Raw genomic sequence first — 55390 nt, 5'->3', positions numbered from 1 at the left:
TCATGCTGTAGCCTCGTACTTCTTTCTTCTTCCAACTCGTTAACTTGGGGCCACATTGCCAGCTCTTTGAGCTTCATGCTGTAGCGTCGCACTTCCAGGCTGGACAGACAGACACACACACATGTAGACATTTATATAAAAGATAACAAAGTGTTTTTATAGCCACAGTTCCCCACTACTATTATAATTATGATATTATTTTATGTGGCACGCCATATCATACATGTGTTTCAGTTTATAAGAACATTTAGACAGATAGATAGATAGATAGATAGACAGACACTTTATTAATCCCAAGGGGAAATTCACATACTCCAGCAGCAGCATACTGATAAAAAACAATATTAAATTAAAGAGTGATAACAATGCAGGTTAAAACAGACAATAACTTTAAATAATGTTAAAGTTTAACCCCCCGGGTGGAATTGAAGAGTCGCATAGTGTGTGGGAGGAACGATCTCCTCAGTCTGTCAGTGGAGCAGGACATTTCCTACCCTGCTTGATCCAAATCAGACCACCAGTTCCATAACAGGGACCATTTACTCACACAGGAGCCATTTTAGAATCACCAGTGTACCTAACCTGCCAATTTCTGAAAATATCTTCTTGGAGTGTCAAGGCTTAGGGGGATGTCAAGAACTAGGGCCTGTTAAAGCCCATTGAGATATTCCTTGTGTGGTTTTGGGCAATACAAGAAATACATTGTTGTTGTTGTTTGTGGACTTGGCAGAAAAACCAAAGTATCCAAAGTAAAATCAATGCAGATGCAAAACAAACATGTAAGATTACAACCCAGAACACGGGGTCTGTGAAGGAGCTCAGTCAGACTTTTTTTTTAAACAATCCTCACCAGTAAGCACTAACGTACGCCTCTTGTTCTCAGTGTATTGGCATAAATAGTAATAATTAACACAAAGCCACACCTCTATAACTTTTATTTCTCTTATTCATTGTTGAGATTTGGCATTCTAGACATGCCCCTCCTTGAACCGTCACCTTATCGTGGTGGAGGGGTTTGCGTGTCCCAGTGATCCTAGGAGCTCTGTTGTCCGGGGCTTTATGCCCCTGGTAGGGCCACCCAAGGCAAACTTGTCCTAGGTGAGGGATGAGACAAAGAGCGGTTCAACAAACCTCTGATGAAGAATAAAAACCTTGGACGAAGTTTTCCCTTGCCTGGACGCGGGTCACCGGGGCCCCCCTCTGGAGCCAGGCCTGGAGGTGGGGCTTGATGCCGAGTGCCTGGTGGCCGGGCTTGCACCCATGGGGCTCGGCCAGGCACAGCCCGAAGAGGTAACGTGGGTCCTCCTCCCCATGGGCTCACCACCTATGGGAGGGGCCAAGGAGGTTGGGTGCAGTGTGAGTTGGGTGGTGGCCGAAGCCGGGGACCTTGGCGGTCTGATCCTCGGCTACAGAAACTGGCTCTTGGGACATGGAATGTCAACTCTCTGTAGGGGAAGGAGCCTGAGCTAGTGCGCGAGGTCGAGAGGTTCCGGCTAGATATAGTCGGACTCACCTCGACGCACAGCTTAGACTCTGGAACCAATCTCCTTGAGAGGGGCTGGACTCTCTACCACTCTGGAGTTGCCCCGGTGAGAGGCGCCGAGCAGGTGTGGGCATACTTATTGCCCCCACTGGAGCCTGTGCATTGGGGTTTACCCCGGTGGACGAGAGGGTGGCCTCCCTCCGCCTTCGGAACAGCACCGAACAGCAGTTTGGAGTATCCACCCTTTTTGGAGTCTCAGGAGGGGGTGCTAGAGGGCATACCTTCTGGGGATTCCCTCGTTTTGCTGGGAGACTTCAATGCTCACGTGGGCAATGACAGTGAGACCTGGAAGGGCGTGATTGGGAGGAATGGCCCCCCCGATCTGAACCCGAGCGGTGTTTTGTTATTGGACTTCTGTGCTCATCACGGATTGTCCATAACGAACACCATGTTCAAGCATAAGGGTGTTCATATGTGCACTTGGCACCAGGACACCCTAGGCCTCAGGTCGATGATCGACTTTGTGGTCGTGTCGTCGGACTTGCGGCCATATGTCTTGGACACTCGGGTGAAGAGAGGGGCGGAGCTGTCAACTGATCACCACCTGGTGGTGAGTTGGCTTCGATGGTGGGGAAGATGCCGGTCAGACCTGGTAGGCCCAAACGTGTTGTGAGGGTCTGCTGGGAACGGCTGGCAGAGTCCCCTGTCAGAAGTAGCTTCAACTCCCACCTCCTGCAGAACTTCAACCACGTCCCGAGGGAGGTGGGGGACATTGAGTCCGAATGGGCCATGTTCCGTGCCTCTATTGTTGAGGCGGCTGACCGGAGCTGTGGCCGCAAGGTGGTTGGTGCCTGTTGGTGCGGCAATCCCCGAACCAGTTGGTAGACATCGACGGTGAGGGATGCTGTCAAGCTGAAAGGAGTCTTATAGGACTTTTTGTCCTGTGGGTCTCTGGAGGCAGCTGATAGGTACCGCAGGCCAAGCGAACGCGCGGTTGTTGCTGAGGCAAAACTCGGGCATGGGAGGAGTTTGAGAGGCCATGGAGAACGACTTCGGACGGCTTCGAGGAGATTCTGGTCCACCGTCCGGCGCCTCAGGAGGGGAAGCAGTGCATGTCAACACCGTATATGGTGGGGATGGTGCGCTGCTGACCTCGACTCGGACGCTGGGTCGGTGGGAGGAGTACTTCAAGACCTCCTCAATCCCACTAACATGCCTTCCACGAGGAAGCAGAGCCTGGGGACTCTGAGGTGGGCTCTCCCATCTCTGGGACTGAAGTCACCGAGGTGGTCAAAAACTCCTTGGTGGCAGGGCCCGGGGTGGATGAGATCGCCGAGTTCCTTAAGGCTCTGGATGTTGTAGGACTGTCTTGGTTGACACGCCTCTGCAACATCGCATGGACATCGGGACAGTGCCTCTGGATTGGCAGACTGGGGTGGTGGTCCCCCTCTTTAAAAAGGGGGACCGGAGGGTGTGTTCCAACTATAGAGGGATCACACTCCTCAGCCTCCCTGGAAAAGTCTATTCGGGGTTCTGGAGAGGAGGGTCCGCCGGATAGTCGAACCTCGGATTCAGGAGGAACAGTGTGGTTTTAGTCCTGGTCGCGAACAGTGGACCAGCTCTTCACCCTTAGCAGAGTCCTGGAGGGTGCATGGGAGTTTGCCCGACCGGTCTACATGTGTTTTGTGGACTTGGAAAAGGCATTCGACCGTGTCCCTCGGGAATCCTGTGGGGGTGCTCGGGAGTATGGGGTACCGGACCCCTGATAAGAGCTGTTCGGTCTCTGTACAACCGTGTCAGAGCTTGGTCCGCATTGCCGCAGTAAGTCGAGCCCGCTTCCAGTGAGAGTTGGACTCCGCCAGGGCTGCCCTTTGTCACCGATTCTGTTCATAACTTTTATGGACAGAATTTCTAGGCGCAGCCAGGGTGTTGAAGGGGTCCGGTTTGGTGGACTCAGGATTGGGTCACTGCTTTTTGCAGATGATGTTGTCCTGTTTGCTTCAACAGGCCGTGATCTTCAGCTCTCTGGATCGGTTCGCAGCTGAGTGTGAAGCGGCTGGGATGAGAATCAGCACCTCCAAATCCGAGAGCATGGTCCTCAGCCGGAAAAGGGTGGAGTGCCCTCTCAGGGTTGGGGAGAGATCCTGCCCCAAGTGGAGGAGTTCAAGTATCTCGGGGTCTTGTTCACGAGTGAGGGAAGAATGGAGCGTGAGATCGACAGGCGGATCGGTGCGGCATCCGCAGTGATGCGGGCTCTGCATCGGTCTGTCGTGGTGAAAAAGGAGCTGAGCCGTAAGGCAAAGCTCTCAATTTACCAGTCGATCTACGCTCCTACCCTCACCTATGGTCATGAGCTATGGGTAGTGACCGAAAGAACGAGATTGCGAATACAAGCGGCTGAAATTAGTTTCCTCCGCAGGGTGTCTGGGCTTTCCCTTAAAGATAGGGTGAGAAGCTCAGTCATCCGGGAGGGGCTCAGAGTAGAGCCGCTGCTCCTCCGCATCGAGAGGAGTCAGATGAGGTGGCTCGGCATCTGATCAGGATGCCTCCTGGACGCCTCCCTGGTGAGGTGTTCCAGGCACGTCCAACCGGGAGGAGGCCCCGGGGAAGACCCAGGACACACTGGAGGGACTATGTCTCCCGGCTGGCCTGGGAACGCCTTGGGATTCTCCCGGAAGAGCTGGAAGAAGTGGTCGGGAAGAGGGAAGTCTGGGCCTCTCTGCTTAAGCTGCTGCCCCCGCGACCCGACCTCGGATAAGCGGAAGAGGATGGATGGATGGATGGACATGCAGGAAAGGATATCCAGCTTCTAAAAGATCCATAAAACAGACCACAGCATAGAACTCCACACTGGCTACCATGGACTGGTAGAACATTTCTAGCAGCTTATTGCACACATCTAAAGACCTAAGTCTCCTTAGGAAGTCCAGTCTGCTCTGGCCCTTCTTGTCCAGTGCCACTGTGTTGTCAGACCAGTTCAGTTTGTTGTTTATGTGAACCCCCTGGTGTTTGTAGCTCTGCACCACTGAATGGAGACTGGTCTCAGCAGCTTCTTGGCACTCCGAAAGTCCAGCACCAGTTCTTTGGTCTTGCAGATGTTGAGTTTGAGGTTGTTGTCTGTGCACCACAAGATGAAGCCTCCATAACCTTCATGTCCTCCTGCTCATCTCCATTATTAATGCAGCCTATGATGGATGAGTCATCTGAAACTTTCTGTAGATGATAAGCGCTGGTATTGTACTGGAAGTTTGTTTTGTGGAGTGTAAACAGGAAGGGAGACAGGACAGTAAACTGAGGTGCTCCAGTATTACACACCACCACTTCTGACACACCGTCTCTCAGCCTCAGAAGTTGCTGTATGTTGGTCAGGTAGTCCATGAGATTGTGTAGCATCAAGATCAGTCAATGATGCTGAATGAACTTAAAACACAGGAAAAAGTCAAAGAACATGAGCCTGACTGTGGCACCAGCATTGTCCAAGTGGCAGTAGGCTCTGTGGAACATGTAGATCACAGCATCCTCCACACCTATCTGTGTTTGGTAGGCAAACTGCAGAGGATACAGACCTTCTGAGACCAGGGGGCGTAATTGTTTCAGGACCAGCCTCATAAAGGTTTTCATGATATATGAAGTAGGAATAACTGGTCTGAAGTTCTTGGGATCACTGGAATGCCCTTTCTTTAGCACTTGGACCACACAGGATGTTTTCCACAGCTTGGGATACTTCTGCAAATTCAGGGAAAAGTAGAACAGGTGCTAACGAAACCTGCAGAGCTGGCTGGCACATGTTTTCAGCACCATGAAGATGATTCTATCCGGATTATTCTAGCTCTCTCCTCACTTGATCAGCAGAGACACACAGTCCAGGGAATGGAGGGGGTGGGGCTGGAGACCACAGGTGTAATGTCATTGTAGGTTGTGTACGGTGCAGGTGGGATTGTTAAGGGTACATTTCGTACAGAAATTATGCAGTTTTTCTTTACACAGGGAACCAGAGACACATGGAATAAATGACCACGTAGTGTGGTAGATAGTAGAACTTTAGGGACTTTCAAAACTCGATGTGATGTTATTTTGGAGGAATTAAGTGGATAGGACTGCTGGGCTGAATAGCCTTTTCTCGTCCAGATTGTTCTAATGTTCTAATCACAGGGGCCAGCAGGGTACTTGGGTCAATACTTTTATTTGCTGCCCTTTGGAGAAATGGGGACCTGATTTTACATTGTGTGGATGGTTCCCCATTCTTGAAATGAAGGCTATATATTTGCCTTAAGGTGATGCACAGACTCCATTTATCCTGTTCTAGGACCTGGGCCACCTATATCTTGGCTTTTGGATGACAGAAGAAGCAAGCTTTACACATTAGTCTAGTGTGCAGGAGTGTCCACTGAGCCCCTCTTGTTCCAGGACAAATCCCTAGGTCCAGCTAATTGACTCTTGAATGTTTCTGCTCTTCCTTTTGTAGTTTTTAATGTATCAGTTTCTAAATTTATCTGCAGACCACAAACACCTTCAGGGGCTGACTAGTAGATCAGACTGCCTATACAATCTACTTTTAGATGTTTTATGGAAACTGTTTGTAATTGCGGTTTGAGACAATTGGGTAGTTTAAAAAAAAAAAAAACCCTGTGAAGACTCAACCCAAGATGGTGAGTAACACATGAGATAGGAAGTTCAACACAGGTGGTTTCATAGCACAGAAAAATATAATGTTTAATTTTATATAGCTCCCAACACAGCCAGTACATCCTTCAAAAACTAAGGTCTGGATATTGGATAAAATACACACAGGAAGAATGATGTACTTCACTGTGTTTAACCACCAGAAGCCAAATTAGAAAGAAAACCATCCATCGTCTTTTATCTCCTAAACACCAGTCCTGCCAAAACTTAACTTTGACACTCTTGGACTGGTGGGGTGTTATCCACTATCCACTGTGGTCAAAATGAAGGTATGGGGTGGCTGTTATTCAGTAATTATCTAAGTTATTAAAATTAAAAGGACATTTGTGTTATTACAGCAACTTTCCCATTAACTTATTGTCTATTACATTAGAATGCCTTTTTTTATTGTCACTATACACTGTAATGGCCAACCACTTACCTAGCCGGCAGCTACACTTCCAAGACCTGTGGCCTGGATAAATTACTGAGATGAATCTTATAAAATCAAGCCGTACCTCTAACAAATAGAATCTTCCCCACAATCAACGGTTTAAACATAAGCACACAAAAGCAGATGTAAAAATAGGTGGATAAATATATGAAACCAAAAAATGCAACTTTCACACCAAAAAAAAAGTAGTATATTTTTTATATATATATATATATATAATATAATATACTATATATATATATATATATAAGTAGTATATTATATATATATATATAATATACTCCTTTTTTTTTTTGTGTGAAAGTTGTCAATGATAGTGAACTTGAGTCCGAGTATACAACTGTCCTGAATACGAATGACTGGCCAACAGATAAGTGATGCGTTTTAATTTCCCGGAAAAAATGGCGCAGCCTCACCGTGAATCCTTGGCGTGTGGTGGACAATGTAGTTGAAAAATAGCAGGTACTGGTGGTTCGTTGTAATGAAATGTAATCTCCATCTTTCTCCTTCATTTTCTCCTCTGTTCCCTACTGATTGTTTCTATAGTAATGACCCGGCTGTAATTGATTGATTGTAAACAAGTGCTTTCCATCTTGGGGCTGCGGTCTCTCTCCATCATCCGTCCCCCCTGTATTTATGGGGATGACATTCACTGACGCACACATTATAAACAGCAAACGGGACGATGAAAACAAAATGCACTCAGTACAAACATTGAAAACACTATACTGGGTAGCCCCGTTACAACACATGTACAATGAGATTAAAAGCAGCTCCTGCAGTGCAGACATATATGTAGAAGACAACAAGTAAATAAACAAATGGTGCAAAAAGTTGCCAAAACGTCCTGCAACGCTATATACATATGGAAAGAATAATACCTACTGCACTATTGGGTTATTGCACATTATTTAAATATTGCACAATAATGATGATCATGTGCAGTGAGTAGTGGATGCTGGACCCTGAGAGTAATGATATTGTACAGTATATAGATATTTCACAGTTATTATCAGTACCATTTAGATATTGGATATTGCACAGTTGATGGACAGAAGGAAGTCCAGGGTTTGTGGATTTAAACCGTGTAGTCAGTGCATGTGTGAGTTTAGAATGGTTATGGCTTTTGGGAGAAAACTGTTCTTAAGTCTGTTTGTCCTCGTTGTGATGCACCTGTAGCGCCTCCCTGAGGTCAAACAGATCAGAGCCAAGGTGGCAGCTGTCCTGGATGATGGTTTTTGCTCTGCTGAGGCAGCGGGAGGTGTAAATGTCCATCAGGGAGGGGAGAGGGCAGCCGATGATCTTCTGTGCTGCCTATACTACTCTCTGAAGCCTCGCCCTGTCTGCCATGGTGCAGCTGCTGTACCATATTGTGATACAGTACATCAGCAGGCTCTCGATGGACGAGTGGTTGAAGGTCAGTAGCAGGTTGTGCCTTCTGAAGACCCACAGGAAGTGTAACTGCTGCTGAGCCTTCTTGATGACTGCTGTGATGTTGTCTGTCCAGGAGATGTCAGCCGAGAAACCGGAAGGTATGGACCCTCTCCACAAACTCGCCATTGATGTAAAGGGGGGGCTAAATCGGTGCTGTGCCTCCTGAAGTCGACAATGATCTCCTTGGTTTTCCTGGTGTTCAGAGCCAGATTGTTCTTTGAACATCAAGCTGCCAACTTCAGGACCTCCTCTCTGTAAGCTGCCTCGTCTCTTTTTGAGATGAGTCCAACCACTGTGGTGTCGTCAGCAAACTTGAAGATGAGGTTGTTGTTGTGGGCCGGACTGCAGTCCTGGGTGTAGAGACAGTACAGAAGGGGGCTCAGCACACAGCCTTTTGGGGTACCGGTGTTCAGTGTGCGAATGGAGGAGTGGTGGGGGCCAAGTCTCACAGTCTGAAGCTGGTTTGTAAGAAAGACTTTTATCTAGACACATGTGAGAGAGGGGAGGCCAAGAGTGACCAGTTTGGTAATGAGAATGTCAGGAATGATTGTATTAAAAGCTGATCTGTAATCCACAAAGAGCATCTGGACGTAGCTCTGCTGCTGCTCTAGATGGCTCAGCACAGAGTGGAGAGCTACAGTGATGGCGTCTTCTGTCGATCTGTTCATGCGATATGCGAATTGGTAGGGATCGAAGACTAGGGGGAGATAGTCCATGATGTGCTGGAGAACCAGTCTTTCGAAGCACTTCATGATTACTGGAGTGAGGGCCACAGGGCGATAATCATTTAGGCTGGTGATGGGAGATTTCTTTGGCACTGTAATGATTGTGGCTGATTTTAGGCAGGACAGAATGACTGCCTTGGCTAGGGAGAGGTTGAAGATTTTGGTGAAGATAAAGGTGAGCTGGTGGGCACACGCTCTAAGCACCCTACCAGGCACTCCATCTGGGCAGGCAGCCTTCTTGGGGTTAACTGCCAGGAGCACCCGTCTGACTTCGTGCCCCTTTACGGTGAGTGGAGTAGTTCAGGAACCCGGTGAGGGTGGGAGCAGAGCTGGAGCAGGTGATGATGATTATATGTGAAAGTAGGCATTCTAGATTTTTAGATTCTAGATTTTTTCATAGGAATTTCACATTTCCAAACATTTCAAAAATGAAATTTTACAGAGATATTTTTGTATTTTGTTAAAGAAAACAATATATTAAAAAAATACTCAACCCAAAAATTATATATTTTTAAAATCATCCACAGTAAATCTTTAAATACGGTGTATAAAGCACTTTGATTTGTTTCATGGGACTGAGGTTTTACGGTTTTCCATCTTCCACCATTTGAGAATCTTTTTTGATTTGAACACCTTTTGACTCCTGTTAGGGTCCGTGTAGGCCGTAAAGCTGTAACTACAGTTTAGGGCTGGGGTTCCTGAGACCCACTGGTTTGGTCCAGGCCTGTGCTTGGGTTTATGGAGACCTGCACCCTTTATGTGATATTTGAGTGGCAGGGACCACAACAGTAAGAAGTCAAAAAGCCAGGAATCAAAAGAGAAATGCACAAATCGAAAATCACAGAGAAGAGCAAAATAAAATGACACTGCTGACGGTAAAATAGAAGCTTTGTATCAAGTAGCCTTGGACCGCTAGGCTCATCATACAGAATAACGGGTAGAAAATATGAAAAACAAATGCATGCATATAGAACAGCATACACTGTTATGATATCTAACTTTTATACTTTATTTTTTTTTCATATTCCTACAAGGTTAATAAGGTTTTAAGATCTAAGGAAATCTGATTTTGGTTTTTAATTTTGTACAGAAATCATTATGAATAAGTTTAATGTTTTTTACAACAACATTTTATTTTCCATGTGGGTGCTGCCATTTTAAGCAATTGTTCCAGCCATCTCCATGATGCTCAATCCCAGAATTCCCCAGGGTGCACTTGTTTAAGACATCACTTTAGCAGCAATGTAAGAGTCACCCCAAGTGTTTCTGTGGTATCCAAGCCTGATGGACAAATCTCTTATTGTGCTGTGTTTAAAAGTATGTGTATTTTGTCCTCTCTGGTTATTATTATTATTTTTAATTATTTTTAATTTTCAATCAAATTTTGGTTTTGATGATCTGTCCCTTTGACTCCCAGTTTTGACCTTTCACTTCTGAATCTCCCAGTCCTTTGTATTTTTTTTATGCGGTCTCTAATGAGTTAGTTCAAGAAATAATAAACAGAAAACACATTCAATAAGTAACACCCAAAAGAATAAAAACAAAATAATAATCATTATCATCCTCATACAAAATAGTATTTATCACATAACATAAAGATTCAATAAGGAAAAACACACATGAGCTAGGGAGGAGATCCTGCTGAAATATAACAGAATGTGTAACAGTTCAGAGCTCACACTTGTAAACCCAAATTGTACTAAATAACTCTGGAGGTAATGTGGTCCACTCAGGTTGGCTTGGGACAGTGACAAAAATTGTAAGGGGAATACGTAATCACAGAAAAAAAATATGCATGTCCCAGTGCCTCCAGCACCAACTCCCCCAAAGTCTGGGCCTCTCACAGTCTTTCTTGCCCTTCTTCTGGCCACCTCCAGTCCTTTCTCCAGCTCCGTCCTCTTCCACCCGACTTCTGCTCTCGAATGCAGGGAGGCAGCCCCTTTTATACCACCCCGGATGGGCTCCCGCTGCTTCTCCTTGGACTCGCCCCTGTGTGGCAGAAGTGCCGGCTGCGCACCCGGAAGCCCTCCGGGTGTCCCCATTCTTCTTCCCACCAGCACTTCCTGGTGTGGCAGAAGTGCTGGACTCCAGGGTTCTTCAGGCACCGGGGCATCGCCTGGCGGTGGCCACGGGTCCCTACAGGGTTGGGCTTCCAAGCCCCCTACCCGAGGCCACTAACAAAAACCAGGGCGGTCGCCCCCTCGTGGTCGGGAGGAGGCACCAGCCCTCCTCCAGTCTCCTCGGATGTCAGCCACCTGTGACTATATATATATATATATATATATATATATATATATATATATATATAAATAAAAGTAATTGGTGAGAATAAAGCCTGGATTTCTTAGCGGAAAGATAAGTGTGTTCATCACGACAACATCTTCACAACTCCCATGGTGCACTTTTCTCAAATGATAGACCAAACTTCAGAATTTTATACCAAGTTAAATATAAGTTTAATATCAAGCTGAGCTAACCTCCCACCACCACCACCACTGCCCATGGAGAGATGTCTAAGACCAAAAATTCTTCATAAAACACTTGACCGAAGTACCAAATTTCAAATCTGTGGGTTGAAAATCAAAGCTCTGCATAAAGAATAATAAAACAGACTTGCTATATTATAATACATCACATTATGTTGTACATCCACAGGTCAGTCAGAAGCATTACAGCTCTGATGCTGGTTGTCTTCTGCACACCCAGTCACATTTCCTGGACTTCAAGGTGCCTGGTTGTTATCTTTCTTCCTCATTTGCTCTTTCAGACGTCCTGAGTGCTCACAACTGACGATCCTTCATGGCCCAAAGTGTGGTGTATGCTGACATAAATCTTACTGGTGGACAAAAGACTGAAAACAGACAGCGGCGTTCAGGTGAGGTCTCAGTTCAATCTTTGCTGACTTACTTAGCAAAATATTTTAGTAGAGAAATAAAATAGTAAATAATGTAAAAGGAAGGGGGGGTGGAAAATATGTCAGACAAAATTGTCTCATTAGAACGTGAACTTCTGCTTGTAAAATTGAAGTCCTATTTTTATTTATATTTTCCATTTTATTGCTCCTTACCGTTTTTGTGATGAATAATGTAAGATAATGTTTTATTAATCAAACGTCTTTTACAATTATCAATTTGTTAAAGATTACTTATCAGGCATTTTAACTTTAGTGTTTATTATTTTTTTCAATAATATAAAAGAATATAAAATGTGAATTTATGATGCAGTAAATTGTGAGTGAATTTTTTTAAACACACGGTAATGGCCAACATAAGATAACAATCATGTATATAAAATACAAGAAAATATTCTTTTATACACGTTATATAATTTTTTTATAAAATTTGAATAGTAACCCATAACCTCAAAAACAATAAAAATAAATGCTTAAGAAAAAAAACACTGTTTATGAAGAGGTGTGTGCTATTAGTTGAAGAAAAAGAGAAATAAATGTTTGTTGATAGTATTGACACAGAAATAGTTACGGAAATGTTTTTATCTACATTTACAAAAACAGCTAAAATCATTTGTTTTCAAATATGTAAAGATTTATGCAGTTACAGACTGATTTATTTCAAATTTCCACCCTAAGACTGCCTTTTTACTGATGTGCAGTACATTTCATTAAGATTTTAAACCTTATGAACCCGACCCTTAATCTCTGCGCTTCTATCTTTATTAAAGGCAGAGCCGGACACAGAGGGGCTCGAGCCAAAGCAGTTACAAAGCCACCCTAGGATGGGCTGACAGTCCATCTCATTGCCCACTCACATCTAGACAGCCAGTCTAACTGAAGATCTGAATGTTTAAAGTCGTTTGTGTGATCGGAATTAGCAGGAAACTCAACAAAAATCAGTTTGTGGCTGTGGTTCAAATTATTATTGAGGTCTGACTCATTTTAAAAAAAATGAAAGTTCTGTCTTTGTTATTTAGTGAAAGATATGGTTACTCTTTAAGTGAACCTCAGAGACACATTTGTTGTTAGAAAAACAAAAAGGACTACAGCAGCACCCTTAACGGCAACCATGCAGGTTTGTATTCAGGTCAGTCTGGTCAGATTCCTTCTTCTTTCCAGTCACTTTGGCTGAAGCCAGCAGGCCTCATGTGGTCCACCGGCACTGCTCTCCACACCTTCTTCATGTCTCTGTTTGGTCCTCCATTCCATTCTGATTCTACTGCTGTGCACTGTGTTCATGTGGGAAAATACATAGTAAAATATTTATAAAAAGTTGATTATTGACATCACGGAATTTAAGGTCAACACGTTGCTTCCATGTAGAACTCCTAATTAAAATGTGTGTAATGAAAAAAAAATACAAATCCAGATTAAAATAATTTTGTCTGTCTTTATTATTTTCTTCTCAGGTTTAATTATTTTATTGCCAAAAATGTTTCACTGATATCTAATTTATGCATTGTACTAAAGCATACTTGCTTAGATTTAATACTCAATTGATTATTATTATAATAATTTCGCTTGTTTGCTCTATTTAACATCCGTCCATTAAAATAAAAAAAGAATGCAATTATAATTTTAAATTACTGTGGTGGACTGGTGACCTGTCTTGTGTCAGTGCTACCAAGACTAGATAGATAGATAGATAGAGCATACAGTGTACTTTATTTACACTAAGGGAAAATATGGCTTTTATAGAAGCTCAAGAAATAGAGTCATTATCACAAACACCTACAGTGCTTCTCAAACACACACAAGATTGATAAAAAAGAAGAACCATATTTGACTTGACTAATGATAAGATGGCAGTCCCGATGAGGCACTTTAAAGGCACACTGCTGTAGGTATGAAGGAGCTCACTTCTGCTGCATTGTTTGTGCATTCACACTCAGTGCTAGTGTGTCATGGAGTGGATATGCAGCATTGTTAATAATGACTGTAAGTTTTCTCTTCATTCTATATTCCACCTATTACTACCAGAGAGTGTCCCGTAACCGAGTCTGCTTCATAATTAGCTGCAGGGTTTTTGTTCCGATTACTTAATTATAACTCAATTCTGACCAGTAATGACATTTGCTATTGTTAGTATTTTCATTCTGCCACAGATTTTCCTTTTACAAGAATATCATCCCAGTGATTTGTAGTTGAGAACAGATTAGTAATTCTAACATTTTTCTCTTAGTTTTCTTTTGAAATATTTTATTAGAGCAGACGCTTCATGGGGAGAACACACAGAGGCGTAGCTGGAACAAGTAATACAGAGTGGGTACCCTGATGGTTCCTCTATCATTTGCATCTCATTGTTAATTGGCAGCTGGTTAAGGAAGCAAAGAGAAATTTAAAACAGAGAATGGCTGCTTAAGACTAAAAGAACTAATTAAGGGTTAGGATTTTGTATTGTTGTGTAAGGTTGCCTTAATGTAGCTGCTCTACAGTGCCCCACGTATACAGGCGTAGCTTAGCACTTCTCCTGATTCGATTTATTTTTTGTCATCAAAGCTGCCCTTTTGTATATGCAGATCATGCAGAGCGTGAAGCCTGTAATTAGAGAACCAATTTTAGGCTATAGGGGGCTCACAGAACTCTGAGATTCAGGAGCTGTGCTGGACAGCCAATTGGATTGCACATTTTTGTCACATGGTTTACTTGACTTGAGTCAGATAACTCCTCCCACAACCCTAACCTTAACCACAGTGTAACTTCGCGTATCGTGTAACATCGCTGAAGTTGCATGTTTTTGTCACATGGTTTACTTGTCTTGAGTCAGATAACTCCATCCATAGCCCTAACCACAGTGTAACTGTGTGTATCACGTGACATTTTTTCTGAATTGTCAAATTAGCATTGCTGAAAGTCACCTGTTGTGATGACTTTCTATTAGTGAGCAGAGAGATACAGTAACTTCAAGTCAACACCAGTTAGGAGCATAGCAGAGAAAAAAATGAAAGCATGAAGGAGCAACTCGTGCTGCACTTGCAGGTGTGTTTCTGATTTCTAAGTCTGTCGGACTTCCAGTGTGTTAACGTTACGTCAGTTGCCACCACAGTAATGCTAGAGGGTTACTGGAGTAACAATGGTTAGGCCTTTTTCCACTTCATTCATAACACACATCTTCAGTTTTCTCTGCTTGTAATGTGATTTCTGTTTTCAAACAGCTAAGGAAGGAAAACGGAGATGCTGGATAACTTGTGGTGTGGTTGTTTGCTTCTTGGTGGCATCCGGGATAACAATCATAATTATGGCCATCAAAGGTACGTATTGTTGTAACTTCTAAAAAAATAATTTCTTCCTGTAATATATTGAGACTCAGACCAAGAATAAGCAAAAAAATTAAAATAATGTTATATTAATTTGTTACATAGTTCTAAAGTGAAGCATTTTTCTTTTTTACAAATTTTTAAAATTTGTTTTTCTTGCAGCTTACTATGGAGCTCTCTACATCCATATGTGATAGAAAAAGCCTCCAAACTAACTAAATTTGTCCATTTTTCTAGGCAAAATGTTATCAAATATTGATCTGCATTTGGAGATTACACACATATTGCACATCCATTTCGTTTATGAAGAAAAAAAAACAAAAAGGAAACCTTTGTGATATTCAGCCATTTTAAAAGCAGATCGGCTGTGTGCCTCACTCATATCATCTGCAAGTTCCTTGTTCGCCTTACTTGGCGATACCCTTACTCTGTCTGCTCTTTACACAGTTCAACAATAATAACAGGAAAAAGAAAAAAAATCAAAGACTCTGGCTACTCCGGCCGGGTTGACAAACATGCATGTGCTTCAGTGAGGGAATTTTGAGCTTGCATAGCAGACAATGAAGTGACAAAAACTGGTCAGACAGTACAGACTTACATCCAGTGCTTAAACAGGAGAAAGCCATTGTCGCGTCATTGACGTATCTGCGTGTATTCCCACAATTTATTGCCCTGCATATATCCATACATTCACCCATCTTCCCAACTTGCTTATCCAGGCCAATGTCACGGCCCAGTTGGAGCCAATGCCAGCAAGCATCGGGCACAAGGCAGGAACAATCTCAGGAAAGGGCAGCAGTCCATCACAGAGCAAACACACACAGGCAAGGATACATTTAGCAATGTTAAAATTATGTTAAGTTTAATCAAGTTAAGGTTTAGTAAGTTCGCTCCAGATGTTTTAACATTGGCAGAATCGGATGTCATTTGTGACTCACAGTGTCAGGTTCTGCATGTATTTACAGAATGATTTGCATCAGGGTCCATGAATGAACTCACTCAAAAACATTGTGCTCAGTTCTTTTATTGCTATGTATATTGTCAGTAAGAGAGACTTAGTATAAAAACAAAAAACAAAAAAAAAACTGGTTTGTGGCACTTCAATCTGCTCTGTCACATACTCGGCCTTTTTTGGATTATGCATGTACAACACACGACATGGCAAAAGTGATTTGGCTCTAAATAAAATACACTGTGTAATCAGTTCAGTACAGATCTATTGTACAATGAAACTCAGATGTGCTCTTTTCACTTCTTTGTGGCCAGCGTGAAATAAACACACAGATTGTAACGGGGGGCGTTTTACTGATGTGTTGTCGTAACTTCATGGCTGCTGAAAGCACACAAATGAACAAGTAAAGTATCCTTACCACAAGAAAATAGATAATCTGCAGTAAAACTAATTTTCCGTGCTTTATTAAATTGACAACTTCACTTCAAAGTTAACGTTTTAGTTGTGTTTTAAGTTCAGTTTTGTTTTGTTTTGTATTTTTTTAATCAGGTATGGATACAGGGTTCCATAGAGCTCCATTGTATAATGCTAGAACAGACAAAGTATTTTTCAGATTTGTAAAACACAATTGTATGTGGCAAATTAATAAAAAACTTTGACTTGAAAATACCAAACACCAGGCAGGAAGACTCTAGTTTTTAAGAAAGATCTTTCCAGTGTTTCATCCGCTCATGGAATGCAGATTGGAGTGGAAAACAGTGAACGCCTTTCTGGTAAAACAAAAGTAATGGCGATTATTAAAGAGAAAAGCCTCATGTGTTCCGAACATCCTGGAAGAAGTAACTACTCACCTAAAGTTACAATTGATGTTACATGTAGAAATTTATATTTCTTCTTTCATTAGTGCTTACCAAGTACTTGTTCGTGATGCAGTGCAGAAGTCTGTTTGCATATTTAATGTAATTATGAAGGCTCTTCAACAACCCCAACATTACAAACATTCTCTCATTTTTATTTTACAGTTTCTGAAGGAGATCACACACAGCAAACTGAATCAAGTAAGCCCTTCACATTTCTCTCCATTATGAGAACAACTCTGACAGAAAAGAATGGCCGCAGTCATTGTCTTGCGCTGGCCTTCATGCATACATTCTGTATATAAACATTAATAATTTGTCCTGAATTGAATCCTGTTTTATGTTACCCACTGAGGAGTAACTTGTCACTTAAGATCTGATGATGTCTTTTAAAGGACTTGAAAAGACAAGGCCCAGGATTTGAAGGAAGTCTTTTATCTAATCAATCCTGTCACTGGCAAGAAATTTGCTCAGACGCCACTCCTCTCAGTTGAGTGTCCTCACATGGAGTTGCTGGATGTAAAGTTGGACCACTTGATTTAGACTGCAGAGTCTTATCTGTTTTAACCAGTTGACGTAAAGGAGAACTGATCACAAAAGGGGTGCTGTCCAAGCAAATTTCTTATCAATGACAAGTCATGTGCAGTAATAAAATCAAACTGACTGCACACACCGGCAGGGTGAATTTAATGTGGCCTTCAATTTGAGAGTGCCATCCTTTTGTTAGGAGGTCTAATATGCTTCTTGGTGGGACAGGCTGTTCTACCACTGCTGGTGACACACAGCGTTCTCCTCTCTCTTCATTTGCAGATAAATCCTATAAATGCTGTCCTGATCTGTGGATTAAACGCAGAAAGAACTGCTACTACTTCTCTGTGAATAAAACAACATGGGAGAGAAGCAGCTGGCAGTGTAAGTCTCATGGAAGTCAGCTGGCTGCGGCAGAGGATGAGGAGGAGTTGGTAAGTCATGGCGGCTGACGTGAAACTGTGCTGCATTTTTCAGGAATTTGCCATTACTAATGTCAAAGGGTAAATTTAGAGTATTGTTCGTAGTCCTAGTACCTGGAAGAAAAAATCCAGTTTGCATGCTTTATGCATTATCTTCATTCGTCAAACCTTGAACATTGGTTTTAGATCACCAATATTTGCTCCTTATTTTGGCTCGGTGTCTGCATTTTGTGTCTTTGGTTTACAGATAATAGGCTTACTTGCTGCTTTTATTTTTCCATCCCTTGGCCTTCCTTTCTTTCTTTCTTTCTTTCTTTCTTTGTATCGTGCTCATCAAACTTGCTTTAGTCTTCAAATAACCTCATAACCTCAAACTGTGAAGGTTTCAACACACTTACTCTGCTGTGTGCTCAGCTTATCACACCTTCACACCTGAACCAAAACTTTGTCCTGGTGTTGTGATGCAGGGTAGGTGAAGCACTTCTCTCTCCTTCTCTCTCCTGTCGTCCACGTTCTCCATAGCACAGGCCACATCTCGCTACTGACGGCCTATTTTCTTTCTATTTTCTCCTGGCAGGATTTTCTCATTGACTACTGCAGATCTTATTTCACTTTCTGGATTGGACTCAAGAGACACCCTAATGAGGGCTGGACTTGGACTAATGAGCAGCTTTTCAATCTCACCTGGTAGGCGACTTTGTAATAAATCTACCAAACCTCTGAACAGAGACACTACACACTTAGCTGGATCTAAAACTGAGGCTCCTGTTCTGTGCTGGATCCAGGAACCATTTATAAATAGTCAGGTTTTTTCCCTCTAATGCTCTAAATAATATAACAAACAAGACAAAATTAAAAAAGTTATAAAGCAATAACAAAAGGAAAACATGTATTGGTACTCAGTTATATACATAAACAACACTCCCTCACCAAATTACACTCACAAACTTTCATAAATATATTTACATTTTTTTACACCATTATCTTCCAGTGTATTACCTACAATGCTTAAATTTACGTGCATTTAACACACACACCTTGCCATGCTGTACCAATAAGAGTATTCTGAACATCTGTTCACCACCATCACCAGCTCTCGATGGCCAGGTATGCCTCACATCCTTCCCGTCATATTCCCAGTTGGACTTTTCACATTCCATCTCATAACCTCCTTGATGTTATCCCCTTTGGGCTCTTGCTGCTTCACGCCAATCGTTCTCCTGCTCACCTAACTTAAGGTCTGTTGAAAATTTCAGGCTAACTTAAAAGAATCTTCTTCTCTTTCCTTCTTATTTTGCTGATCGAGGAATTTATTTCATCACCCTGATCTCAGCAGTCTCACTTTTTTTAATCTCTGATTGCTCACCTACACCTTAAATCCTACTCTTTCACCATCCCATCTCTTCAACACTTGATCCCTTCACTAACTGACCTCTCACTGCACTTAAAATCATTTCCATCCTCAATACTCCTACCAACCCAACAGCAGTCTGCTACTTAACAATCACCCTCACCCTTCCACTAATGATTATTCACTTTAAAGGAGACTGGAAGGCGCATTGTGCTTTGAGTGTGATGAGCAGATTTTAAACACCGATACAAACTACGATATTTATGTGGCAGGTGTAGTACAAACTCTCTCATCCTCAGTGCTGGGGAGTCTTCACTTGGCATTACTAAGTTGTTCTGAAGGTTAGATTGTTGTCTCTAAACTGGCCTTGTTAGAGTGAGTGCGTGTGTGTCAATGTGCTCTTCAATGAATAACATCCCTTATTGATAGTATTGATAACATGTGAAAAGAGAATGATCCTGCTACAGGACCAGTGTTTAATAATGTGACAGATAATGGGGGTGCAAGGAAGCCTTATTTATTGTGTTCTTCATAGAAACAGGACTACCAGTTAACCAACACACACACACCTTTATAGAGTAGCCTAAAAGAACACAAGTCCCACACAAAACATTTCAAATTAATAATTCTACAGGGCATGTTTATTTTGACTCACATGTAGGTGTAATGTTTGCCAGCTTTATTCTGGGGATACTTGATGGTTATTTCTAAGGACTGGGACAACAGACAAATGTCATTCCCAGTTTGCCATTCTGTATGTCTTGGGCCAGTCTGGTATTGTGGTGCCTGTAGCCTTACTACAGGTCACGCTGACATTCATTTTTTGTGTTTCTACCCAGGAAGACCAACGTTCAAGAAGAGAGTGGAGACTGTGCCTGTGTGCTAAAGCAGTCTGTTCAAAGTAAGACCTGCAGCACAGACCTTCACTGGGTTTGTAAGAAACCATTAGAAAATTAGAACATTACAGTCCTTCCAACACCACAGGCATCTGCAGAGTGCTTGGTTCAGATGGCAGCGGCTAAAATAACCACCATCCCAGAAAACTGGAAAAGATAACAGGGAATAGAAGAAGTTACCATTAATTTCAAATGCAAGAAGTAAATTATATTTCTGTGCAAATATAATGTATTGCTATTCCAACTAAAAAGTCAAGTTAAAAAGTAAGATTTTCAAAAAATGTTCCATGGTATTAGCCTGGTGCATCTCTGTTGGTAAGACATTTCAAGACTTTGGTATCAGTGTTTAAAAAGAAATGGGTCTGTAAAATGTATAATTAATAGGATTTTTGTATTTGTTAAGAAAAACTGATGGATATTGAATTATTCCTTAGCCACAAGTTTTTCGACGGTGAAGAAAATGAAATCTGTCCTTTATATTTGACAGTGCTCTCACTACGTCCTAGATTCAATTTAACTTTTAAAACAGTTTCACTTGTAAAATGCTATTCAACTATTTGGAGACCTCAGTGTCGTAATTACATTCACCCAGTCCTGTTTATGAAGAACCTAAGGGGGCAGAACCACCTGATTGTGCCACCTGAAGTATAAATTATGAAGCAGCTATGGCATTGCTCTGTTTTTAATTACTGTATTCTGTTGATTTCTGGATTCCCTTTAACCCCGATTCTTTTTTTAAAGTACAGTTTTTGGTTATTGATTATTGAATGTGTTTGCTTTTAGTTTTTGCCTTTTAGGTAACACCTAGCTTTTTGCTCTTTCATTGTGTTTGTCATTTTTTATTTTGCAGTCTTTTTTGAATGAATCATTAAATATTATATGAACTTTGTTTTTGTGGTTCTAAGATTTTACAGTTTTCCCTGTTTTGTTGGGAATCCTTTTGATTTCAAATTCATGGACCAATTTTTGAGCCTTCGTAGGCCGTAAGCCTGCAAATAGAGTCTGGGGGTTAGGCTTCCTCAGGAAGTGAGGGGGTTACTCTTTTTTTCTCTTAAAACACATTTTTCTAAGCAAAAGTATTCATGGGAATATGGAATTCTATTACTCTATAACATTTCTATGCAGTTAATGTTTGGCGTTATGTTTATAGAACATCACAATAATTTATTTCTTGGTGCTGTAACGTTATTTTGTTTTATATATGGGGGTTGCCACATTATAATTCTTGATACTTGGACACTGCTCCCAGTTGTCAAGGTTTTAGACACTGCTGCACCTTATGTCATCAGTGTGATGCCCTAAATACAAGGATTTGGATATAAACACAATCAAGCGTAGTGGAAATTTCTCTTTCGAGTTTCTGATTTTACGGTTTTCCCTTTAACTTTGGTGGAAAGTTTTGTCTTCTAGATTTCAAATTTTCCTTCTGGTTTTGATTGCATTTCATGTCCTGGTCCTCTTAGGTGCAACCTGCAGGAGACAGGGCTGAACACCTGATAAACAAATACATGCATACAATGTGGTAGAAATAACAAACAACTCAATATTCAGTGAAGAAAACCCTAAAAGAAGAAAAGCAAAAAATAATGAATACCACTACATACAAAAAAGTTTAACAAAAGATTGAATAAACAAAAACATCCCTGAGCATCCTTGAGACCCTGGCTAAAATATAACCCAATCAGGTATAATGGTGAGAGATTACACTTGTCACCCCAAATTGTATTAAATAACTCTGAAGACAACATGACACACGTAAATGTAGCAGGTAGGAATAAAACCAGGATGTCTTAGTGGACGGACAAGTGTGTTGACCATCACACCATCTTCACACCCCGACGGTGCCGTTTTCTCTGTAGTATTTTATACCGTTTACTTTGACACTGAGCCCTCCATGAAACGCAAGTATGGCTGAAAATGTAATGTCAAACACCTGACTGATGACCTATGTACCAAATTTGAAGCCTCTGGCCTGAAAAACTAAACTGTGCAACATGAACAAAAAACAAAAAAAGCCAAAAAAATTGTTACTTTAATCTATCATATTATATTATAAAACCACAGGTAAGTCAGAAGCATTGCAGCTCTGATGCTGGTTGTCTTCTATTCACTCAGTCACATTTCCTGGACTTCGAGGTGCCTGGTTCTTGTCTTTCTTCCTCATTTGCTCTTTCAGACGTCCTGAGTGCTCACAACTGACGATCCTTCATGGAGCAAAATGTGGTGTACGCTGACATAAATCTTTCAGGCGGACAAAAGACTACGAACAGACAGCGGCGTTCGGGTAGGGGCTCCCTTTAGTCTTCTTTTGTTATTTACTTAGTAAAATTATTGAGTAGAGAAGTAGAAATAGTCAACTATGAAAAAGGAAGGGGGGATGGAAAATATGTGAGACAAGAATGGCTGTGACAAGCGTGAACTTAATGCTCGTAAAATTAAAGTTCCATGCTTACTATTTTAATTTATTTTCCATTTTATTGTTTTGTATTGCTTTCATACTGAATAATACAACATAATCTTTTACACTTTAAAGGTTCTTCTTAATTAGCAATTTGTAAATGGCTACTTATCATTCCTTTTAACATTACTGTTTATTATTTATTATGATAGTTATGGTGCTGTAAATTGTGACAGAAATATTTAAACACACAGTAAGGGTTCAACATAGGATAAAAAATTGTGACTGTATAAAAAATTAAAATACGAAAATATTCTTTTATATACGTGTAACCAAAAATAAAATGGTTACTAAGGAGAAAGTCATAAATGGATTAAAAGGAGGTATGTGCCAAGTGATGAAGGACAAGAGAACTGAATTCCATTTTTCAGGGTAGAAGTGCTAGTAGGATATTAAGTTTTAAACAGAAATGTCTTCATAGGATAACAAAGTTTTGTTTTTTTTTTGTTCAGCCTTATGTATTACTGACCCGCTGTATTTAAAAGTTCCACCCCAAGACAGTTTTTCCAGTGATGTCCATTCCAATAAGTTTATCAGAACTGAACCTTTGTCACTGTTTTCCTATCTCTCTATTTTTTGAACTCATCAATCCATTGCAGGATTGCAGGGGTCTTAAGCCAAAGCTGCTAGAAGCCCACTTTGGGATGGGCCTTCACTCCATCACAGTGCCCACTCACTCCCAGACCGCCGGTCTACCTGAAGATCTGAATGTTTGGACCCGTTTGTGTGACTGAAATTAACAGGAAGCTCAAATGAAAATCTATTTGTGGCTGCAGTCTGAATTTCTGCTTAGCTCTGTTTAACTTGTACAAAGGGAGACGTGGTTGCTGTTTCAGTCAACTTCAGAGACACATTTGATGTTAGAAACATAAAAAGGGCCCCAGTAGCAGCTGTAATGGCTGTCATACAGGTTTTCATTCAGGCTGCTCAGATCTCCTTCTCCTTTCAAGTCTCTTTAGCTGAGGCTCGCTGTCCTCCTGTGGTCCACCAGCACTTCGCTCCACACCTTCTTCATGCCCCCTGTCTTGTACTTCAAGGGTAGTGCACCACTTCACCACGTTAATATATAAAGATAAATAAAGGAATATTCATGAAACATCGACGTCAAGTACAAATGCAGATTCATTTTTTTTTTTATATATTTAATGATCATTTTTCCCACTGATTATTGTATTAACTTCAATATTTCATTGCAATGCATGTATGCCTCAGTAAAGGATGCTTATTTAGACTTAGTGCTCCATTTAATATTATTTTAATTTAGCAATTCTGCTTTTTTCAACATCAATCCATCCATTTTGCAAACCACTAGCACTTAATATTCAGTTCAAGGTTGCAGTTTCTGAAAAATGAGTAGCGGAGAAAAAATCTGCCAGCACAGCATAGCGATATTTAGAAACTGTAAGTTTGTCGAAATTTTGGAACTGAAATCTCTCAAACCAGGTGAATTTTAACTTTATTGTCAGAAAACTACTCTGGTTTCTACTGTTTTAACTTAATCAAATTGATAAAGCGCTCTTGTATCTTATACATTGTGTATTTACATATTCTCAAAACTGATAAGTCTTTGTAAAAATTAATAAACTCACTTGCTGAGGGAGGCTGGGGTTCTGTGAAAATAATGCAATGTTTAAAAAAAAAAAATTTTTATAATTTATAAAATGTATTCATTTTTTTAATATAATTAAAATGTTAAATTACTGTGAAGCCCGTCCTGGGTCATTTTCTGTCTTGCAACTAGCGCTGCAAAGATAGCTAGATAGATAGATATGAAAGGCACTATATGATAGATAGATAGATAGATAGATAGATAGATAGATAGATAGATAGATAGTGTACTTTATTTACACCAAGGGAAAATATGGCTTTTATTGAAGCTCAAGAAATACAGAGTCGTTATCACAAACACCTACAGTGCTTCTCAAACACACACAAGATTGACAAAAAAGAAGAATCAGATTTGACTTGACTAACGATAAGATGGCAGTCCCGATGAGACACTTTAAAGGCACACTGCTGTAGATATGAAGGAGCTCACTTCTGCTGCATTGTTTGTGCCTTCACACTCAGTGTTAGTGTGTCATGGAGCGGATATGCAGCATTGTGAATAATGGCTATAGGTTTTCTCTTCATTCTCTCTTCCACTACTGTCTCCAGCAGGTCCAGAGAGTGTCCCGTAACCGAGTCTGCCTTCTTAAGGAGCTGCTGGATTTTTGTTCCAATTATTTATGAGGCAGTTCTGACCAGTAATGACATTTGCTATTGTTAGTATTTTCATTCTGCCCCTTCAGCTCACACTTATATTGTAGATTTTTCCTTTTACACGAATATCATCCCAGTGATTTGTAGTTGAGAACAGATTAGTAATTCTAACATTTTTCTCTTGGTTTTCTTTTGAAATACTTTATTAGAGCAGGCACTTCATGGGGAGCACACACAGGCGTAGCTGGAACAAGTAATACGGAGTGGGTACCCTGATGATTCCTCTATCATTTGTATCTCATTGTTAATTGGCAGCTGGTTAAGAAAGCAAAAAGAAATTTAAAACAGAGAATGGCTGCTTAAGACTAAAAGAACCAATTAAGGGTTAGGATTTTGTATTGTTGTGTAAGTTTGCCTTAATATAGTTGCTCTACAGCGCCCCACGTATACAGGCGTAGCTTAGCACTTCTCCTGAATCAGTTTATTTTTTGTCATCAAAGCCGGCCTTTTGTATAAGCAGATCATGCACAGAGCGTTAGGCCTGTGATTAGAGAATACATTTTAGGCCATAGTGGGTCCACAGAGCTCTGAGATTCAGGAGCTCCACTGGACAGCCAATTGGATTGCACATTTTTGTCACATGGTTTACTTGACTTGAGTCAGATAACTCCTCCCACAACCCTAACCTTAACCACAGTGTAACTTCGTGTATCGTGTATCATCTCTGAAGTATAAAGTACAACGACAACCACCTCAAAGGACTGAAGGTCTGGAGGTCCACAGCTTCATTCGGTTGGGGTTATTGTTGTTTCGTGAATTGTCAAATTAGCATTGCTGAAAGTCACCCGTTGTGATGATTTTCTTTTAAAGATCAGAGAGATACAGTAACTTCAAGTCAACACCAGTTAGGAGCATAGAAGAGAAAAAAATGAAAGCATGAAGGAGCAACTCGTGCTGCACTTGCAGGTTTGTTTCAGAAATCTAAATCTGTCAGACTTCCAGTGTGTTAGCGTTACGTCAATCACCACCACAGTAATGCCTGAGGGTTACTGGAGTAACAATGGAGAAGCATTGTGTATAAAATTGCTGTGTTAGGCCTTTCTCCACTTCATTCATAACACAAATCTTCCGTTTTCTCTGCTTGTAATGTGATTTTTGTTTTCAAACAGCTAAGGAAGAAAAACGGAGATGCTGGATAACTTGTGGTGTGGTTTCTTGCTTCCTGGTTGCATCCGGGATAATAGTCATAATTATGGCCATCAAAGGTACGTATAGTTGTAACTTTTAAAAAATAATTTCTTCCTGTAATACACTGAGACTCAGACCAAGAATAAGCAAAAAAAAAAAAAGAATTAAATTATTTTTCAAGTCAAAGTTATTTCTTCATAATCATGGTATATATTATTTTGTCACATAATATAGTGTTCTAAAGTGAAGCATTTTTTTACTTAAATTATTAAAATTCCTTGTTCTTGCTGCTTGCAATGAAGCTCACTATGTTTGCACATGATAGAAAAAGTCTCCAAACTTACTAAATTTATCTAAAAATGTTATTGCTCTGCATTTGGAGATTACACAAGTATTGCATTTCCATTTCGTTTTATGAAGGAAAAAAAAAACAAAAATCAAACCTTTGTGAGATTCGGCCATTTTAAAAAGATAGTGGCTGTGAGTCTCATATCATCAGCAATTTCCTTGTTTGCCGTACTTGGCGGTACCCTTACTCTGTCTGCTCTTTAGACAGTTCGCCAATAATAACAGGGGGAAAAAATCACACTTCCTTGAAATGTTTTCACTATAATGAAGATTCTGGTAACTAATAAACATGTATGTGCTTCAGTGAGGGGATCTTGAGCTTGCATAGCAGGCAATGAAGGGACAAAAACTGATCAGACATTACAGGCGTATATCCAGTGCTTGAACAGGAGAAAGCCGGTGTCGCACCATTGACGTATCTGTGTGTACTGCCCTAATTGAAGGCCCTGCACACATCAGCCTTCCTAACCTGTTTATCCAGGGCAAGGTCACGGCCCAGCTGGAACCTAAGCCATCAAGCATGAGGCACAAGGATGAAACAATCTCAGGAAAGGGTCAATTTAGCAACATTAATTTATGTTAAGTTTAATCAGGTTGAGGTTTAGTAAGTTTGCTCCAGATGTTATAACATTAGCAGAATCGGATGTCATTTGTGACTCACAGTGTGAGGTTCTGCATGTATTTACAGATTGATTTGCATCAGGGTCCATTAATTAACTCACTAAAAAAACATTGTGCTCAGAAATTGTATTGCTACGTATATTGAAAACAGAAAAAAAAATAGTTTGGTGCACTTCAATCTGCTGTGTCACATACTCGGCCTTTTTTGGATTGTGCGTATACAAGACATGACATGGCAAAAATGGCCTGGCTCTTTCAAAAAGTCTAAGGATTTATTAAAAATACAATGCAGTGTGTAATCAGTTCAGTTCAGATCTATTGTTATATGTAGAAAGTACAATGAAACTCAAAGTACTCTTTGCTTCTCACATTGTAGCCTATGAGAAATAAGCACACAGATTGTAATGAGGGGAGTTTCGCTGTTGTGTTGTCGTAACTTCACGGCTGCTGAAAACACACAAATGAACAAGTAAAGTATCCTTATCATAAGAAAATAGGATCAATAATCTGCAGTAAAATTATATTATTCCTAGTTTTCTTCCATAATCACAAGAATGGCAAATAAACACGGATGGCATGCTTTATTAAATTGAAAACTTCACTTCCAAGTGGACATTTTAGTTGAGTTTTAAGTTTTGTTTTGTATTTTCTTAATTAGGCAGGAAAACAGGCTTCCATAGAGCTCCACTGTATAATGCTAGAACAGACAAAATATTTTTCAAATTTGTAAAAAAAAAAAAAAACCTTAATTTTAGAACACAATTATATGTGGCAAATTAATATATGCAATGATTGTGAAGAAATAACATCAGGCAGACGACTCCAGTTTGTCAGAAAGACCTTTCCAGTGTTTCGTCCACTCATGGAATTCAGACTGGAGTGGAAAACAGTGAACGCCTTTCTGGTAAAACAGACTCTGCAAGTGTAATGCCGGTTATTAAAGAGAAAAGCCTCATTTGTCCCGAACATCCTGGAAGAAGTAACTACTCACCTAAAGTTACAATTGAAAACGCACCCTTGAGGATTCATATAGAAATTCATATTTCTTCTTTCATTAGTGCTTACCAAGTACTTGTTCGTGATGCAGTGCAGAAGTGTGTTTGCAAATTTAATGTAATTATGAACGGCTCTTCAACAACCCCAACTTTACAAACATTCTCTCATTTTTATTTTACAGTTTCTGAAGGAGATCACACACAACAAACTGAATCAAGTAAGCCCTTTATATTTCTCTCCATTACGAGAATGACTTTTGCAGAAAAGAATGGCCACAGTCATTGTCTTGTACTGGCCTTCATGCATACATTCTGTATGTAAACATTAATAATTTATCCTGAATTGTAACCTGTTGCATGTATCACCACTGAGAAGTAACTTGCCACTTAAGATCTGATGATTTCTTTTAAAGGATTTGAAAAGCCGAGACCCTGGATTTGAAGGAAGTATATTATCTAATCAGTCCTGTCACTGGCAAGAAATTTGGTCAGACGCCATGTCTCAGTTGAGTGTCCTCACATAGAGTTGCTGGATGTAAAGTTGGACCACTGGATTCAGAGTGCAGAGTCTTATCTGTCTTAACCAGTTGACATAAAGGAGAACTGGTCACAAAAGGGGTGCTGACCAAGCAAATTTCTTAACAATGACAAATCGTTCTCAGTAATAAAATCAAACTGACTGCACAAAACGGCAGGGTGAATTTAGCACGGCCTTCGATGTGAGAGCGCCATCCTTTTGTTAGGAGGTCTAATACACCTCTCACTGGCACAGGCTGATCTACCACTGCTGGTTACACACAGCGTTCTCCTCTCTCTTCATTTACAGATAAATCCTACAAATGCTGTCCTGATCTGTGGATTAAACGCAGACAGAACTGCTACTACTTCTCTGTGAATAAAACGACATGGGAGAGAAGCAGCTGGCAGTGTGACTCTCATGGAAGTCAGCTGGCTGTGGCTGAGGATGAGGAAGAGTTGGTAAGTCATGGCGGCTGACGTGAAAGTGTGCTGCATTTTTCAGGAATTTGCCATTACTAAAGTTTAGAGTATTTTTCGTGGTTCCGGTACCTGGGAGAAAAAATCCAGGTTGCATGCTTTATGTGTTATCTTCGTTCATCAAACCTCGGCCATTGGTTTTAGATCACCAATATTTGCTTCTTATTTTGGCTCGGTGTCTGCTTTTGTGTCTTTGGTTTACAAATAATAGGCTTACTTGCTGCTTTTATTTTTCCATCTCTTGGCCTTTCTTTCTTTCTTTCTTTCTTTCTTTCTTTCTTTCTTTCTTTCTTTCTTTCTTTCTTTCGTGCTCATTAGAACATCAAACTTGCTTTAGTCTTCAAATATCCTCATAACCTCAAACTGTGAAGGTCTCAACACACTTACTCTGCTGTGTGCTCTGCTTGTCACACCTTCACACCTGAACCAAAACTTTGTCCTGGTGTTGTGATGCTGGGTAGGCGAAGCACTTCTCTCTCCTTCTCTATCTTCTCATCCATGTTCTCCAGATCACAGGCCATATCTCGCTACTGACGGCCTCTTTTCTTTTTATTTTCTCCTTGCAGGATTTTCTCATTGACTACTGCAGATCTTATTCGACTTTCTGGATTGGACTCAAGAGAAACTCTAAAGACGGCTGGACTTGGATTGATGAGCAGTTTTTCAATCTCAACTGGTAGGCGACTTTATAACAAATCCACCAAACCTCTGAACAGAGATACTACACACTTAGCTGGATCTAAAACTGAGCCTGCTGTTCTGTGCTGAATCCCGCAACAATTTATAATTAGTCAGGTTTTTTTCCCCTCTAATGCTCTAAATAATATAACAACAAGACAAAATGAAAAAAGTTATAACGCAATAACAAAAAAAAAATGAAAAAATGAATTGATAATCTGATATACATTGTGGACTCAGACCCAGACACACACAGACGGACATTATTGTTCACCCAACACACGTTTATTTACAATTATAATTATATTTACACAGTTCAGTGCACGTCCCAGTGCCTCTTGCACCGTTCCCCCAAAGTCCAGGCCTCACAGTTCTTTGTGCCTTTCTCCTGGGCGCCTCCAGTCCTCTCTCTAGCTCTGTCCTCTTCCACCCGACTTCCGCTGTCGACTGAAGGGAGGCGGCCCCTTAAATAAGAACCCGGATGGGCTCCAGCTGCTTCCCGGCACTCCTCCGTAGCCATGCCCCAGTGTGGCGGAAGTGCCGGCTGCGCACCCGGAAGCCGTCCGGGTGTCCCCTGTCGTCTTCCCCCCAGCACTTCCTGGTGTGGCGGAAGTGCTGGGCTCCAGGGATATTCAGGCCCCAGGGCACCACCTGGCAGTGGCCACGGGTCCCTACAGGGCTGGGCTTCCAAGCCCTTTACCCGTGGCCCCCAACATAACCAGGGCAGACGCCCCCTCGCGGTCTGGAAGAGGTACAAGCCCTCCTCTGGTCCTCCTGGGCGTCCCGGCCGGGCTCCAGCCCCGGCCGGATGCCTCAACATAAACATCACTCCCTCACCAAATTACACTCAAAAACATTCATAAATACTGTATATCTTACAGTTTTGTACACCATTATATTCCAGTGTATTACCTACAATGCTTAAATTCACGTGCCTTTAACACACACACACTTTGCCATTCCGTACCAATAAGAGTATTCCAAACATCCATTCACCACCGTCACCAGCTCTCGATGGCCAGGCCTGCCGCACATCCTTCCCGTCGCATTCTAAGTTGACTTTTCACATCCCATCTCACAACCTCCTCGACGTTATCCCCTTCGGGCTCTTGCTGCCAATCGTTCTCCTGCTCACCCAACTTTAGGTCTGTTGAAAACTCTCAGGCTCACTTAAAAAATCTTCTCTTTCCTTCTTATTTTGCTGATCGAGGATTTTATTTCATCACCCTGATCTCAGCAGTCTCACTTCTTTTATCTCAGATTACTCACCTACACCTTAGATCCTACTCTTTCACCATCCCATCTCTTCATTAAGTGACCTCTCACTGCACTCAAAATCATTTCAATCCTCAATCCCCCTACTGACCCAACAGCAGTCTGCTACTTAACAATCACCCTCACCCTTCCACTAATGATTATTCACTTTAAATGAGACTGGAAGGCGCATTGTGCTTCGAGTGTGATGAGCAGGTCTTAAACACCAATACAAACTACGATATTTATGTGGCAGTAGTACCACCTCTCTCATCCTCAGTGCTGGGGAGCCTTCATTTGGCGTTACTAAGTTGTTCTGAAGGTTAGATTGGTGTCTCTAAACTGGTCTTGTTAGAGTAAGTGTGTGTGTGTCAATGTACTCTTCAATGAATAACATTCCCTATTGATAGTATTGATAACAAGTGAAAAGAAATGATCCTGCTACAGGACCTGTGTTTAATAATGTGACAGATAATGGGGGTGCAAGGAGGCCTTATTTATTGTCTTCTTCATAGAAAAAGGACTACCAGTTAACCAACACACACACACCTTTATAGAGCAGCCTAACAGAACAAAAGTCCCACACAGAACATTCCAAATTAATAATTCTACAGGGCAGGTCATACAATATATTAGAGACTGGAGAAGCTCTGGCCCATGTGACTGGATTGGGCTTAGGTTCAGACTGTGAATAGATGACATTTTAAAGTCAATTGATCTTTTCTAACTTTGGACCATCTCTCACTTCACGACTTCCCATCAAGGTAGAATGTCTTTTTGACTCACATGTAGGTGTAATGTCTGTCTGCTTTATTCTGGGGACACTTGATGGTTATTTCTAAGGACCGGGACAACAGACAAATGTCATTCCCAGTTTGCCATTCTGTATGTGTTGGGCCAGTTTGGTATTGTGGTGCCTGTAGCCTTACTTCATTTTTTTGTGTTTCTACCTAGGAAGACCCAAGTTAAAGAAGATGGCGGAGACTGTGCCTTTGTGCGTAAGCAGTCTGTTCAAAGTAAGACCTGCAGCACAGACCTTCATTGGATTTGTAAGAAGCCGTTAGAACACTAGAACATTAGAACATTACAATCCTTCCAACACCACAGGTGCCTGCACAGTTCTTGGTTCATATGGCAGTGGCTAAAAAAAATGCCATCCCAGAAAACTGGAAAAGAAAACAGGGAATAGAAGAAGTTACCAATAATTTCAAATGCAAGAAGTAAATGATATTTCTGTGCAAATATAATGTATTGATATTCCAACTAAAAAGGAAAATTAAAAAAGTACGTTTTTCAAAAAATGTTCCATGGTATTAGCCTGGTACATCTCTGTTGGAAAGACATTTCAAGACCTTGGTGTCAGTGTTTAAAAAGAAATGGGTCTGTAAAATGTATAGTTAATGGGATTTTTGTATTTGTTAAGAAAAACTGATAAAGAACCCCAACCTTTTTTTTGTAAAAAAGTTTTGACACCAATAGCATGAAGATGGTCACACAGATGAAGGAAGTTAAATCTGTCCTTTATATTTGACAGTGCTCTCACTCCTTCCTAGAAACTTTCATTTGTAATGTGCTACTTTACCATTTGGAAACCTCAGTGATGACAGCACAGAATGTCCGATACGTTGCCCTTTGGAGAAAGGGGCCCGGCTTCCATGGTGTTGAGATGGTGCCTGCTGTGAATTAGTGACTCCATTTATCCTAACCAAGGATGTGGGCCACCTATACCGAGGCTTTTGGATGCGAGGAGAAGCAAGTCGTACATATTTGGCTGTTGGTGTGCAGAGGTGTCGTGAACTTCCATTGTACCAAGATAAATCACCAGGCTACTGCAGTCTACTCCTATTGCACTGCACTGAAGGTGTTGAGTTGATGTTATTCATTAATTCCTTAAGTTATTAAACGCAAAAGGAACAGCAATTTTGTTATTTTTCTATTTTTGCTATTATATTATTTTCAAAAATCTTTGCCACTCTAAATACTTTTTATCTATATATTCATGGGGTCTGTATTGCAATCTGAATATTAAGGAGTTAGCTACAAGGTAATGCTTGTGGTTGGTTTGCCAGTCAGCAAACATCTGCCATGTACTCTCGGATGTGAGATCATAGATATATGATACGGTATCTGCCAAATAATACAAAGAGAACATGACACGTGTTTCACCCTGAATTGAGGCTCATTAGGTGTACATACTTTTGCTTCCCCTTATGGGGATCGAACTTCACATGTAATACTCTGATCTACACCCCGTCAGGTCAGTGAACAAGGTTCTCCCCACCCCCCAAAAAATGAAACATTACAAAGAAAGGTTTGTATTTTGTTTAGAAAAAAAAAGCTACCTTACAAAATAAAGGAATACTCCATCCAAAAGTTTTGAATTTTGATATATTACCTACCACCTAAGTACTGTAGTTTGTAATGATGGACAAGAGAAACAAAATGTAATGTCATATTTTTTTGTGCAGAATGGATGTAAGAAAGTGTCTGATACACTGTAAGTCTATGGATAGACTCAGCGAAAAGACAACTCGGCAAAAAGACAACTCGGCGACATCCTTTACTAGTTAGGTAATAGTTAGCTTCAAAGAGATTTTTAAATGATATTTAAATGACGTGATATGTTGAAAATAAATTTATATAACTGACGAACGAACTTTATTCTGCAGATTGAAAAAACTATCTTACATTATCTTCTGCAACCAAAACTGCTAATCCTTTATATAAATTATATTGATTGTAATCGTATAATAATGTTATTATTTAGAATACAAACGGTGACCTGCAAGTATGGCTTAAAGAATATCTTTACTCTCAACGTATTGGGAACTCTCAAAAAGCAGGTGATTCTGTGGATTTTCCTGCACCCTACATTGTCATTTAAATATCATTAAAAAATCTCTTCGATTCTAACTATTACCTAACTGGTAAAGGATGTCGCCAAGTTGTCTTTTCGCCGAGTTGTCTGTCGGCCAATTGTCCCTGAACGATGAGGATACCAACACTGAACAAATGCAAACAACAGCAAAAACGTCCGGGAAGAAATGTCATTTTACTTCAAGGGTCAAGTCTTTCAGTCTTTTGTTTGTGACATCTTAAACCAGTGGGGTGGGCCCCCCTAGGGGGGCGTGAAGTAACAAAAAGGGGGCTTGAAGATGTGAAAAAAGAATCAAAAATATGAACCAAACATCTGTTGAAACCAAAATAAATTAACTTAAACTACATTCTGATACTAGAACAATAAATATAGAGTTATATAAATGTCGATAAAAGTTATGTAGGTATAATAAAATATGCATCTACATTTCAAAAAAATGTTAGGGGGGGCAGATTAAAACTGTTATGAAAACGCGGGTCACAAATACTTAAAGGTTGAGAAACTCTGTCTTAAACATATGAATTTTTACCAAAATATTGTTAAATAAACCACTTCTAGAAAACACTCAATTGTTCATTCACATTTGAGTGTGTGTCATTTTCATTCATTAGAGCTCAGTCCTAAACTAAAAAGCCAGGAACCACCCCAAAAACGATGCAAAGGCTTTTTAAGTCCCTATCTCGACAAAAAAAAAAAAAAAAACTTTGACCAAAACACAATTCCTTTAATACTTGTAAATATTTATTTAAAGTCTCAGAAAATATACATGTATGGAAAAGAAAGCAAAATGGTAAAAAAGAAAAGCAAAGGAATTGCCTCAAAGGCATAACCCAAAAGCAAACAAATCCATTTAAGAAACCAAAAACAGTACAGCAAAGTTTTTGCCAAGGCACAACTTTGTTTTTTTGTTTATTAATATTTTTGTGTTTTTTCAAATATTTTTTGTCTGTTATTTTATCAATTCTGTTTCAGCTTTGTTCTTTCTCTGTATTATTTGTTTAGCACCCAGTCCTGTTTATGAAGAACCTAAGGGGGCAGAACCACCTGATTGTGCCACCTGAAGTATAAATTATGAAGCAGCTATGGCATTCTCCTGTTTTTAATTATTGTGTTTTGTTGATTTGTGTTGATTTCTGGATTTCCTTTAATTCTTGATTTTTTTTAAAGTACAGTAAAACCTTGGATTGCTAGTAACATGGTTTGTGAGCGTTTTGCAAGACAAGCAAACATTTTAATAAATTTTAACTTGATGAATGAGTGAAGTCTTGCAATACGAGTAGTACGTATATGCTTTGTCTGCCAAGCATCACGTGATCACAACTGAGCTGATGGCTCTTCTCTCTCTCACTACATGATTGTAGGTAATCGTCTCCCATGCTCGGCCTCAGTCGGTGTGCCTCACGCGTAAAGTCAACATCCGTATCAGCGTATAATGTTTACTATAGCATTGTGATCACGTGTGTGTGTGTAAAGCATTTTTTAATTTTGTGTGCGAGTGATGATTCTACTTAACGACAATGCAATGTCACATTTCTGCGAAATTCTCAAAAGGAGGCAAGAGCAACTGTCATTGGATAAGTTGCAAAAAACGAAATGAAAAAGATTCGAGTGAACCAACAATAGCAGTGATTCTGTTAGTTATAATGAAGGTCTTCTTACACAATAACCCTCCTCCTCTTCTCTCTCGTCTCCCTCACAGCAGGCATGATTCTTTTCAAAGGTAAAGTGTAGGTTAATTTGTTTTACCGTATGTATTTTTACTTTATATTTTGTATTAATCAGTTTTATATGAATATTTTTGGGTTGTGGAACGAATCATCTGAGTTTCCTTTATTTCTTATGGGGAAATTTGCTTTTATGTACGAGTGCTTTGGATTACAAGCAGGTTTCCAGAATGAATTATGCTCGCAAACCAAGGCACCACTGTACAGTTTTTGATCGATTATTGAATGTGTTTGCTTTTAGTTTTTGTCTTTTACATAACACCTAGTTGTTTGCTCCTTCTTTGTGCCTGTCTTTTTTTTCTAAGTTCTTTTAAACGAATCTTTAAATATTATATGAACTTTGTTTTTGTGGTTCTAAGATTTTACAGTTTTCCGACTTGTTTTGGAAATCTTTTTTAAATTCGTGGACCCATTTTTGAGCCTTTGTAGGACGTAAGCCTGCAACTAGAGTTTGGGGGTTAGGTTTCCTATGTAAGTGGGGGGTGTAGCTGCGTTTTCTCAAAATTACCAAAGTTCAGCAGCTTCAACTCAAAAAATAGGATTCAACAAAAGCCTGACGCGCAGAAATGATTCCACAAACAAAATATCTTCGTTTTTAAAAGTTTAGTTAAGTTTCAAAATAAAACAGTTCACACAAAAAGAAAGAAAATTAACATAGCAAAAAAGGAAAAATGAATGTTAAGAAAAGTTCAGTTCTAATCTTAATCTTGTTACATCTCAAATCGTTACTATTTACTTAACATTTCTGAACCATTTCAAAATGGTCAGAAAACTGTATGCTTGTCTTTCAAGTCCCTATGTACTGGGACCTGTTCTAGACAACAACTGAGCTTATTATCACACTGTTTCTCAGTTACAGTAAGGAGGTTCTATCTCTTGATAACTTATAGGGGGAAAAGACTATACCATAGGTTATGACTATGAAAGAAATTTATGTTCTATTCAAATTAAGCAAACATTAATACGAGTTTAACTCAAAACTTTAACTTTCTAAGATTGGCTCCTACGGGGGGGTTACTCTTTGTTTCTCTTAAAATACATTTTTCTAAGCAAAAGTATTCATGGGAATATGGAATTCTATTACTCTGTAACATTTCTATGAAGTTATATTTGCCGATATATTTCTAGAACATCGCAATAATTTATTTTTCGGTGCTTTAATGTTATTTTGTTTTATATATGGGGGTTGCCATGTTATAATTCTTGTTACTTGGACACTGCTCCCAGTTGCCAAGGGACAGTTTTAGACATTGACACATCTTATGTCATCAGTGTGACGCCCCAAATACAAGGATTTGGATATAAACACAATCAAGTGTAGTGTAAATTTCTTTGGAGTTTCTGATTTTACGGTTTTCCCTTTAACTTTGGTGGAAAGTTTTGTCTTCTAGGTTTCAACTTGCTTCTGGTTTTGATTGCATTTCATGTCCTGGTCCTCTTCGGTGCACCTGCAGGAGACAAGGCTGAAAACTTGATAAACAAATACATGCATACAATACAGTAGAAATAACAAATGACTCAATATTCAATGAATAAGAAGAAAAGCAAAAAATAATGAATACCACTACATACAAAAACATTCCTGAGCATTCTCGAGATCCTGACTAAAATATAACGCAATCAGGTATAATGATAAGAGGTTACACTTGTCACCACAAATTTGAATAAATAACTCTGAAGACAACATGGCACACGTAAATGTAGTAGGTGGGAATTAAGCCAGGATGTCTTAGTGGATGAACAAGTGTGTTGACCATCACGCCATCTTCACACCCCGACGGTGCCATTTCCTCTGCAGTATTTTATACCACTTATTTTAACACTTGACCCTCCATGAAACGCAAGTATGGCTGAAAATGAAATGCCAAATACCTGACTGATGACCTATGTGCCAAATTTGAAGCCTCTGGGCTGAAAAACTAAACTGTGAACCAAGAAGAAAAAAAAAAAAACAAAAAACAAAAAGAGTGTTATATTAGAATCCATCAAATTATATTACAAATCCACTGGTCAGTCAGAAGCATTGCAGCTCTGATGCTGGTTGTCTTCTACACACTCAGTCACATTTCCTGGACTTCGAGGTGCCTGGTTCTTGTCTTTCTTCCTCATTTGCTCTTTCAGACGTCCTGAGTGCTCGCAACTGACGATCCTTCATGGAGCAAAATGTGGTGTACGCTGAAATAAATCTTCCAGGTGGACAAAAGACTACGAACAGACAGCGGCGTTCAGGTGAGGGCTCACTTTAGTCTTCTTTTTTGTTAATTACTTAGCATAATTATTGAGTAGAGAAGTAGAATAGTCAACTATGAAAAAAGAAGGGGGGATGGAAAATATGCGAGACAAGAATGGCTGTGACAAGCGGGAACTTAATGCTCATAAAATTAAAGCTCCATGCTTACTATTTTAATTTATTTTCCATTTTATTGTTTTGTATTGCTTTCATACTGAATAATACAACATAATCTTTTACACTTTAAAGATTCTTTTCAATTAACAATTTGTAAAGGACTACATATCGTTCATTTTAACATTACTGTTTATTATTTCTCAAGAGTATGATAATGATAGTTATGGTGCTGTAAATTGCAACTGAAATATTTAAGCACACAGTAAGGGTTCCACATAAGATAAGAAACTGTGACCGTATATAAAAATTAAAATAAAAAATTATTATTTTATATAAATTTAATAATTTTTTTTTACTAGTAACCCAAAACCTCAGAAAAATAAAATGGTTACTAAGGAGAAAGTCATAAATGGCTTAAAAGGAGGAATGTGCCAGGTGATGAAGAACAAGAGAACTGAATTCCATTTTTCAGGGTAGAAGTGCTAGTAGGATATTAAGTTTTAAACAGAAATGTCTTCATAGGATAACAAAGTTTTTTTTTTGTTCAGCCTTATGTATTACTGACCCGCTGTATTTAAAAGTTCCACCCTAAGACAGCTTTTCCAGTGATGTCCATTGCACTGAGATATCAAAGTTTATTAAACTGACCCTTGATTACTGTTTTCCTATCCCTCCATTATTTGAACTCATTAATCCAGTGCAGGATTACAGGGGGCTTAAGCCAAAGTTGCTACCAGCCCACCCTGGAATGGGCCTCCACGCCATCACAGTGCCCACTCACTCCCAGACGGCTGGTAGACCTGAAGATCTGAATGCTGCATGGCACCTGTTTGTGTGGCTGAAATTAACAGGAAGCTCAAATGAAAATCTATTTGTGGCTGCAGTCTGAATTTCTGCTTAGCTCTGTTTAACTTGCAGAAGGGCAGACGTAGTTGCTGTTTTAGTCAACTTCATAGACACATTTGTTGTTAGAAACATAAAAAGGGCCCCAGGATAAATAATGGAATATTCATGAAACATTGACGTCAAGTACAAATACAGATTCATTTTTTTAATATATTTAATGATCGTTTTTCCCACTGATTATTGTATTAACTTCAATTTCTCATTGCAATGCATTTACGTCTCAGTAAAGGATGCTTATTTAGACTTAGTGCTCCATTTAATATTATTTTAATTTAGCAATTCTGCTTTATTCAACATCCATCCATCCATTTTGCAAACCACTAGCACTTAATATTCAGTTCAAGGTTGCAGTTTCTGAAAAATTAGTGGCGGAGAAAAATTCTGCCAGCACAGCATAACAGTACAGTATTTAAAAACTGTAAGTTTGTTAAAATTTTAGAAGTGAAATCTCTCAAACTAGTTGCATTTTAATTTTAATGTCAGAAAACTACTCTGGTTTCTACTGTTTTAACTTAATCAAATTGATAACACACTCTTTTATCTTATACATCGTGTATTTCATATTCTTAATACTGATAAGTCTTTGTAAAAAATAATAAACTTACTTACTGAGAGTGGGGTGGGGATCTGTGAAAATAATGCAATGTTAAAAAAAAAAAAAAAAACTCTTAATATAATTAAAATGTTAAATTACTGTGAAGGACTGGAAGCCCGTCCTGGGTCATTTTCTGCCTTGCAACTGGCGCCAGACAGACAGACAGACAGACAGACAGACAGACAGATAGACAGATAGATAGATAGATAGATAGATAGATAGATAGATGGATAGATAGATAGATGGATAGTACAGCATACTTTATTTAAACCAAGGGAAAATATGGCTTTTATAGAAGCTGAAGAAATAGAGAGTCGTTATCACAAACACCTACAGTGCTTCTTAAACACACACAAGATTGACAAAAAAGAAAAACCATATTTGACTTGGCTAACGATAAGATGGCAGTCCCGATGAGGCACTTTAAAGGCACACTGCCGTAGGTATGAAGGAGCCCACTTCTGCTGCAATGTTTGTGCAGTCACACTCAGGTTTTTGTTCCAATTACTTAATTATAACCCAATTCTGACCAGTAATGACATTTGGTATTGTTAGTATTTTCATTCTCCCACAGATTTTCCTTTTACAAGAATATCATCCCAGTGATTTGTAGTCGAGAACAGATTAGTAATTCTAATATTTTTCTCTTAGTTTTCTTCTGAAATATTTTATTAGAGCAGACACTTCATGGGGAGCACACACACAGGAATAGCTGGAACAAGTAGTTTGGGGTGCCTTTCTCGTTCATTTATCATTCGCATCTCATTGTTAATTGGCAGCTGGTTAAGGAAGCAAAGAGAAATGTAAAACAGAGAATGGCTGCTTAAGACTAAAAGAACCAGTTAAGGGTTAGGATTTTGTATTGTTGTGTAAGTTTGCCTTAATATAGCTGCTCTACAGCGCCCCACATATACAGGCGTATCTTTGTGTGGACAGCTGCTTTAAGCAAAGAGACATAGCAGCTTAGCATTTCTCCTGATTCTGTTTATTTTTTGTCATCAAAGCCGCCCTTTCATATACGCAGATTATGCACGATTAGAGAACCAATTTTAGGCCATAGGGGGTTCACAGATCTCTGAGATTCAGGAGCTTCACTGGACAGCCAATTGGATTGCATGTTTTTGTCACATGGTTTACTTGTCTTGAGTCAGATAACTTCTCCCACAACCCTAACCTTAACCACAGTGTAACTGGGCGTATCGCGTAAAATCGCTGAAGTATAAAGTGCAACAACAACCTCCTCAAAGGAGTGAATCACTGGAGGTCCGCAGCTTGACTCTGTTGGGGTTATTGCTGTTTCATGAATTGTCAAATTACAATTGCTGAAAGTCACCTATTGTGATGAATTTGTATTAATGAGCAGAGAGATACAGTAACTTTAAGTCAACACCATTTAGGAACAGAGAAGAGAAAAAAACGAAAGCATGAAGGAGCAACTCGTGCTGCACTTGCAGGTTTGTTTCAGAAATCTAAATCTGTTGAACTTCCACTATGTTAGCGTTACGTCAATCGCCACCACAGTAATGCTAGAGGGTTACTGGAGTAACAATGAAGAAGCATTCTGTGTAAAATTGCATTGTTACGCCTTTCTCCACTTAATTCATAACACAAATCTTCTTCTGCTGGTCCCCTGAATGTCTGCAGTTTTCTCTGCTTGTAATGTGATTTCTGTTTTCAAACAGCTAAGGAAGGAAAAGGGAGATACTGGATAACTTGTGTTGTGGCTGCTTGCTTCCTAGTGGCATCCGGAATAACAATCACAATTCTGGCCATGAAAGGTACGTTATAACTTTTAAAAAATAATTTCTTCCTGTAATACATTGTGGCTCAGACCAAGTTATTTCTTCATAATCATGGTATATATTATTTTAGATAGATAGATACCTTATTAATCCCAAGGGGAAATTCACATAATCCAGCAGCAGTATACTGATACAAAGAAAAAAACAATATTAAAGAGTAATAAAAATGCATGTAAAAAACAGACAATAACTTTGAATAATGTTAGCATTTACCCCCCTGGGTGGAATTGAAGAGTCTCATAGTGTGGGGTCTCCTCAGTCTGTCAGTGGAGCAGGACGGTGACAGCAGTCTGTCACTGAAGCTGCTCCTCTGTCTGGAGATGATCCTGTTCAGTGGATGCCGTGGATTCTCCATGATTGACAGGAGTCTGCTCAGTGCCCGTCACTCTGCCACAGATGTCAAACTGTCCAGCTCCGTACCTACAATAGAGCCTGCCTTCCTAACAAGTTTGTCCAGGCGTGAGACGTCCTTCATCATTTTGCTGCCTCCCCAGCACACCACCGCGTAGAAGAGGGCACTCGCCACAACCGTCTGGTAGAACATCAGCAGCATCTTATTGCAGATGTTGAAGGATGCCAACTTTCTAAGGAAGTATAGTCGTCTCCGTCCTCTCTTACACAGAGCATCAGTATTGGCAGTCCAGTCCAATTTGTCATCCAGCTGCACTTCCAGATATTTATAGGTCTGCACCCTCTGAACACAGTCACCTCCGATGATCACAGGGTCCGTGAGGGGCCTGGTCCTCCTAAAATCCACCACCAGTTCCTTGGTCTTGCTGGTGTTCAGGTGTAAGTGGTTTGAGTCGCACCATTTAACAAAGTCTTTGATTAGGTTCCTATACTCCTCCTCCTGCCCACTCCTGATGCAGCCCACCATAGCAGTGTCATCAGCTATTATTTTGTCACATAATATAGTGTTCTAAAGTGAAGCATTTTTTTTTTTTACATAAATTTTTAAAATTCCTTCTTCTTGCTGCTTACAATGGAGCTCTCTGCATCTGCACATAATAGAAAAAGCCACCAAGCTAACTAAATTCATCCAAAAATGTTACTGATCTGCATTTGGAGATTATACCCGTATTGCATTTGCATTTTTTGTTTTAAGAAGAAGAAAAAAAAAAAAGCAAACCCTTGTTGTGAGATTCGGCCATTTTAAAAAGAGACTGGCTTTGAGCCTCTTATCATTGGTAATGTCCTTGTTTGCCTTACTTGGCGGTACCCTTGCTCTGTCTGCTCTTTTGACAGTTTGCCAATAACAACTGGGTTGGAGAATAGGGAAGACTCTCGCTACTCCGGGACAGGTTGATAAACATGCATGTGCTTCAGTGAGGAGATATTGAGCTTGCATAGCAGGCAAAGAAGTGGCAAAAACTGATCAGACATTACAGGCGTACATCCAGTGCTTGAACAGGAGAAAGCCGTTGTCGCGCCATTGACGTATCTGTGTGTACTGCCCCAACAGAAGGTCCTGCATACATCAGCCTTCCTAACCTGCTTATCCAGGGCAACATCACGGCCCAGCTGGAGCCAATGCCAGCAAGCACCGGGCACAGGGCAGGAACAATCTCAGGAAAGGGCAGCAGTCCATCACAGGGCCAACATACACATGCACAAGGGTCAATTTAGCAACATTAATTTATGTTAAGTTTAATCAGGGTGAGGTTTAGTAAGTTCACTCCAGATGTTTTAACATTGGCAGAATCGGATGTCATTTGTGACTCACAGTGTCAGTTTCTGCATTTATTTACAGATTGATTTGCCTCAGGGTCCATGAATTAACTCACTCAAAAACATTGTGCTCAGTTCTTTTATTGCTACATATATTAAAAAGAAAAAAAGAAAAAACTGGTTTGTGGCGCTTCAATCTGCTCTGTCACATACTCGGCCTTTTTTGGATCATGCGTGTATAAGACACGAAGTGGCAAAAGTGGCCTGTCTCTTTCAAAAAATCTAAGGATTTATTAAAAATACAATGCTGTGTGTAATCAGTTCAGTTCAGATCTATTGTTATATGTAGAAAGTACAATGAAACTCAAATGTACTCTTTGTGTTTCACGTTGTGGCCTACGAGAAATAAGCACACAGATTGTAACGGGGGGGCATTTCGCTGTTGAGTTGTCATAACTTCATGGCTGCTGAAAGCACACAAATGAACAAGTAAAGTATCCTTACCATAAGAAAACAGGATCAATAATCTGCAGTAAAATTATTATTTCTAGTTTCTTTCCATTCTTACAAGAATGCCAAATAAACACGGAAGGCGTGCTTTATTAAATTGAAAACTTAAATTTATTAAATTGAAGTGGATGTTTAGTTGAGTTTTAAGTTTTGTTTTGTATTTTTTTAATTTGGTATGGATACAGGCTTCCATAGAGCTCCATTGTATAAAGCTAGAACAGACAAAGTATTTTTCAAAATTTGTTAAAAAAAAAACAAAAAACTTCATTTTAGAAGAAAATTATATGTGGCAAATTAATATATACAATGATTGTGAAGAAATAACTTTGACTTAAAAATACCAAACATCAGGCAGACGACTCCAGTTTGTCAGAAAGACCTTTCCAGTGTTTCGTCCGCTCATGGAATGCAGACTGGAGTGGAAAACAGTGGACGCCTATCTGGTGAAACAGACTCTGCAAAAGTAATGGCGGTTATTAAAGAGAAAAGCCTCATGAGTCCCGAACATCCTGGAAGAAGTAACTACTCACCTAAAGTTACAATTGATGATACATGTAGAAATTTATGTTTCTTTCTCAAATTAGTGCTTACCAAGTACTTGTTCATGATGCAGTGTAGAAGTGTGTTTGCATATTTAATGTAATTATGAACGGCTCGTCAACAACCCCAACTTTACAAACATTCTCTCATTTTTATTTAACAGTTTCTGAAGGAGATCACACACAGCAAACTGAATCAAGTAAGCACATGTTTTTATACATTTTTAAAATACTTTGTTCTTGCAGCTTACAATGGAGCTCTTTACGTTCATACGTGATAGAAAAAGCCTCCAAACTTACCATTCATCCATTTTTCAAGCCAAAAATGTTATCAAATATTGATCTGCATTTGGAGATTACACACGTATTGCCTTTCCATGTTGTTTTTAGAAAGAAAAAAAAAACAAAAAGCAAACCTTTGTGAGATTCGCCCATTTCAAAAAGAGACCGGCTGTGAGTCTCACATCATTGGCAATTTCCTTGTTCGCCTTTCTGGTAAAACAAACTTTGCAAAAGTAATGGCGGTTATTAAAGAGAAAAAGCCTCATTTGTCCCGAACATCCTGGAAGAAGTAACTACTCACCTAAAGTTACAATTGAAAACGCTCCCTTGGGGATTCATATAGAAATTCATATTTCTTCTTTCATTAGTGCTTACCAAGTACTTGTTTGTGATGCAGTGCAGAAGTGTGTTTGCAAATTTAATGTAATTATGAACGGCTCTTCAACAACTCCAACATTACAAACCTTCTTTCATTTGTATTTTACAGTTTCTGAAGGAGATCACACACAGCAAACTGAATCAAGTAAGCTCTTCATATTTCTCTGGCAGAAAAGAATGGCTGCAGTCATTGTCTCGCGCTGGCCTTCATGCATACATTCTGCATGTAAACAATTAATAATTTATCTTGGATTGAATCCTGTTTTTTGTATCCCCACTGCAAAGTAACTTGTCACTTAAGATCTGATGATGTCTTTTAAAGGATTTAGAAGGCTGAGTCCCAGGATTTGAAGGAAGTCTTTAATCTAATCAGTCCTGTCACTGGCAAGAAATTTGCTCAGACGCCACCCCGCTCAGCTGAGTGTCCTCAAATGGAGTTGCTGGATGTAAACTTGGACCACTGGATTCAGACTGCAGAGTCTTATCTGTCTTAACCAGTTGATGTAAAGGATAACTGGTCACAAAAGGGGTGCTGCCCAAGCAAATTTCTTATCAATGACAAGTCATGCGCAGTAATAAAATCAAACTGACTGCAGACACCGGCAGGGTGAACTTAGCACGGCCTTCGATGTGAGAGTGCCATCCTTTTGTTAGAAGGTCTAATAAACCTCTCGGTGGCACAGTCTGATCTGTCTACCACTGCTGGTGACACACAGCGTTCTCCTCTCTCTTCATTTGCAGATAAATCCTACAAATGCTGTCCTGATCTGTGGATTAAACGCAGAAAGAACTGCTACTACTTCTCTGTGAATAAAACAACATGGGAGATAAGCAGTTCACAGTGTGACTCTCATGGAAATCAGCTGGCTGGAGCAGAGGATGAGGAGGAGTTGGTAAGTCATGGTGGCTGACGTGAAAGTGTGCTGCATTTTTCAGGAATTTGCCATTACTAATGTTAAAGGGTAAGTTAAGCCTATTTTTCCTATTTCCAGTACTTGGGAGAAAAAATCAAGTTGGCATGCTTTATGTGTGATCTTCATTCATCAAATGTTGGCCATTGGTTTTAGATCTTAGATCCCTAATATTTGCTCCTTATTATGGCTTGGTGTCTGCTTTATTGTCTTCTGTTTGCATACCCTGCCTGTTCCCAGACAATAGACTTACTTGCTGCTTTTATTTTTCCATCACTCGGTTTTCTTTCTTCTCTTTCTTTGTACTGTGCTCATAACAAAACATCAAGTTTGTTTTAGTCTTCAAATGACCTCATAACCTCAAACTGTGAAGGTCACAACACATTTACTCTGCTGTGTGCTCTGCATATCACACCTTCACACTTGAACCAAACCTTTGTCCTGAGTCACAGGACCCTCCTCAGAATGCCTGCAAGTTGAGATGCTGGGTAGGCGAAGCACTTCTCTCTCCTTCTATCTCCCGTTGTCCATGTTCTCCAGATCACAGGTCACATCTCGCTACTGATGGCCTCTTTTTATTTTCTCCTTGCAGGATTTTCTCTTTGACTACTGCAGATCTTATTTGACTTTCTGGATTGGACTCAAGAGAAACCCTAATAAGAACTGGACTTGGATTAATGAGCAGCCTTTCAATCTCAACTGGTAGGCGACTTTATAACAAATCCACCAAACCCCTGAACAGAGACACTACACACTTAGCTGGATCTAAAACTGAGGCTGCTGTTCTGTGCTGGATCCAGGATCTAATGCTCTAAATAATATAACAAGAAGACAAAATGAAAAAAATTATAAAGCACAATAACAAAAGGAAAAAAGTGTATTGATACGCTGTTATATACATAAATAACACTCCCTCACCAATTACACTCACAAATTTTCATAAATATATATAGCAGGTTTTATAATGGATGGATATCTTACAGTTTTGTACCCCATTATCTTCCAGTGTATTACCTACAATGCTTAAATTCACACCTTTAACACACACACACCTTGCCATGCTGTACCAATAAGAGTATTCCAACATCTGTTCACCACCGTCACCATCTCTCAACGGTCAGGCCTGCCGCACATCCTTCCCGTCGTATTCTCAGTTGGACTTTTCACATCCCATCTCATAACCTCCTTGACGTTATCCCATTCGGGCTCTTGCTGCTTCACCCCAATTGCTCTCCTGCTCACCCAACTTAAGGTCTGTTGAAAATTCTCAGGCTCACTTAAAAGAATTTTCTTCTCTTTCCTTCTTATTTTGCTGAATGAGGATTTTATTTCATCACCCTGATCTCAGCAGTCTCACTTCTTTTATCTCAGATTGCTCGCTTACACCTTAGATCCTATTCTTTCACCACTTGATCTCTTCACTAACTGACCTCTCACTGCACTTAAAATCATTTCAATCCTCAATACCCCTAACGACCCATCTGCAGTCTGCTTTACACTAATGATGATTCACTTTAAATGAGACTGGAAGGTGCATTGTACATCGAGTGTAATGAGCAGGTCTTACACACCAATACAAACTACGATATTTAGGTGGCAGTAGTACAAACTCTGTCATCATCAGTGCTGGGGAGCCTTCATTTGGCGTTATTAAGTTGTTCTGCAGGTTAGATTGGTGTCTCTAAACTGGTCTTGTAAAAATGAGTGCTTGTGTGTCATTGTGCTCTACAAAGATCTAGCATCTCCAATTGATAATGTTATGTTGTGGATATCATAACTTGTTGAAAGAGAATGATCTTGCTACAGGACCAGTGTTTAATAATGCGACAGATAATGGGGATGCAAGGAGGCCTTACTTATTGTGTTCTTCATAGAAAACAGGACTACCAGTTAACCAACACACACACCTTTATAGAGCAGCCTAACAGAACAATGGTCACACGCAGAACATTTCAAACTGTTCAGACTGTGAATGGATGACATTTTAAAGTCAATTGATCTTTCTAACTTTGGACCATCTCTTACTTCACGACTTCCATCAGGGTAGAATGTCTTTTTGACTCACATGTAGGTGTAATGTTTGCCTGTTTTATTCTGGGAACACTTAATGGTTATATCTAAGGACTGAGACAATAGACAAATGCCATTCCCAGTTTGCCATTCTGTATGTCTTGGGCAGTTTGGTATTGTGGTGGCTGTAGCCTTACCTGAGGTCACGCGGACTTTGTTTTTTTGTGTTTCTACCCAGGAAGACCCAAGTTAAAGAAGATGGTGGAGACTGTGCCTACGTGGGCAAGCAGTCTGTTCAAAGTAAGGCCTGCAGCACAGAACTTCATTGGGTTTGTAAGAAGCCATTAGAACACTGCGATTGAATCTTTACTCACCTCTGCCTTTTAACAAGTTCCATAATTAGTAGGAGTATGGAAGTCATCTACAGTTTTTTAAACTTTTTAAAATTTTTTGTAAAGGAGTCTGACTTGTATTAACAATCAAGATGAAACATCAGGCACTTCAAACTTAATAAGCTCCAACAAGTTAGGTTACCAGCAGTACAGCAAAAGAACAGCCGAGAAATCAAAGAATTACAAGGAGGCAGCTGGCACCACACACATTAATACCCATCTGTGGTCAGCAGTGATGAACGAGAAAAGATTTCTGGCCTTCATTTGTACATAAATGAGAAAAGTTAGCTGAACTGACTGGACATTACTGGGTTGTGCTGGGAGGTGACCACCTTCTTTTTAATGGTCTACATTTCTTTGGTTTTCTTCCAATGAGCCCTTTTAGGTGTCTTGTTTTTAACTTTTCACCCTGCATACATTTTTCATTTGAATAATACTAATGTTAGTAATAAAATTTGGATTATTGTGTGACTCATGCTCATTGTTTTTTATTGTACTGACCCGTCTGCTTAGTCAAGCACAAGTCATTTCAATATTGCTAATAATAATAATAATAATTACATTTATATAGCACTTTTGTCACTACTCAAAGTGCTTAGACAGAGGGGACCCACTTCAAGCACCACTAATGTGTAACACCCACCAGGATGATGCAACAGTAACCATTATAGCGCCAGTATGCTCACCAGCACATTAGCTATCAGGTGGTGAAGTGGTGAGAGAGAAAGCCAATTAGTGACAGAGGATAATTAGGGGGCCAGAATGACCAGGTCATGGAGGGCAGGACATCACTATACACCCTACTCTTTATGAAGGATGCCCAGGGATCTTTAATGACCACAGAGAGTCAGGACTTTAAATTTATATGCCATTTGGAGGACAGTGACACATTTACAGTACAGTGTTCCCGACATTGCACTGGGGCATTGGGTTCCACAGAGACCACAGGGTAACTGTACCCTGCTGTCCACACCAACACCTCTTTCAACCAAAGCTAAAAGGTCCTGATCAGAGGCAAAGAAGAAAGAGCATAAATTAAACGGAGCATAGGCCTCTTATTTTTTAGCCAAAGAATATCACTGAGCTACTGTTTGCCATAATTGACGTGTTGTATGTTGATCTTCACATGAACGTCACTGTACTCTGTACATGTCATAATAATGACCCTCAAATTATGGACAGTCTTGGCATGTACCCATGAGTATTAGAAGTACAGAATTATATCTCCAGTGATTCAGGTGATCTACAACTAGTCATCACAAACATCATATCATATAAGGGGTCTTCCAGCTTGTAGGGGAGATGATTAAAATGAAAAGATTTGCAGAATTCACATCTTATTTATTACTGGTATACTGTGGCAATGAACTTTTGTTACCTGTCCTACTACACTTGCTGAACAAACAGGCCCTTGCCTAATGTTACTCAATTATGTTTGCCTCCTTTGTAAGTTGCTTTGGATAAAAGTATCTGCCAAGCAAATAAATGTAGATGTAAAAAGAGGTGATCTCATAGGCTATAAGGGGATGGAAGTTCAAATAGACTTGTTTAGTCTTTACAGATTGTGCATAATTTCAAGGAAATTACAGGGGTGGGGATCGATCTGTTCTTAACTCAATTTTTCTTTTTGTAAAAACTTGATTGCTTTGTATGGTTTGTAATAAAATTAATAAAAATATTAATAATAATAATAATAATAATAATTTCAAGGAAAAGCGCTCAAAATGAAGAGTCACACCCATACTACATAAAACAGATTTAACAATAGCCCATAGATGTCTGCGGAACTGCAAAATCTGGCAACTATGCCAACGAGTTGTCACCGGGCAGGCTTCCAAACATAAATGTTGCATTATTAATGCTTTGTCCTAGAAGATTCAATGCTCCGGGTCCCATTGACAGGTGGGTATCTACAATCCTTCCAACACCACAGGCATCTGCAGAGTGCTTGGTTCAGATGGCAGTGGCTAAAAAAAAAAAAAAAACACCACCACAGAAAACCGGAAAAGAAAAAAGGGAATAATAAGAGTTAACAATGATTTAAAATCCAAGAAATAAATGATATTTCTATGCAAATATAATCTATTAGAATTGCAGCTAAAATGCTGCTGTGAAAAAGGCAAATTAAAATGAGTTTTTAAAAAAATGTTCCATGGTATCAGCCTGGTGTATCTCTGTTGGTAAAACATTTCAAGACCTTAGTATCAGTGTTTAAAAAGAAACGGGTCTGTAAAATGTATAGTTAATGGGATTTATGTATTTGTTAAGAAAAATTGATATAGAACCCTGGCCTTCTTTTTTGGGGTATTGAATTATTCTTTAACTACAAGTTTTTAGTCACAAATAACATAAAGATGGTCACACAAGTGAAGAAAATTAAATCTGTCCTTTATATTTGACAGTGCTCTCACTATGTCCTAGATTCAATATAACTTTTAAAATAGTTTCATTTGTAATCTGCTATTCTACTATTTGGAGACCTCAGTGATGACGGCACAGAAGACTTGATACGTTTCCCTTTGAAGAAAGGGGGCCCGGCTTCCATGGTGTTGAGATGGTGCCTGCTGGATGTCCCTGCTTCCTAAACTGAAGGCTATCGCTGTGTCTAAAAGTGAATTAGTGACTCCATTTATCCTGACCAAGTATGTGGGCCACCTATACCGAGGCATTTGGATGCGAGGAGAAGCAAGTCTTACATACTGGCTGTTGGTGTGCAGGGGTGCCAATGAGCTTCCACTGTACCAGGATAAATCACCAGGCTACTGCAGTCTACTCCTGAATTGCACTGCACTGAAGGTATTGAGTTGATGTTGTTCATTAATTCTTTAAGTTATTAAACCCAAAAGGAACAGCTGTGTTATTGTAAGAACTTTGAAATTATATATATATAGCTACTATATCCATCCATCCATTATCTAACCCGCTGAATCCGAATACAGGGTCACGGGGGTCTGCTGGAGCCAATCCCAGCCAACACAGGGCACAAGGCAGGAACCAATCCTGGGCAGGGTGCCAACCCACCGCAGAGCTACTATATTATTTTCAAAAATCTTTGCCACTCTAAGTGCTTTTTATACATATATTCATGGGTCTGAATCGCAATCTGATTTTTAATGGGGTTACCTAAAGTACCAGGTAATGCTTGTGGTTGGTTGGCCAGTCAGAAAAACATCCGCCAGGCCCTCACACGTGCGAGAAGTGTGGACGAAGACTTCAGATAAGACAGCAGGTGTGGTTATAAAGCAGCTTTATTTTGCAGTGTTACAGTGAGAAGAGTTTCAGAAAAGCAGACAATCAGTATACATTACAGTGCCAGGGCTCTTCTGAACCCTGTCTGTTGGGTGGGGCAAAGTTTTTATACCCCTAGAATGCATGATTTAATATCATTATGAAATGTAACAGTTGACACTTTTATTATACACAATCCTTGAGTCCCTTCAAAGCTCCTTGTGCAACTTGATTTCTTGGCCCCTTTGTTATGGCGTTCAGATGTAAACTAAGGGAAAACGTGATAAGGCAGACTCATGTGTGGAATGCTTAGACCTTGAGTCCTTTGGACAAATATTTTTCTGTTTTGCTCAGCAAAGCATGCTTTTACATAATGTATGGTTTCGTAAAGCTTACTTCTCAGACATGAATTAGTACAAGGGAACGATGAGAACATTCATCTTGCACAGAAGCGGATCATAGATATGTGATATACGGTATCTGACAAATGATACAAAAAGAACACGACACGCATTTCACCCTGAATTGGGGCTCATCAGGTATACGCACTTTTGCTTCCTCTGACGGGATTTGAACCTCGGATGTAATACTCCGATCCACAACCAGTCAAGTAAGTGAACAAGAAATGAAACATTACGAAGAAAGGTTTGTATTTTGTTTAAAAAACAAAAAAACCTTATACTACCTAATACTCCACCCAAAAATGATAAATTTGGATATATTACATGGCCAGGAGAAAAAAATGTAATGTCATCTTTTTTATACAGAGTGGATGTAACAAGGCAGACGTAACGGGGCAGAACCACCTGATTGTGCCACCTTTTGAGAAGCAGCTATGGCATTGCTCTGCTTTTAATTCACGTGTTTTGTTGATTTGTGTCGATTTCTGGATTCCCTTTAACCTGATTTTTTTATTATTGATTATTGCATGTGTTTGCTTTTAGTTTTTACCTTTTAGGTAACACCTAGTTTTTTGCTCCTTCCTTGTGCAATCTTTTTTGAATGAATCTTTAAATTTTATATGCACTGTGTTTCTGCGGTTCTAAGATTTTACAGTTTTCCCTCTTATTTTGGGAATCCTTTTGATTTTAAATTCGTGGACCCATTTATGAGCCTTCGTAGGCCGTAAGCCTGCAACTAGAGCTTGGGGGTTAGGCTTCCTGAGGAAGTGGTGGTTACTCTTTTTTTCTCTTAAAACACATTTTTCTAAGCAAAAGTATTCATGGGAATATGGAATTCTATTACTCTGTAACATTTCTATGCAGTTATGTTTACAGAACATTGCAATAATTTATTTTTTGGTGCTGTAACGTTATTTTGTTTTACATATGAGGGGTTGCCATGTTATAATTCTTGACACTTGGACACTGCTCCCAGTTGCCAAGACACAGTTTTAGACATTACCGCATCTTATGTCATCAGTGTGATGCACTAAATACAAGGATTTGGATATAAACACAATCAAGTGTAGGGCAAATTTCTCTCTTGAGTTTCTGATTTTACGGTTTTCGCTTTAACTTTGGTGGAAAGTTTTGTCTTCTAGGTTTCAACTTGCTTCTGGTATTGATTGCGTTTCATGTCCTGGTCCTCTTAGGTGCAACCTGCAGGAGACAAGGCTGAAAACTTGATAAACAAATACATGCATACAATGCAGTAGAAATAGCAAACAACTCAATCTTCAGTGAAGAAAACCCTAAAAGAAGAAAAGCAAAAACATAGAAAAAAGATTAACAAAAGATTGAATGAACAAAAACATCCCTGAGCATCCTTGAGACCCTGATTAAAATATAAACCAATCAGGTATAATGGTGAGTTATTACACTTGTCACCCCAAATTTTATTAAATAACTCTGAAGATAACATGGCTCTCGTAAATGTAGCAGGTGGGAATTAAGCCAGGATGTCTTAGTGGACGGACAAGCGTGTTGACCATCACGCCATCTTCACACCCTGACGGTGCCATTTCCTCTGCAGTATTTTATACCGCTTACTTTAACACTTAACCCTCCATGAAACTCAAGTATGGCTGAAAATGAAATGCCAAACACCTGACTGATGACCTATGTACCAAATTTGAAAAACTAAACTGTGCAACAAGAACAAAAAAAAAACAAAACAAAAAGATTGTTATATTAGAGAACATCATATTATATTATAAATCCACAGGTAAGTCAGAAGCATTGCAGCTCTGATGTCGGTTGTCTTCTACGCACTCAGTCACATTTCCTGGACTTCGAGGGGCCTGGTTCTTGTCTTTCTTCCTCATTTGCTCTTTCAGACGTCCTGAGTGCTCACAACTGACGATCCTTCATGGAGCAAAATGTGGTGTACGCTGACATAAATCTTTCAGGCAGACAAAAGACTACAAACAGACAGCAGCGTTCAGGTGAGGACTCACATTAGTCTTCTTTTGTCAATTACTTAGCATAATTATTGAGGAGAGAAGTAGAAATAGTCAACTATGAAAAAGGAAGGGAGGATGGAAAATATGTGAGACAAGAATAGCTGTGACAAGCGTGAACTTAGTGCTCGTAAAATTAAAGTTCCATGCTTACTATTTTAATTTCCATTTTATTGTTTTGTATTGCTTTCATACTGAATAATACAACATAATCTTTTACACTTTAAAGGTTCTTTTTAATTAACAATTTGTAAATGGCTACATATCATTCATATTAACATTACTGTTTATTATTTATTATGATAGTTATGGTGCTGTAAATTGTGACTGAAATATTTAAACACACCGTAAGGGTTCAACACAAGATAAGAAACTGTGACTGTATACAAAAATTAAAATAAGAAAATATTATTTTATATACATGTAATAATTTTTTTTACTGGTTACCCAAAACCTCAGAATAATAAAATGGTTACTAAGGAGAAAGACATAAATGGCTTAAAAGGAGGAATGTGCCAAGTGATGAAGAACAAGAGAACTGAATTCTGTTTTTCAGGGTAGAAGTGCTACGTAGAATGTTAAGTTTTAAACAGAAATGTCTGCATAGGATTACAAAGTTTTGTTTTTTTTTTGTTCAGCCTGATGTATTGCTGACCCGCTGTATTTAAAAGTTCCACCCTAACACAGCTTTTCCAGTGATGTCCATTGCATTGAGATATCAAAGTTTATTAAACTGACCCTTGATTACTGTTTTCCTATCCTTCCTTTATTTGAACACATCAATCCAGTGCAGGATTACAGGGGTCTTAAGCCAAAATTGCCACCATCCCACCCAGAAATGGGCCTCCACTCCATCACAGTGCCCACTCACTCCCAGACGGCCGGTCTACCTGAAGATCTGAATGTTTGGACCCGTTTGTGTGACTGAAGTTCACAGGAAGCTCAAATGAAAATCTATTTGTGGCTGCAGTCTGAATTTCTGCTTAGCTCTGTTTAACTTGTACAAAGGGAGACGTGGTTGCTGTTTTAGTCAACTTCAGAGACACATTTGTTGTTAGAAACATAAAAAGGATCCCAGTAGCAGCTGTAATGGCCGTCATGCAGATTTTCATTCAGGCTGCTCAGATCTCCTTCTCCTTTCCAGTCTCTTTAGCTGAGGCTCGCTGTCCTCCTGTGGTCCACCAGCACTGCGCTCCACACCTTCTTCATGCCTCCTGTCTTGTATTTCAAGGGTAGTGCACAACTTCAACATGTTAATATGGAAAGATAAATAAAGGAATATTCATGAAACATTGACGTCAAGTACAAATACAGATTTGTTTTTTTAATATATTTAATGATTGTTTTTCCCACTGATTATTGTATTAACTTCAATATTTCATTGCAATGCATTTATGCCTCAGTAAAGGATGCTTATTTAGACTTAGTGCTCCATTTAATATTTTAATTTAGCAATTCTGATTTATTCAACATCCATCCATCTTGCAAACCACTAGCACTTAAAATTCAGTTCAAGGTTGCAGTTTCTGAAAAATGAGTAGCAGAGAAAATTCTGCCAGCACAGCATAGCGGTTTCTAAAAACTAAGTTTGTCGAAATCTTAGAAGTGAAATCTCTCAAACCAGGTGAATTTTAATTTTAATGTCAGAAAACTACACTGGTTTCTACTGTTTTAACTTAATCAAATTGATAAAGCCCTCTTGTATCTAATACATCGTGTATTTACATATTCTCAAAACTGATAAAAATTAAACTCACTTACTGAGGGTGGGCTGTGAAAATAATGCAATGTTAAAAAAAAATAACTCATTAATATCATTAAAATTTTAAAGCCCGTCCTGGGTCATTTCCTGCCTTGCAACTGGCACTGCAAAGATAGATAGATAGATAGATAGATAGATAGATAGATAGATAGATAGATAGATAGATAGATAGATAGATAGATAGATAGATAGATAGAGCATACAGTGTACTTTATTTGCACCAAGGGAAAATATGGCTTTTATTGAAGCTCAAGAAATACAGAGTCATTATCACAAACACCTACAGTGCTTCTCAAACTCACACAAGATTGACAAAAAAGAAGAACCAGATTTGACTTGCCTA

General features: G+C 39.6%; 1 protein-coding gene across 2 annotated transcripts; it reads left to right on the top strand.

Annotated features, from left to right (window-relative positions):
• The first annotated feature begins 11538 nt into the window (after positions 1-11538).
• On the top strand, positions 11539-31888 carry LOC120536178 (killer cell lectin-like receptor subfamily B member 1B allele A). Of its 2 annotated transcripts, none has more exons than XM_039764507.1 (6): positions 11539-11633; positions 14867-14962; positions 16943-16978; positions 17588-17739; positions 29349-29458; positions 31669-31888. In XM_039764507.1, exons 1-6 carry the CDS (start codon positions 11558-11560, stop codon positions 31784-31786), a joined length of 588 nt encoding a protein of 195 aa, XP_039620441.1. In that variant the 5' UTR covers positions 11539-11557; the 3' UTR covers positions 31787-31888. The 2 variants fall into 2 exon arrangements, with proteins under 2 accessions (XP_039620441.1, XP_039620440.1); XM_039764506.1 differs by lacking the exons at positions 29349-29458; positions 31669-31888 and adding exons at positions 18305-18414; positions 19918-20695.
• The last annotated feature ends 23502 nt before the right edge of the window (positions 31889-55390 follow it).

This window comes from Polypterus senegalus, chromosome 10 (assembly GCF_016835505.1).
Source record: "Polypterus senegalus isolate Bchr_013 chromosome 10, ASM1683550v1, whole genome shotgun sequence".
NCBI classification, from domain to species: Eukaryota; Metazoa; Chordata; class Cladistia; order Polypteriformes; family Polypteridae; genus Polypterus; species Polypterus senegalus.
The sequence above is the reverse complement of the archived record's forward strand: the minus strand, read 5'-3'. Positions and strand labels throughout refer to the sequence as shown.

What these genes read in the sequence shown, in the direction of transcription:
- LOC120536178 (XM_039764507.1), top strand. Translation starts at nt 11,558, where the DNA reads ATGGCCCAAAGTGTGGTGTATGCTGACATAAATCTTACTGGTGGACAA. An exon ending in AAACAGACAGCGGCGTTCAG is followed by an intron (nt 11,634 to 14,866) that starts GTGAGGTCTCAG and finishes GTTTTCAAACAG; the next exon opens with CTAAGGAAGGAAAACGGAGA. An exon ending in CACACAGCAAACTGAATCAA is followed by an intron (nt 16,979 to 17,587) that starts GTAAGCCCTTCA and finishes CTTCATTTGCAG; the next exon opens with ATAAATCCTATAAATGCTGT.